At 38.2% G+C, this 62,507-nt stretch overlaps 1 protein-coding gene across 1 annotated transcript; it reads right to left on the reverse strand.

Annotated features, from left to right (window-relative positions):
• Positions 1 to 23,831: 23,831 nt before the first annotated feature.
• LOC119785224 (cytosolic 5'-nucleotidase 1A-like) lies at positions 23,832 to 60,739 on the reverse strand. Its single transcript, XM_038287730.1, has 8 exons — positions 60,500 to 60,739; positions 60,112 to 60,310; positions 49,642 to 49,686; positions 39,523 to 39,690; positions 39,294 to 39,423; positions 28,414 to 28,536; positions 26,001 to 26,185; positions 23,832 to 24,208 (listed from the first exon to the last, which is right to left on the reverse strand). The coding sequence occupies exons 2-8, from the start codon at positions 60,265 to 60,267 to the stop codon at positions 23,852 to 23,854; spliced, it is 1,164 nt and encodes a 387-aa protein (XP_038143658.1). The 5' UTR covers positions 60,268 to 60,310; positions 60,500 to 60,739; the 3' UTR covers positions 23,832 to 23,851.
• Positions 60,740 to 62,507: the final 1,768 nt, after the last annotated feature.

Raw genomic sequence — 62,507 nt, forward strand, 5'->3', positions numbered from 1 at the left:
TTTACGTGTACCAAGTTATTCGAGCAGGGATGCGTCACAGATTATATACAGATCTGAGATTTTAGATATTATCATGAAAAAGTTGACTCATTTTAGTAAATAAATTTAGCAATTGAAACTTGTGTTGTATTCTTTACATACAGAACAATATAGACTTTATGTCAACAGATGGATCACGCTCTTAAGGGTCCCTGGTAAGGTAAGGTCTGTTCAGTGGTTATGGAGAAGAGAGTCCATCAGATAGCCGAACCTCTCATTAAGGAAGATTTGGGTGGTTTCACCCTGGTTGTTGAACACTGAAACACCTTTGAATTCCCCCAGAGGAGCTGGCTTATGGGGCTGGAGAGGGAGAAGTTTGGGCCTCCATACTTTGGCTGCCACCCCATTGTCCAGAACTCGTATAGGCGACAGAAGATGGATGTATTAATGTATTCTGAGGTTTTCATGGTTTTAAATAATTACAAATAAGCTGACGGGCTCAATGGTTTCCAACCCATTCACCCAAAAGAGACTCTAACACAAAAGAATTACTTGATCTCCTCCCACCTTTTAGTATCGAAATAACGTCTCGAACAGGCTTATTTTTACCTCATCATTGCACACTTGAAATTTCCTCCCCAAAATGTTTGCGTGGGCGTATAACATGCAACACTGACGCTAAATGTCATCATCATCATCATCAGAGAGCTGGTTTGTGATCTAGTGACCCAGATATTTAGTTTTGGAACAAACCTTTAACTTTTGCCCTGACAGAAAAAAAAACAGGGAAACAAAGTTGTTTGTCTGCTTTAGTCCAACACATCAGTATAGTTGTTTTCCTAGCATTATATCAAATCTCAACCCATAATCAGAGCAGATTGTTGGCCTGGCTGAATAGGCGAGGTCCTCCGCTCTCCTATACATTGAGGACCTCGCCTATTCAGCCAGGCCAACAATTCCCTTTAATGACCTCCCTTTCAGACACTTAGACAGGTATGGGGCATTATAGGCTAAAAAAAGAACCCAAACGACCCCCATTCCAAATGGGTGGACCCCTTCGCCTGTTTCAGTTTGCATGTTTTCTAAACAAAAACAAGGCTTTGTTGGGCTACTGTATAAAACCTGGATCTCAATGCTATTCCTGACTATTTGAATTGAGATGGATGGGAAGCAAAATGTCTTCACACTTGGAAACAAAGTCCAGTGGATTTTTTAAACTTTCTTTTATTGCAATGACTATGACCTGGATGACTGAGAATCTTCACCAGCAACTTTCCAGTAATTTAGCTCTCATTATAGTCAAAGAGGTTGTTTACTGCCTCTGCATTTAGAGGAGGGTGTCCATAATTTGATCCGATTCTATTATCATTTGTGTTGCACACTCTCACGCTCCGATTTGCTTTCAAAATACTTTGCAAACTGTTCAAAAATGCCTCCAAGTGCATGATGATGACATACTACACAACAGATTATTGCTGGACTTTAGAGAAACTACCTTCTTTAAGTCAATAAACTTAGAGTATAGATTTTTTCTTCCCAGTGAAAACTTTTTTGTCCTTTGGTTGTTGTTATATAGTGGTGAAGAAGTCTATAAAAACACATTAGTCTGATGACATAAAAGGTTGAATTTATTAAGGGGGAGTGTTAGCATTTTGTTAAATGTTCTACAGCTTTTTAAGGTTCACTGCTTTAATTGCATTGTTTTCCCTTTCAGACGACATCTGTTTTCTTCGTTCTACTTGCCTGCCTTCTAACCGCACAGACAACAGAGATCAGCCAGTGCAGAAAGTGAAAACATAGCTGAGCATTTAGCAGTTAATTGGCTGTTAATTACTGCCAGGCGATTGTTGTTGTGTCTTTGTTTCAGCAAGGCGCTAGCCAATAAAGCAAAAGCAAGGAGCAAAACAATACCGTGGAATGTTCTCTACTAGAATTAAAGGTTGGAGTTCAGCTTCTACCCACACCAATTTGATATGAAAGCAAAACAAGCAGACAAGTAAACTTTAAAGAGGGATACATTTCCAATTAAGAAAGCAAACAAAGTCAGCAATTTCACAGAGTGTCCTCTTTAGCCTTGGCTTTAGAGAAATCAAATAAGAGTGGACCAGGCATCATTATTAAAGGGTTCTGTGCTCTGAGCCATTAGTATCGAATAGCTCTTCTGGCAAAAAAGGAATCCACGTTTCTGTTTGATCTCTCTATACGGGTGGCTAAACACTTCAGTAATCACTGCCACACACTTAGGCTGAATACAATAAAGGCACTGACCTGCAGGGGTTTCCTCTAAATTGACCATACTAAAAGTTCCAGCTAACACATAACTGTGTGATATTATACAGTTTAGCCATACATAAGATTCTGAGGCAGAATATACCTGTCAATCTTCCCCCAGAAACTCATTAAAGCTACAGTGTGTAATTTTCAGCGACATCTAGCGGTCAGACTGCAGACCGCAGCAACATGAACATCTCCCCCCCACCGCTTCTCCCCCCCAACAGTACGGCGAGCATTACGGGACAAAATGTCTTCCACGACGTCCGCATCACCTACCTTCTCAAGTGATGAGGTTTGTTTACATAGATAATTTTACAGAGAGTATTTCATTAGTCTGTGTAGGGTATAGATTTCATGTAGACTTTAGATAATAAATATACCCGTTATTTTTTCTACATCGTTGTGACGTTTTGGTGAGCTGCTTTGCATGGTGATATAAACAGACGAAGTAATTGTAGTCATTAGTTTAACAGCGAGATTGTGTTCGCTGGAAGAATATATATTCCCCGTTTACAGAGTCCAAGTCTTGTTTGTGGCACGGGGGTTACAAGGCGAGGAAGAGGGAAAGGAAGAGGGCAGAGAGGCCGGGGTGAGCGTGCAGCTGGGGCCAGGCGAGAGAGGGGAGCCAGCGGGGTGAGAGCAGAGGAGGAAAGGCTTGAAGATCTCCAAAGGAGCCGGAGAGAAGTAACCGAGGTATATATCCAGAAAATTATTTTACAGAAAATTACTGAATCATTACCTGTGAAACGTCAGGGACGTTGCTGAATAAGTATACTGGAGAGTAACAGCATCATCACGCAGCATGTTATTGTTTTAGACAGGTCTGAGCATCCTGTATTCCAAAAACTGCAGTGATATTAGACAATTGTGTGTATAGGATTAATTACCTGTCCAAGAGAAAACTTTGAAAACCTTTTTCCTCCATCAGTGACTTCCATCGTGTAAATGCCGTGCCAATGTTGATCCGTGTTTTTTGTCGTTTCTTGTCACTCTTGCGTTTATTCTCGTCGTGTTTCCGCTTCTTAGATGACGGGGGTTCGGTGTCCGCCGCTTTTCGTTGTGATACAGAGTAGGCATGATCCTCCATTCGTCTGATGTTTGGCCACACAGTGCCAAACAGTTTGCAAAGTCACTCACGCCTGCCGCCTTGTTTACCTTTCTTGTTACTGAGGCGCAGTATACCTGCTTCTTCTTCTTCTTTGGTTTCAGGCAGACTAAACGCTTCTCAGGCATAATACTGCCATCTACTGTTCAGTACCGTCTCAGTTCATCTCTCTCAACTTGCCGTAGTTATTTTCGAGCGTCATGGGAGATCTCGCAATCGCTAGTTTGTTGCCTCTGCGCTTGCCGTAGCGCAAAGATGTCAGCCCCCATGGCTGCGAGACCCGCTCCTATGTAATTATAAATAACGAATTCTAAGGCAACGCAAATGTTATGGTTAAAAGGCTGAGCTCATAGGTGATGATAAATAACATAGTTATGTATAATATATTAAATTTCTGAATTTATATGCCTGTAATTATTACACACTGTAGCTTTAAGTAGTGATTAAATTTAAAACTTCTCAAGGTTGTTGTTAAAACTGATAAAAGTCCATCCATCCATCCATCCATCCATCCATCCATCCATCCATTTTCCATCCCTCTTATCCCAAGTAGGGTCACGAGGGGAGCTGCTGCCTATCTGCAGCTGTCTATGGGCAAGAGGCGGGGGATATCCGGGACAGGTTGCCAGTCCATCACAGGGCAACACAAAGACAAACAGGAAAAACAACCATTGTTTTTGAGTTTGAGAATGAGGCAAAGTCAGCTTTTTTAGATTTTATGATTAATATTGCATATTGTTTATAATTCATAGGCATTTCTACAATTTTTTTGAATAATGTTTTGCAATTGACACATTCTTACTTTTGATGCAGCAATTTGAGATTCTTAAAGCTACAGTGTGTAATAATTACAGGGATATACAGTCAGAAATGTAATATATTATACATAACTATGTTATTTATCATCATCTACGAGCTCAGCCTCTTAACCTTAATATTTGCGTTGCCTTAGAATTCGTTATTTATAATTACATAGGAGCGGGTCTCGCAGCCATGGAGGCAGACATCTTTGCGCTACGGCAGCGCAGAGCCAACAAACTAGCGATTGCGAGATCGCTAATTACAATAACATGCTGCGTGATGATGCTGTTACTGTCCAGTATACTTATTCAGCAACGTCCCTGACGTTTCACAGGTAATGATTCAGTAATTTTCTGTAAAATAATTTTCTGGATATATACCTCGGTTACTTCTCTCCGGCTCCTTTGGAGATCTTCAAGCCTTTCTTCCTCTGCTCTAGTCACCCCGCTGGCTCCTCTCCCTCGCCTGGCCCTGGCTGCACGCCCACCCTGGCCTCTCTGCCCTCTTCCTCTCCCTCTTCCTCGCCTTGTAACCCCCGTGCCAAAAACAAGACTTGGACTCTGTAAACGGGGAATATATATTCTTCCAGCGAACACAATCTTGCTGTTAAACTAATGACTACAATTACTGCATCTGTTTATATCACCATGCAAAGCAGCTCACCAAAAACGTCACAACGATGTAGAAAAAATAACGGGTATATTTATTATCTTAAGTCTACATGAAATCTATACCCTACACAGACTAATGAAATACTATCTGTAAAATTATCTATGTAAACAAACCTCATCACTTGAGAAGGTAGGTGATGCGGACGTCGTGGAAGACATTTTGTCCCGTAACGCTCGCCGTATTGTTGGGGGGGGAGAAGCGGTGGGGGGGAGACGTTCATGTTGCTGCGGTCTGCAGTCTGGACGTTAGATGTCGGTGAAAATTACACACTGTAGCTTTAAGTAAAGTGCACTTGTACATGAAGTTTGAAATTTGGTGGATGTCGCATGCTGATCATTTCCTCTAGACCCACTTGCAGATAGCCTGGATGATTTTGGGCTGCTTAGTGCAGCAGTGGGTAGCACTGTTGACTTGTAGCAAGAAGGTTCCAGGTTTGATTCCGAGGTCTCTCTCTGCATGGAGAGACATTTTCTCACTGAGCATGCTTGGGTTCTCTCCGGGTACTCCAGCTTCCTCCCACAGTCCAATAACATGCCTGTTAGGTTAATTGGCTTCTCTAAATTCTCCTTAGATGTGAGTGTTTGCATGAATGGTTGTTTGTCTCTATGTTGCCCTGCGATAGACTGGCGACCTGTCCAGGGCGGATCCCTACTCTCGCTCGTAGACAGCTGGAGATAATGGATGGATCGATCTATGCATGATTTCTAATCAGTTTGTAGCAAATGTTTAAAGAAAACACAAAGTAATTTAGATTTGCATTCAGCAGACAGCATGTGCAAAGCTTTCAGCTGGTGACATTCTATGTGCATCTAAACATGTTTGAACAAACATTTTGGTCAAAACTAAATTGTAGAAGAATGTTAATAAAGACAAAATTGTATGGAGGTGGGCACAGATAAATGCAACAGAGTGATAGACAATCTCTAAGCAACTATGTTGAATAAAATAAAATTAAAAATTCAACGTTCTGGAATTATTATAAAAAATAAAATGTCAAAGGATTCTGCAAAGAAACATGAGGGGTTGGTTTGTAAAAGTTTGCATCTCTGATTCCTTGCAGCAGGGGGTTTTTTCTTCCTTGATTCAACAAACCAAAGAATTCTAAGCATTTTTTTTTTTTTTACTTGTAGAACTCAGATAGGCAAGGCAAGGGAAGTTTATTTCTATATTTAGTACAAGTATATTTGTACTGTAAAGTGCCTTGAGATGTGTTGTGAATTGGTGCAATATAAATAAACTGAATTGAATTGCATTGTATAGCGCAATTCACTTCAATAACAATTCAAAGTGCTTTACATGCATTAAACAATAACTATAAAATACAAGACAAATATAAGCAAATAAAGACGAAAACATCATATCAGCATTGAGGTATGGCACTGGTTGGACTCATTAATCTGGAAGAAAAAGAAGATCTCCCTTGTTTGCACATGCACTGTGCCCGGGTTTCTGGTAAATCACCTCGTAGCTCTGCTTTAACAGCAGGATTTGTTCACTAGCACCTCATGAGGGTTGATTGAATTTCAGGTGTTTGATTTTCTCCCAACCTTACAGTTCCTGATCGGGAGGTGGTTGTGAGAGGCTAATGGCCTATCGCTACCCCCCTGTATACTACTGTACATCCAAAACATTCTTGCATGACTGCAGAATCGGCCCAAAAAGAGCTCAGAAACTCATACATTGTATGTCTGCTTTAAGGCATTGCACGCTTCAGCGAAATAGGCCCTCTGGCTATTTGTAGAACAATGTTGTGACCAAACAGACTGTCTGCAGCATTTCTCTCTGTGTTTATAGGAGTAACAAGACTGATTTGCACCACAAAGCACCATCTGGCTACATGGCCAGGGTCAGCTTCCCTACATTTTGGAGGTGCCAAGGATTTCCAAATTCATTAACAAAAGAAGTTACAAGTATAGCAAAGTTTGTTAAAGAGTTTTTTGGTAATTTCTAATCATTTCATGTGTTTACGCTACAGTAGAGCAAGCAAGAACTGACCGCATGGTAGGCCACACAACACCACATGTTTTAAGCTTCTGCTGTAAAGTTAAGACAAACTTTATTTCAAAAATGTTTTAAACATGACATGACCGTGGTGTTTATGTGTTGCCAAATATGCTCAATAAATTAAATTGCAAGAATATGACCAAGTGTTCTTTAAAACAAGTTGTGTCAGCTAGCTCCTAGCTCTAATGACTAGGTACTAACCCTTTGAGATAAACTTATTTATTAATTAATAATAAATAATTAATAATTAAAAAGAGAAAAAATATTTATTTGATCTTATCTTCTCTTCATTGGCTTCCTGTTAGATCGTGAATAGAATTTAAAATCCTTCTTCTCACAGATAAAATCCCTAAATAACCAAGCTCTGTCTTATAGCAGGGATCTGATCGTGTCTTATGAAGAGCACTTCACTCAGAATCGGCAGGTTTACTTGTGGTTTCTAGAACATCTAAAAGTAGAATGGGAGGCAGATTTAGTTATCAGGCTCCTTTCCAGTGGAACCAACTACCAGTTTGTGTCATAAAAAGGGGCAGATGGACCCAGTATTCAGGTGAGTCAGACAGTGGGAAGTTTCAAAATGTTTAATGGCAGAACAGCAATGGAACGTGTGCTGCTGTGGATCAGCAGACCTGCAGGGTTGGGAGGGCGGAGCATCACTCATCAATGGCAGTCCGGTTCAACGGTTCAGTCCATGCTCTCAGGTGAGGCAGTATCAGCCGATTGACTGACAATGAGATGTGGCACTTAGCCCTCCAGAGTGTCTCCGATGCAGCAGTCCCAGGAAGCAGGCAGGAGACCGATCCAGGTCAGGGAAACAGTTTAGGGAAACAGGACCGTTCTGAGATCCAGGGGTCCATAGCCCAGTCATGGGTTCCGATCCAAACAGTAACGGACAGATCCAGGGTTTCAGGAATCCACAGAGTGTTCTGGCAGGTTCAGAATTTCATGAGTCTAGCAGCGAGCTCAGGCAGACACACTTAGATGGGGACAGGTGGGCTCAGTGGTTGAGAGGAACAGAGACAAGACATAGTACCAGGAGAACTGCAGAACTTTAAACTGGCTCCTCCTAGGAACCAGGATCACAGGAGTAAAACTGTCATTTCTCACACTCTGAGCGAAAACAGAGGGCTCCACGGACAAGAGTCAGAGCCCGAGCTTTCCCAGCACGCCAAGACAAAACTCTGAGGGCTCTGCGGAGAAGTGCCAGGACACGATCAGGAGACAGGAGACAAACAAAGACACCCTCTCCACACAATGGCCCTGAGAGCAGGGACATGAATCATGGACTCAACAAACAAACAAACATGAAAAACAAACAAGAATAGCTAAAACAAATAACTACAAATAATGATCTGGCCCCTCTAAGATTATGTAGTACCAAAAAAAAAAAAAGTGTTTATTTGTGTTTTTCATGAATTTCTTATATATTTTCTTAATATATTCGGGCAAGTTAGTGTTTCTTGTTATTACACTGTCATTCATTTTTGCCATCAAAATGTTACAAAGGTAATAAGGTATTGTCCTGGATTCCAATAACACTATTGACTTGAAATGTGGATTTTCAAAGGATTTCACTGAGTGCCCTCTAAAGGGTTATAATACTTTCTTATTTCTTAAATGGCAGTAGGGGTGAATTTTTTCCATATGTATGTAGAGTTACCTGTAATTTGTTGTCTTAACACACAGCCAGTTGAGCATGTATTTGTAAAGCAACACATGAAAGTCTGAGAATCATTTGATAACATAAAACTAGCATTCAGCTTCAACAGCATTCAGTTGCTTAACACTGCTCCCCTTTTCCTGCCATCAGTTTGAAAGAGGTCATCCATGACTTAAAAGGACTGAAGATGTTCCACACTCTTTCTATTTTTTGGAAAACAGAGCAAAACTGATATGTTGTATGATCAGAAATGGGGCTTTTGTTTAATAATCTTATTCCGCTTCAGACGTCTTTGATCCTTTATCCCCAACTTGTCTGCTGTGTTTTTTATTCCTTATGAAGCTCTTCATTCCTTAATGTTCTCTAACGGTCCTCTGAGGCCTTCAAAGAACACCGCTATTTTTATTTTAAAATGTAATAACACACCAGTGGGATCTATTTGCTAATTAGCTTACTTCTGAATTTGGATGAGTTGGCTTTAATGTTAAAAATCCAAATATAATATATTTTACTTTGCTGTGGAAACTTGACAAATATTTTAACAATTCACAGTGTGGTTAGCACTGTGCATCATGGCTTCATGAAAACAGCTTGTTATTATTATTTCTCTTGCAGTGTGTAGGAGGGGACCCGAATGCAGGCGCCCATGATGGACAGTCAGGAGGGAGAAGAAATATTACTTTAACTGAAAAAAGAGTTACAAAACAATCTCAGTGGACTACAGACAGGAATTGGCAGGCAGTCCTAGAAATACGCCATATGAGTCCAGTTAGCTGGCAGCAAAAGCAAGCTTCATTGAGACAATCATCTGGCAAGGTAAGCGAACAACTAGCCAGTAGTCATACTTGCACATGGAGACAATGACTAACAAAGAACAGCTGAAAGGCCACAAGATGTGGAATGAGGTTTGAAAAGCGAGACTATTCTAAAAGAACATAGAAAACTAGAAAGAAAAAGATTAGGAGAAAATCAGCTTTAGGGTGAAAACCATGATGGAAATTGGTGTATTGAGACAAAAAAAGTTAAATAATTCAGTAATGCAATTATACAAGTTCATTAAACAGCAGAGGTCCTGTAGGGCCTCCAAAAGTTGCATTTATTAGAATTTTACACCTTTAGTCTTTCATTGTTAATGTTTTATTACTGTTTTTTACACAAGCATTGTTTGGTGATTGAGTATTGCTACTTTACTTTCAGTAATTTCTCTGGTTACTTCGACCACAACAGGTAACTTTAACAAGAAATGAAAATACAGCGAGCGGTAGATATTGTAACTTTAGATGTTTATTAATCTACAGCTACTTAAAAATCACCTATTGCAAATATTTGATTTATATGGTTATATAAAAGATTATGTGGAAGTGTTTCTTCTGCACCATTTTATTTGTTTGTATATTTTATTTTACAATCTGAAGAACCACAAACTTTTCTACTTTTCTACTTTTTACTTATGCTTGAGTAAAACATGTTAAATTAGTGCTTTTACTTTAGTAAAATATTCGGGTACCCGCCATCACGTCATATCCTCTGTGTGCTTCTGCTAACTGTTTTTAAGTGGAATCTGATAACATAATAAGATTGATTTATGTAGCCTGGTTCAGGTAGAAATATTATTAAATATTTTTAACTATGTCATACCATTTATTTGTAGTTTATTATTTCATACCATTTATTTGTAGTTTTAAACGTGTATATAAAGTTTATAATCACTTTCTTATGGAAGAGGATTAGGGCCACTGAAAAATAAAAAAAGTTAACAGATTTTTAAATATTATTTCAGTTTAATATGGGAAAAAGTCAGAATTCTGACTTTTCTTCCCATAATAAATGAAATGAAATAAAAAAAATCAGTAAACTTGTTTTTTTAGTGGCCCTAATCCTCTTTTGTACTTTCTTTTAGAAAATGGATGGATGGATGGATGGATGGATGGATGGATGGATGGATGGATGGATGGATGGATGGATGGATGGATGGATGGATGGATGGATGGATGGATGGATGGATGGATGGATGGATGTGGCCATTTAAAGGCACTTGGGGCTAGTCGTTTTTTTTTGTTGTTGGTTTGTTTGTTTTTTACAGCTTTTATTGTCATTACACTGTCACAAGTACAGAGTAACCAAATGAACCCTCTGCATTTAACCCATCCCCTTGGGGAGCAGTGGGTTGCCATTGTGCAGTGCCCAGGAAGCAGTGTGGGGTTCAAATAGAAAACACATAATTATAGTTTGTTATTTGATAGTATGTATAAAATTAAATACATCACATGTGAAAAAATTTGACCGTATAAATTCCTCATTCAGTCACGTGACCCACAGAGGCGCTGTGATGCCGTTATGTCAGTTTAGTCAGAAAGTAGTCATTTTAGATAGCGAGTCAATATTTATTTACCTTTGTGATTTAGTTTTTATCCTTTAACGAGGACAAATACAAAGCAATCAGAGTCTTAGTGGTTTTATTAATGCTCGCTTGTTTAATCGCTGCTGCTAAATGTTCTTTCCTCTTATGCAGAGCCGGTGAGAGCTCATTATCTTTCAGAACCTTTTCCAGATTGTGCTGAGCTTTAATTAGTTTAAACCAGAGTCTAAGAGTAACAGATTGTCCGGTTTGATCCATTAAAATTTGAAGCAAAACCGGACCTTTCGGATAATTAAACATTCTTTTTCCTGATCCAAAGCCATTCCTACGATTGGCAGCACTACACTAAGCCATAGTGACATTTTAATGATCCTTTCAGAGTGCTTAACAATGTGTGAATTAGCAGTTCTATACACCCGCCCGAGGACGTTGGACTACACTGACATCACAGCTGGGTTTTTTCACGTGACTGCTCTAGAGGCGACCAGCATACTGTAAAACTCTCTTGATTTTTATTACTTGGAGCATTTTTAGTGTCATTTAGACCAGCCACATAGACAAAACAAAGGATATTGCTCAGGGAGCCAGAGTGGCAGTCCGTGGAAGTTAAAGTCAGAACCTCAGGATACCATGTAGTGTTGCACCGATACCAATACCAGTATCGGGCGGGGCCCCGATCCAGCACTAAAATGGTGGTATAGGTATTGGTTAGTACCAACAAATAGGGCACCGATACCATTTTGAGTGCCAAAAGTTTATTCAACTATTGTCACCCATATCAGGTAGGCAATAAAAAGTTGTACTGGATTCACTTTGTATTAGTCTTTTCCTGCTTCTCAAAGGTAGGCAGCAGCTTGAGAAAGCCATGATGGCAATGAGTTTATATCCAAGTAGTATGCAGTTCTTCATATATACACACACATCAATTTCAAACAGATAGTATCGGTATGGTATCGGCCAAAAAATGGCATCAGTGCAACACTAATTCCAAGCACAATGCCCTCGTTAGCGTGAAGGGTCTTGATTAAGGACCCACACTAGCAGCTCCTTCCCCTCAGCTGGGACAAAAGCCCAAGCCCCCTGTGTGGAGGACGGGTGACTTACCTCTTGAGCTAGCCAGTTGGTTGAGTTGGACATATTTAGATTTAAGCTAAAATGTCTCAATCTTAATTTAGCAGCTGGGTTCAACAGGAGGATTTTTTTCTAAATAGCCACATATCTTCAGCCTGAACCTGCTAGAAACACCTATTGGTGCTAACATCAAAGTTCGGTAGTGCCATCAGAGCTGTAACAAACTGTTTGGAAGGCAGAGGAAGTGATGCTGTGTACATTTCAAGCCTTTACATCTCTTCATACGCATGTTTCTTGTTAAGTTTAAACTAAGACATCTGACGCTCACACCCCACCCCCAATCCCAATAACAAATGTATCACCTTACACCCGCAGCAGTGTGTCGCAGTGAGCTTGTCCCAGATATTTTTGATTTATGCCCAATATTTAAGTGTGATCTGCAAACCAGCTGTGGGTCTAGATATGGCCAAGACGAGGAGGAAGTGGGGTGACAATGGAGGGACATGAGGGCGAAGAAAAGGAAAAAGGCTCCCAGCATTCTCGCGCACCTCGATCTTCTAGCTGGTCCATCTTCACGAGTCATTTTCCACAATGGCGATCATACAAACAAAACAAGCCGGTAAGGAACCAAACAGGAAATACACATAGTGTAGAGCGGATGTAGATTTGACCAATCAGAGGCCTCCTGTCTATGCCACTGTCTGTGGTAACCTACAATTTTAGAGATGTGCACCAGAGTGTCTGCGGAAGGGGCGGGGACGTCTCTGCGTTCAATGCGACTCACACGCAGACGACCTGGTTTATGAGTATAAATCAGCCTTTAGTGCTGCTGTGGTGGCCGAGGGGCTTCACAGGAAGTGGCCCCCCACTTCGATTCAGTTTGGGGCTCCATACATTGTTACTCTGGCTCCGGATCTTTACTAAACTGACATTGCAAGCCTTTACATAGATAATGCTGCTAATATTAAACACCTTGAGCAGCAGTGTTATGGATACATGAATAACTTCAGGCGCTGCAGTATAAATCGACTTTAGAGACTAAAATGTATCCTGGACCATATAAAATGCTGTCTGTCATGAACTGGTCTCCCACTGCTCCGTCCTTGTGAGTCTGACCATCCTCAACTAGGCCACTGTGAGTCACTCATTATGTCCCTCCATGGGTGGCACTTTGGTTTGGTAGGGAACAGAAGGAAAACAATCCTTCTCTATCCCTCTGTCCCTCTTCACTCCAATCTTGTTTGTCTCTGAAATATTCTTTCTTTCGTTGCTATTCAGCCCTGATAAAGGCTGGCTTTTAACCCCCGCCCTGAACAAACTCATCCTCCCTGCTATAGGTAACATCTGGCTGTAAGACTGCTTATTTCTGTGTCCATTATGGTCGACATCTGGCCACCCAGTGCACTCAGTGGGGCATCATGGAAAAAAGACAACAGCCTTCTTTATCCTGATAATTTCTCCCTCTAACACACTGTTGCACACACTTCAGCATCCTTCCAATCATGACTGGAAGCTCTTTAGTTTCAGCATCACTGAGCAGCTTGGATTGAAATATACCCTGAGTGTATTCCTCTCCATCTTCACATAGGTTCAGCAATTATGAACAAACTGGGGGGTATGGATGTTAGGTTACAAGTTCTGTCTCCAGGCATACATAGTCAGTGTCGTTTATACATGCCTCTTGCAGGATGAACATGTGTGGCACTCAGAGCTGTGCAGAGTTTGCCAGCAGGCCATATCTTATCTGTCTGCCGCTGTTTTCTCTGTGGTAGGTTAGTGGCGACGTCATGAAGCTGCTATTTCAGTCCATGAAAACATTCACATCAGTGTCAGTCCATTAGACCCTGGTGACCGTTGCTGAGGCACAGTTGGTAAAACGGATTCAGGTGGATGATGGGTTTAAATATTAGGTATTTATCATATAAATGTCTGTTTGAACAGGCAACAATCTAGGGAAGGGTAGATTTGATAAGAAATAGATTAGAAATGGATATTATTTTGCTTGTAAACAAATAGACATACAAAACATTCCCTCTTTTTTTAAGGTTCTAATCCTTATGTTGAATCTAAAATTTTTGGGTTTTTTTTTTCTGCTATCATTTTTAATCATCCAGTGTGAGTTTTAGTAGCTGTAGCATTTATTTCTTTGCCATTTCAATGCTGCCACCCTATGGTGAACTGAAGAATTACAAACCCATCTCAACTCCTTTGCACCACATCATCCGACTTGTTCCTCATTTTTAAATAGTATAATAATACTATAAATTATTTATAAAGCACAGTCATAAAAAGTGCAGAAGATAAAAGACTATGTAAAACAGTAGAGATAAACTAAAAGATACGGTTTAGGACAAATAGGACAGAGTAAACATGTGGGTCTTTAACTGGGCTTTGAAAACATCCACAGCACCAGTTTTCTTCCTGCTTTAGGGTATTTTTAAAGGCAAATGATGGACGTGGGACTTGTAGCTGCAGATGGTCAGACAGGTAAGAGGGTGCCAGACTATTGAAAGCCTTAGGTGAGCAGCAGGATCTTGAAGTCAACTTCAGTATGACAAGAAAACCAAGGAAGGGATAAATTCTACTTAAAAGAAGATATATCACATTTCTGCAGATGAAGGCATCAGTTGATTGACATCTGGCTACAGTTCATGCAAAAAACACATAATTTAAAACGAATATCTAAAAGAATCTATCTGCCTGTCTGTCTGTCTAGACAAGTTTTATATTTTGTTCACCTGAAATAGCGTTGTTCAGTGTATGGAAGACTTTATTGTATAAACCTATTTTTATTAAGTTAATTTAACTCAGTTTGGTGAATGTTTTGTAATGCAGCAATAAAGTAAACCATCACTTTTCAGGATGATACCTATTTAGATGCCCAAATCATCTTCATATCTATTTTTTTTACATTGATTATACTGTATATGTTTGAGCTATTTAGTTGTGAGCAATTTCATAAGTTTTAGAACCCATTATGTCTGGGTAAAACGGTGAAATATTTCACCTCCCAAAGTTCATTTTGAATGTGTAACATTTATTAAACACCATTAATTGTAACAGCAATGTTGCTCAAGGTGTTCAATGGCTATAACCGTTGTCAAAAAGTCAGCCAATGTGGGCACATTCATCTGCAAAAGACTCCACCATCTTTAATTACTCAGCTTTTATGCATTGACTCCACTTAAATATTCTGAGTTTAAAATGATAAACAAGTCAATGAAAATTGACCTCTGTTTGCTTAAAGGCTTTATTTAAATTGATTGTTGCATTTTTTTTATGCGTGAGGTGTTTTGTTCAAATTTCCCAATTTTTAATAAAACACTAGCAGCCGTATTTAATACTATCTGCAAACATCTGAAACTTCCCCATGTAATCCAGAGAAAAGAGCATCACACTAATCTTTGCACGAGGAAGCAAATGCATGGATGAGGATCTCAGCATTTTTGAGGGAAATTACTTTGCATAATTTTCTCAATTTCCAAAGATTAATAAAAGGGAGTCTGAAACATCACCTCTAAGTGAGGCTCTGAAGTAAGCAAGGTAATTAATCCACCATACTAGTTTCCTCTTTGTATTTCTTTAATAAGTAATGAAATCTATGAGATATGGAGGACCAGGAGAGTCACTTAATGAGAAAAACAACCCTTTAAAATTAAATATTTAAATCGTTTATTTAGAGATCCAATTTTACATTTTAAATTGAATTAATAAAGATCTTTTATTCCAGTATTAAATACTGCAATTTGAAAATTACTTTTTAAACCCTGTCTCTAAATAATATTCCAATCTATCTATGAATACCTCTACTTATCACACATCTAAGAAGATAATTAATTTTTAATTTCTATATTCTTTTTCTTTTTTGCATTTTCAAACCCCTTTTACGATTGCATTTTGTTTTTCTTCAGTCTCTTCATTGATTGTTTTTAGTGACCCAACAGAAGGTTATTTAAAATTTATTTTAACTTAACAGTTTAGCTACAGTTACTTAATATTTTGGCTAAAACTTATTAACCATCTAATAGCAGCTTATTAACAGTCTAATAACAGTTTAATAACAAGGATCACACAAAAGGTAAATAAAAGGGAAAAACATTAGTAAAAGACACAGGCGACCACTTAATAACCAGGGAGGTGTAGTGCACCTTGGACCCCTGGACTCTCATCCTGCTCCACCTTGGGCATGACTAGCTGCTGGCAGTGCCCATGGGCTTGCTACAGTGGCCCCATTGGATCTCTGCACTATGCCCTCCAGAGTTTGGGTTTGGCCCCTCTGGGTGCTCTCGTCTGCCCTTGTCTGGCGGATGCAGCCATCTTTATGTCCGCCCTCCTTGTGTCCCAGTGACCCAGTGGGGTCCCTTTGGACATCTGGAGCTTGTGTCACCTCCTGGGACCTGTAGGGCGATTCTGGGTCCACCCACACCTGCTATGAATTTTTTCGCTTCTGAAGAAACTTTAACTTTAAATCCTTTAAACAAGAGCATGTCCATTCGTTTGGTTCCATGTGCTCATGGATAAACAATAATACTAAACATTAAGCTGCAGCTTCAGATTTATACCACCCTGAATAATATGTAATCACCACAGGTTTTGCCTTTGACACACATGCATATCTCTTTTGCTTTTATTATGTTCTCTGTTTTCTTTCCCTCTCATCTCATACAGGATTGGAAGCAGACTTCTAGGGGTTACTGTATATCTTCTCTGTTGTCTATTTTTGCTGTTTTTTTTATTTCTCTTTACGGCCTTTATCTCTTCCTCTCTCCTTAGTTATCCACTCTTTCCTTCTCACCTCCCTGTCCATCTATGTGTCCATTGTATATAACTTTACTCCCTAAATCATTTTCAATAAAGTTTCATATACAAGTACTTTTACAGATGAATATGAATTTAATTGAAGAAAAAGTGGGAGGTGCATACAGTTGAAAACACGTTTGTGAATACAAAGAATAAGAACTTTTTTTTTCTCATTTTCTGATATTATATCAGAATACAGGGTTTCTATTGACTGTCAGTCAAGATTATTCAAATGTTTTCTATTTTCTACAGGAAAATAGTTGAATAATGTAGAGGTTTTGTCTAATGTGTAGCAGGCAGTCATTTAATAGTGTAAAGGAATACGAGCCTGAGGTTGTTTAGTGGCAGGAAGCTACTATCATACATCAATTCTCCAAAAGAACCGAATCAAATAAGTGGCTCAATACCAAGCTTCTGCAGGGCTGATCAAACACTGACTGGGAATTTAGCCCTTTGAATCAGAGTGTTGGAAGAAGGTTTGTAAAAGTAGCAGGATTGCAGGTTTTGAGAACTAGACCCCAACAAACGCTCCAGGGGTAAACAAGCTAGTTTCCCATCTGACCGTGTAAATGCTAATGTTGAAAGATGAAGCATTACTTTTGCATGGCAAGAAAATATATTCATTATTTATTGAAATTCAACAAAGCACATTAAGATCTTTTGCACATAAAAAAAAAAAAAATTTTAGTGCTTCTTCATACAACGCTGCAAGAATTTTAGTTTTTTTCATTTGGGCTTTGACAGTGACTTATGTTCAAGGATAAAATGAACTTTTTACTGTGGAAGTCAGAACTTAGATTTTAAAATACCACTATACCTTATTTAACTGTTCCAGTTAAAGGTCGCTGGAAAGTACTGAGAAATTCTAGTTGTGTTGCTTTTAATTTGATTGTTATCATCAGATTGTATGCACACGTTTGAGAAAAAGATTTTTTAGCCCAGAGTTACTGTAGTGAAAATATCTCATCCTAAAAAAAAGGATGAGAGTTTTCTATCACGTGCAAAGCTGATTCTTACAAGTGCAATTCCAATTCTGTGTATAGATGAGTGAAACGGCAAAGTGAAACTTTGTAGCACATTTTTCTTTAAATATGAGGTGGAACATGGCATCTTATTGATTACCAAAATATGCAGTGTACTGGGAGGGAACATACAGGTGCTGGTCATAAAATTAGAATATCATGAAAAAGTAGATTGATTTCAGTAATTCCATTTAAAAAGTGAAACTTGTATATTATATTCATACATTACATACAAACTCATATATTTCAGATGTTTATTTTGTTTAATTTTGATGATTACAAATGACAACAAATGAAAATCTCAAATTCATCATATCAGAAAATTAGAATATTGTGAAAAGGTTCAAAATTGATGGCCCCTGGTGCCACACTCTAATCAGCTAATTAACTCAAACCACCTGCAAAAGCCTTTAAATGGTGTTTCAGTCTAGTTCTATAGGCTACACAATCATGGGGAAGACTGCTGACTTGACAGTTGTCCAAAAGACGACCATCGACACCTTGCACAAGGAGGGCAAGACACAAAAGGTCATCGCTAAAGAGGCTGGCTGTTCACAGAGCTCAGTGTCCAAGCACATTAATAGAGAGGCGAAGGGAAGGAAAAGATGTGGTCGAAAAAAGTGTACAAGCAAGAGAGATAACCGCACCCTGGAGAGGATTGTGAAACAAAACCCATTCAAAAATGTGGGGGAGATTCACAAAGAGTGGACTGCAGCTGGAGTGAGTGCTTCAAGAACCACCACACACAGACGTATGAAAGACATGGGTTTCTGCTGTCGCATTCCTTGTGTCAAGCCACTCTTGAACCACAGACAGCGTCAGAAGCGTCTTGCCTGGGCTAAAGAGAAACAGGACTGGACTGCTGGTGAGTGGTCCAAAGTCATGTTCTCTGATGAAAGTAAATTTTGCATTTCCTTTGGAAATCAAGGTCCCAGAGTCTGGAGGAAAAGAAGAGAGGCACTTCATCCACGTTGCTTGAAGTCCAGTGTAAAGTTTCCACAGTCAGTGATGGTTTGGGGTGCCATGTCATCTGCTGGTGTTGGTCCATTGTGTTTTCTGAGGTCCAGGGTCAACGCAGCCACATACCAGGAAGTTTTAGAGCACTTCATGCTTCCTGCAGCTGACCAACTTTTTGGAGATGCAGATTTCATTTTCCAACAGGACTTGGCACCTGCACACAGTGCCAAAGCTACCAGTACCTGGTTGAAGGACCATGGTATCCCTGTTCTTAATTGGCCAGCAAACTCTCCTGACCTTAACCCCATAGAAAATCTATGGGGTATTGTGAAGAAGAAGATGCAATACACCAGACCCAACAATTCAGAAGAGCTAAAAGCCACTATTAGAGCAACCTGGGCTATCATAACACCTGAGCAGTGCCACAGACTGATCGACTCCATGCCACGCCGCATTGCTGCAGTAATACAGGCCAAAGGAGGCCCAACTAAATACTGAGTGCTGTACATGCTCATACTTTTCATGTTCATACTTTTCAGTTGGCCAACATTTCTATAAATCCTTTGTTTTTATTGGTCTTCAGTAATATTCTAATTTTCTGATATGATGAATTTGAGATTTTCATTTGTTGTCATTTGTAATCATCAAAATTAAACAAAATAAACATCTGAAATATATGAGTTTGTATGTAATGTATGAATATAATATACAAGTTTCACTTTTTAAATGGAATTACTGAAATCAATCTACTTTTTCATGATATTCTAATTTTATGACCAGCACCTGTAATTGCCAAACAGGCATGTGATTTAAAGGTATAGTGGAGGATTTTTGCAAACTTTTGAAAAGACCCGCCTTCTCCACTGCTGTTTACATCGCTCATACATACGGCAGAGTATAAGGGTCAGGCAAGAGATTTTTTTTTTTCTATTTCGAGAATAAAGTCGTAACATTACGAGAATAAAGTAATAAAATTACTACAATAAAGTCGTAAAATTATGAGAATAAAATCGTACAATTATGAGAATAATGTCATAATATTACGAGAAAAAAAAGCCACAATGAGAATATTCATAAAATTGTGAGAATAAAGTCGTAACATTACGAGAATAAAGTCAAAATTATGAGAATAAAGTCGTAACATTACGAGAAAAAAATCACAACGAGCATAGGCATAAAATTACGAGAATAAAGTTTTAATATTTTGCGAATAAAGTCCTAAAGTTGTATTTATGACAACTCCTGCAAGAAGCACTTTCTTCCCTAAAATGAGGAATGTGGAGCATCATGTGTCATCAAGTTATACTTTGGCTCTGGCTTGACAAATAAGAAATTTTTTTAAAACCAGCGTCAAATTGGGCAGAATGTAAAAGTGGACTGGTTGGCTGTCATCTTCTGGTCGGAGCTTGAAGCTTTCTTTTTGAAAAGGGTTGTTGTATGATGACATTATTCTCGTAATGTTACGACTTTATTCTCGTAACGATACCACTTTATTTTCATAATTTAATGACTTTATTCTCAAAATAAATAAATCTCTAGCCTGGCCCTAATACTCCGTTGTACATACCAGCTTACTTTCCAAAAGAAGATTTGTCCTCTACATCAGACTATCCACCGGTAAGTGAAAACAGGGATGAGCAGTAGGACAGTCTGATGTAAACATATCACCAGAATGATTGACAATTAGGAGGACCACTTATTTTGATGATCCATCCGGAAAAAAAACATCCTCCACTTTACCTTTAATGAACCTAATACAAACTGGTAAATAGTTTATCTGTCTATATTCAGCATTCATTTTAAAATCTCTGTAAAAAGCATCGTTCTGTTCAATCAAATTATTCTGAGCCTATGTTGGTTTGCGTTATTTTTGGTTAACGAGGCTGTATAGTTAAATCCAGCTGTTTGAATATGGCTTAACCAGTCAGTGGCTACTTTCCAGGCTGTCTGTCTGATGACTGCTGGTTGAGCTGCCACAGTCAGCTCTTCCAGCTTTTATTACTGATATTTCATCTTTAAAATTTCGTTATTTTAACCTTTTTAATATGTTGCTTGTATCATTGAATATATAAAGTGCATTTAAACACTATTCATAAAAATAATTAGATAAAACTTCCTTTTTCTTTTACTGCTGACAGCAAAAGCAAAATCTTTATCTAAATATAGCGGTACAAACACCCTTTTTCACCTGTTATCATTTACTCATCTTCAACCTTCAATATATTAACTACATTTTTACATTTTGAAATCTATGAGCCCGATTGAGTGCAAATGAAACAAACTATTTGGTATCTTTTTGTTCTAAGCGAGTAGAACTGCTTGGGGAAAAAATAAAATAAAAATGATTTAATCAAAAAATGTTTTGAGAATAGCTTCACACTTTTTTCAGATTGTGTTTTTAATAATACTTTAGATTTCTTTTTTTTATTTTTATTCTATCAAAATTTTCTATGATTAGTTTTCTTACAGATTAGTAATTTCTGTTTTTCCATTTTTGATTTACAAATTGCATTCTAACTCCATGCAGAAAGACCCTGGAATTTAAACCCAGGACCTTTTTCCTGCAACATACAGGAAGAAGGCCTAGCCCAAAAAATGGGATCCATAAAAGAAATTTGAAAAGAAGGCAGTTTGTTAATCTGAAACTACAGGATAAAAAAAAAAAAAAAAGAAAATTACATATCTAAATTAAAATTTTAAAAGTAAAGCTTGAAAAACTTAAAGCATAAAAATATAAAATGTGTGAAATAATGGGGGGAAAAAATCAATAATAAAACTGTAATAAAATGAATTTTAAATAATCTAAGAGAAAAGCAAGGTTACTCCCAAAACCTCTTCTTGCAACAATAATGGATCAAAATTCACTCTATATAAAAACATTGCTGACATCATCCCATGATAATGCAGTTGTCAATAATGTTTTCTGCAGATCTACCTCAGCCTCTGCTTGGTTTAGAAAACAAAAACAAGAAAAAAAAAGCAATTCTAGTCTGTTTACCTTTTTAGAAATAATACATAAAAAATTTTAATCTTGGTGTAAAATCTTGTGCAAACATTAATACTGAAGGCACTCATACAGGAACATTTCAAATACAATTATCTATCAGGACATTCATAATAATATTAATAGAGTGCAGGTACGGCTAAAGCTACATCAATATTTTTTGCATAGTACCAGGAAACCATTGGAAGTACATTTCAGTGCAGTACATCATGTTACAGTGCTTTCCAGCTGTTAATCAGAGCTGCTAGACTTCACTTTACGTTACAGCCACAAAAAGCTAAAGAGGGAAACGTTTCTAAGGTAAGTTAAAAATAAAAATATGAACATTGTGGCACAGTTGTGTACTCAGCATTACTAAGTAAATACACTGGGAAATTTTTTTATCTAAATAAGTCATTTTTTTCTTAAAATAAGTGCATTTTGTCTTGAATTGAGGAGGTAAGAGACACTTTGCCAGTGAAACAACACTATATACATTTACAATAAGAAAAAATAATTGCATTTTCCTATTTTAAGTGCATATGATCTAATTAAGTGCTAAGTACTCATTCCATTGGTAGATCATCTTATTTACCTACTGAAATTCAGAGTAAATACGCCTGATTCAGGAAATTTGGACTTATTCTGATATAAATTTTGCAGCATACTTGTAGGTTTGTAGGTATTTCCTCTCTTCAGTTCTCTTTCCTCCAGTTTTGCACATCGAGAGACTGATGTTTCTGCCCAATCAAAAGCTTGGCACATTAGGAGAGCTTTTATAAACAAGCCTTCAAGATTCTACATTTTTTTTATCTTTACCAGCCTGTTTAAACACACCAATATTTGTATCTAATTTGGGGCTTTTCTGTATCTTTGGAGCTGTTTTCCTTTTGAAGGGTCAATCCGCTCTCGGCCTAAGGTCTTCTATGGCTTCAAACATGTCGTCTAACGTGACTGATTTAGCATCCACATGCATGATGCTGCCACCGACATGTGGTGCATAAGGAAAGGTTGCTGTTATTTTTCCTTGACACAAAGTCGAAAGTTTACACATGATCTGTCAAACTGAACCCCTTCTTTTACTGTTGCCTCCTTCTTTTAAGCTTTTGGGAAGCTATAAAAGTTTATTTTTTATGTTTTATGTTGTTGCGAGCAAACAGCATCTTTTAAGGGAAATATGAGAGCAAAAACCCCAAAATATTTTGTAAATTGAAATAAAATGTACTCCAGGAATAATTAAAAAAACTTGCTCTGCGAGTAACTTTGCTGTTTTTCAAGAGTTGTTTTCTTTTTTATAATCAAATAAAATTATTTTTAAATGTATTCTTCAAATGTATTTTTTTTTTATTTTGAATATATTTTTTAACAGATTCTATATTTTCAACTTTTTTTCCCCCTTAATTTTTATTTTTTAGTTCAGAAATTAAACATATAAAATTTAGGTTTAAAAAAATACATTTGAATACAATTTTAAATAGAATAAAACATTTCAAATAAATTTTAAACAAGTAAAAGAGTAAAGTTACTCTCAAATCCTTTTTGGACTCTTTTTTTATTTCAGAAGATAAAATATTTGTTTTCAAATTTCCATTTGCAAAACATTCCCTTTGCTTGCAACAATAATGAATCAAAATGAACTCCATACAATCCCTGCTACCCTTAAAGCAGCATCTGCATTTTATGGCTTTTGGAAAATCACACAAAATAAGCTACATTCAATTTACAGCTTTTCTTTACATTTCTGTGAAATCCTAGTTAAAAAATACTTTCCAGAACTACTAAATCTCTTTCACTACAGTAAATCTCTATCATAGGTTTACCCTGTATATAATACGTCTGGTTTGTGCTTATAGTTCTTCTACATTCAGTGTATTGGAGTCAGTTAAGCTTTCGTTTTAAAGAGTAATGGTGAATTAACCCTTGCTGTCCTATAAGAGGCAGGCTTTCCTAAAACCCTCTAGCAGACAGCATAGGCTTTCATCTTTATAGGGGACAGTCATGTTGGCTTTCAGGTCACCTCAGGTTCCAGACCTCTCCTTGACCTCAGCCCATATAAAGTAGGAACATTTAACAGTATAAGTTAAGCTTCTCTTCCACTCGAAGATGTTTCTCCCTTGTTTTCTGCTGTCATCTAAAGTTCTTAGTTTTTCTCTTTTTTTATTCTTTACTTTCCTGTGCTCGAATTCTGCTGCCTGCTGTATTTTTGTGCGATCCCATACGGAACGTGTGCAGCCACCGTGCCCATCTCTGCCGCTCCCTCCACGTGAAACATCTGATCGTCGAAGTAGATGTGTGGCCTGATCTTCTCCAGCATGGGGCCCTTGGGGGCGCCGGCGAGGAACAGCGCCTCATCAATCTCTAGCCCCCAGGCCCTGAGCGTCTTCAGCGCTCGGATCCCTGAGCTCGCCGCGCTGCGAGCCGTGACCAAGTATGTGCGGATGGGGCAGTCCAGGCGTTGGCCTTTGGCATAAAATTTCTTCTGGAGCTTCCCTAGAGCCTCCAGGAAGCCCTTCAGGGGGCCCTGAAGAGCGGGAGAAGAAATGACAACTTTATCGCATGAAAATAATTCATTGAGGATCTTTTGTTCTAACATGCAGCTCAAAGACACTTGCTAATAGCTAATCAATTGAATTACCACATGTCAATTAAACTTAGTTTTCCCTAAAAGCATTAAGTATATTGCTCACTTTAAATAATGCATTTAAAGATTAAGGTTTCCATCAAATTGTCTTTAAGGGACTTTATACTATGCTCTAGGTGTATACTCGATTCTGATTGGCTGGATAGTTGCCCTCATCTCGGCAATTATCCTGTACATGGCTGAGAGGTGCAAACGCCCTGCAAATATATGTATGTATGTAATATAAGAGGTATATTCACGAAAACTCGAAGCACACGCAAAGGAAAAATGCTGGGTATAATTTGCATGTGCAAAGATTATGTTGTGCAAGCAACATATGTGCCTGTTGCATGTGATTTACAAAGATTGATCCACAAACTTTAAGACGTTTTGATTCTGCCTGATAAGATGAGCTAATTGCAAATGATTTTGCACCTGACTTTCAGAAATGAAAAAAAAAAAGAGTTGCATTTGGGTTTTAGATTTGGAAAGTCGTTTTGCATGTTGTGAATGCAAATCACTTAGCATCTTCTTTAAAGTTACTTTCTGCTGTACAAAGATACACAATCCCTCTGAAGATCTGGCCTCTAATCTTTTGAGTATTTTGTTAGTGTTTTCACTTGGCCTGCAGAAGTTTTTGGTACTTGCAGATTTATTCCTTTGCATATGTTTTGTGTGGTGGCATCATTTACGAAGACATTTTAATCCCCTAAAAACACATGGAGAGAAAAGACAATTAGAAGAAATTTATTGATATAATTACTTAGTCTTTGGCGCTCAGACCTCGGCGGGAAACAAAGCGCTTAATTTTGATAGATATGCAGGAACAGGAGCAAAGAACAGAGCTGTTTCCCCCCCAGGTCTGAAACTGGTGGTGGAGTGGAGATAGATGAAGTTGGTCAGTCTGTAGACTGCTGGTTAGCGAGACGGTCTGCTGAGCTTTATGGGGAGATCCGGTGGACTGAGTGAGCTGATACTAGAGCTTCACTCAGGGACCTGGAGGATGGAAGTCCAGTTGGATAACACAGGTTGAGAGAACCTGTCAATGATGAGCAAGCATGAAGCGACAGTGGAGAGGAAAAACTCCCCGTTGGAAAGAAACCTCTGGTAGAACCAGGCTCAACATGGCGGTCTTCTGCCGGACCGTTTAAGATGAGACAGTAAGAGTCCAGGAGGAATGACACTCTGATGAAGCTTTAGCTACTATGGTGGAGGAGGGGCTGGAGGCGGGTTGAAACGGGGTCATCTGAATGAAGTCACACAGCGCATCCGCCGCCTGCCATCTAGGTAGCAGACGAGTCTAATCGCAGGCCTTTTAAGATGAACTTTAGAATCCGATTGGCTTTCGTGGAGCTGTGGTTAAAAGCTGATTGGCTGTGTCATAGGCGGAGGAAGGCGAGTAATCCGTTTTTTCATTTTTTTCCATTTTTAATTGTGTTTTGTGTGTTTTTTATTTTTTTGGCTACTGTAGGCTGACATTCATGTTTGCCCTTTTTCTCTATTTGCAATGATTTGTGTATTCCCTGCGCATTTATGTGTTTATTGCATGTTTGCACCTCTCAGCCACAGTATAGATATATTATATTTTCAGATAATTGGCCAAATGTTGAGATATCAGTGGTTTCTCTTTTATAGGCTCTAAAGGCTCATTTGATGTATCACAGAAGGAGAATGTAGACAAAATTATACAAACGTGATCCAGGAGTATGTCCTCGTTTTCCCTCTCATGTTCAAAGAACTTGTCCAGCCCGTGGGTTTTGAAAATGCGCTCAGACTCGTCAGAGAACAGGACGGCATCCCCATCAAATGCCACTCTCAGCTGAGACTCGGACACCTCTGTGATCTTATCCGTAACGAACATCGTTGCAGCAGCGATCCCTGAACACATACGGAAAGACAAGTGACACATTATAGGCTTTCATTTTAGTTCAAGGTAGAAAAATGTAATCTGTGATCCTAAACAGGTTTATTTGTTTGTTTTTTTTCCACCTTTAATTTTACAATTTGCTCCCCCAAAAGATTACGTATTCTATTCAAGTGGGAACTTTGGCAGGGCTATTCTGAATAATCAACATCCCGTCCAATGAGGAGAAAAGTTTGGAAAATGTGAATGACTGCTTTAACCTAAATCTGCCATGGAGGGTTTAACCATGAGGCTGTTCACAGGATATGAACAATGTTTTTATTTTTATTTTAACCAGAACAGATAAAAATTTATAATGAATATGCATCAAAAAGTTCTCGAAGGCTTGATGCTGGGGTCTGGAGCATGTGGGCGGTGTTTCTGCATAGTTCAGTGTTTACTTCAGTACATGGAAGTGGACACATGCTGTGAACCCAAAACAGTAAAAAAGCACTTTCACTTCTGTTTCATATTAATGTATTTTCTGTGGGAAAAGAACTATTCACAATGGATTAAATTAACACGGATGGATTTAAAAAGAGTCCTTTAAAACTTCAGTTTTGCAGCCATATTAAAAAAAAGGTTTTAAAGCTAAGCAAAAGCTTTCTAGGAGAATTTCAAACACACCTTCTCCGCTTGGCTCTATGTTGTGTCTTTATGTGTGGCCATGTTTTTCTAACCCTGAGGGGACAACTTCCCTGGAATATGCTGCATTTTGGGGACTTATAGACACTTTTAGGGAGCATGGACTGGTCCCCATGAGGAGACGTTCTCTTTTTGGCTTCTGGATTATATTTAGGTTTAGTAGTGTTAACCTATGTTGGTTTTAGCAGTGCGTCCCACAGAGTCCCCCTGCAACACTACGGAGGGAATTCTGTTCCATTATTGTTGCAAGCAAAGAACATGTTTTGTAAAGAGAAACAAAAAAACAACAAAAGAAGAAAAAACAACAAAAGCAAAACCCTTTTGTTAAATTAAAATATTCAAGAGAAATAAATGCAATCTATAAATGAAACTTTGAAAAAAATGTAATGATAAAAAAGGTTTTAAGAATACCTTTGCTGCTTTCTGAGATTTTGTTTAATTTTTTTTCAGGTTTCATATTTTCTAATAACTGTTTTATTTTATTTCTTATTCTTTTATTTTATTTCTTACTCCTTGGGACGGTTTTTCTTCTAGAGTGAGGAGCAAAGATGCATTTCTATTGCTTTGCTGGATGTTAGCAACAACATTTTATTGGGCTTTGAATTGAAGGTGATCATTCTGTAAAACAGAATGTGGAATTAATTGTTTTTGTTAAACTAAATCTGAAAGAGAAGTAAAAAAAACAACTAAATGTATAAAATTTGTGAAAAAAAATCTAAAAGAAATAATTCAGAAAAATCAAAGGAGAGAAAACAGCAAAGGTCCCATCAAAACCTTTTTTAAATTAGGAAGTTTTTTAAAGGATAATTTCTACATTGCATCTGTAATGGATAGTAAACCATTTAAATTAAGTTGCCTAAATTATTCACTTTTGTAGACTATATATTGCAAATTATTTAAAGGATGTTGCAGATTGTTTAATATTTGTCTGTTTTGATTAGCACTGGTGGTTTGTTTAATTGTATTTGCACTTTGTAAAGTTTTGCTGTTTTTGTTGTTTGTTTTTTTTGTTATGTACCTCACAGGCTGCCGTAGATAAATGAGGGCAGGCCTTATAAAAGCATGCAAATCATTGTATCAATGAATGACTTCAACAAACTGTCAGATGTGCTTGGCACTACCAACACTTAGCGTTCCCTGGTGAAAGCGTGTGTTGTAAGTTAATGTTTATATTCTAATATTTGTATATCTGTTTAGTTTTCACGGTGATTACGGTGACTGAGGTAATGCAAGATGATTGAGATGACTGATGGTCCACATCAAAGAAAAATAAACAAACCTTGGAAATCACCCGTCGAGACCGCGCAAATTAATTCAAGTGCTGGGGAGCTGCTACAGCATCTTTTTATAATTTCTTTTTATAAAACATGTTCTTTTCTTGCAACAGTAAAGTTTAAAAAAATCACCCCATACAAAGATTTCCCATAATGTCATTAGAAAAAAGCAATAAATTTGAATTATCCTTCTTTAGCTTCTTTTATTCTTGTTAATGTTCCACATTTTTCTTATAAACATGGTAGACCAAACAGGTCCTTATAACATATCAGCAGCTGCTCACCTTCAGCCAGCGCCTCCCTGACCTTCTCAGCGTCTGCAGACAGGTAGAGGTTGGTCTGCCAGGCCTTCAGGTAACCAATCGGACTGCTTCCTCCGGTCATACAAAACCGCTCGATGAATAAGTCTAGGAACAAAACCAACAGAGGGCAACAGTGTCTTTCATTTCAATCCATTATGGTGCTAAATGTCAACATTCCTTAAATCAGCAGCTAACAGACCAAGTTACATTAAATAAACACTAAGCAACTTTTCAGCCTTCATAAAATATTTAAGTTGTAGATTATATGTCGACTTATAGTTGAATGACCCCTCTGTCATAGACCTCAGGGGTCTGTACCGCTTTCAACAGCACCAAGCGACTTTGAGGAGGGTGGCAGTAAACCTGCTGCACAAAACAACTACAAATATACAAATATGCTTTACAACAAAGTCCAGTGGATTTTCTTTTTTAACTTTTCTGGGATGACTAAGACCTGGATGAAAGAGAATCTTCACCAGCATGCTTTAAAACACACGTCACTTCCCCCTTTTCTGTTCGTTACACAATCACTATATAGAGCGGGGACTATGTAGTGGACTTTATAGTGAGCTCAGTTAACTGGCCATTTGGACAGATGATCTCTACTTTTTGCACCCCGTTAGTCATGTGACTCCGCCTCCCCGCACACGGTTTGCGGCCCATCTTTGTTATTTGATCCGTCCTGCTCATGCAAGACAGATATACATCTGGTTGTCCATAAATAATGAAATTAATGTACTAAAATTACTTATTTATATCCTTAACTAACTAGAGAATGCTAATAAACATCTTTAAAAAATGTTTTATGACTTTTGTGAGACAATTTTGATGCTTTTTACGTTTTCTTCTTTAAACTTCTTCTCCAACGTCATCATCAGACATGCTCAGAGCAGACCGGCAATATATGATTAAACCATGTTTATCTGCATTGTAGTTGTTTCTTTTTTTAGATTATGCACTATACCATCATGTTAACAGGAAAGGAAAACATTAAGCTCAAAAAGACTAGATTTATGTTTAAATCCAAAGATGAAAAAGTTAGCTCCTGGAAGTAACGTAGGAGCCCAGATCAGGCAGAGACGAGTGATAAAACAGAAAGGATTTTCAGCCATTTAATTTCTCAGGAAATAGATTATTAACCTTTAACACATTATATTTTAGTTTGCTTACGTCATTTGGGTCTTTTTAACAAAATAAAATCGAGGGTGACCCAGGTGTCTATCTGGATGCGCAAATGAGCCGATGGCGCAGGCGCAAAACGGATCGTGCTTCGGGGACGGATCGGGTAGTGACAGTCGCCAGCATAACAAATCCCATGATGCTTTGCGAGGAGAGTTGAAGCAAAGCATTCTGGGTTATATCTGCTCATCTAGTGTCCATTGATAATCACTACTTTTCAGGGTGTATTATGGGAAATTTCAAGTCCACTACTTTTTCGTCCACTAGACATTCGGGCACTGATCTAAAATGATCCAAATGGTAATGATCTAAAGGGCAGATGTTCAGACAAAATCTAAGTTTCCCTTAGAGACCAATTTTGCACATTTTGCAGGGATACTTCCTGCTTTGATTATAATATTTATCTGTTTCAAGGCTCTAAACTTGTCAGCACATCATTGCTTGTGTGTGTGTGTGTGGGGGGGGGGGGGGGGGGGGGGTGGGGGGGTGCAGGAATACAGCAGGACAACACCAAAATTAAATGATTCTTATTTTGATTATCGTGACATTGTTTCACCATTAGATTAACTACCTCATCACTATTAATCTTTCATACAGCCCCCGGAAACAGATAGGTTGTTTAATCAAAGTGCAGGCAGAAGATAAGGATTTTACGGCGCTATGGCTTTCCCTACGTTGATCCTAAAGACAAATGTTTTCTTCCCTCAGGCAAACAATACAGCTTCTGTCATCTGGACAGAACCAAAATCAATCAAAACTAAAAATTCCTTAGCACTGCTTTAAAAGTGCAGTTATAGATTACTAGCATTAAATGCAGGCTACGACTCAGTAATAATAGGCGCTTGAGATTTTCCCCAAATATTTAAGGAGTCCTAGAAGTTTAAAGCATAAACTTGCAACAGATGATCCAAAGAGGGGATTAAGACGAGAGGGAAAGTTTCTTTTTACACTTTTTGTTGCTGCAGGAGCTCTTAACTTAGATTGAAAGAGCAGAGCACATAAGGTATGTGGAGGAGGACAGAACACTGATAGAAGGTAATTAGATCCTTGATTACGGATCAGATCTGCTTTCCCAGGTGGAACGGGATGATATTTATGAGAGCAGAGCTGCAAAGGTCAGGATTAATGTTTGAGAATATTGTTGAAGGAAATTACTGAATAAAGAGCTGAAGGTTAAAGAATTAACCTGAAACCCAGTTTGGAGGTTTCACTGAGTACTTTAAGAATCATGGTGCATTTATCCCCACTGAGCTGAAGATGCAGGGCATCAGTAAAGATCCTGAATACGATTTATGTTTGGACTTTAACTGGACATTGCCAACATGTACAAAAGCACTACATACTGTGACTTCCCTATTAAGTAGGCGTCTGTATTCACAGAGTCTTTCAAATATTTCCTGGATCCATAAGGGGATCTGGATCATCACTAAAATGTGACCATTTGATCACAAAATGCACCATCTCTGAAAATTTCAGCTAAATCGGTCCATAACATTTTTAGTTATTTTGAAAACACAAACCAACAAAATATAACCTCCATTGCAGATTTAGATACAGTATGCTTTGATCTAAATCAGGTGTATCCAAAAGTGGACCAGGGGACCATTTTGGACCTCAGAATAATTACCTACAGTTTATTTATAGAAAAAGTTTCTACTGTTTTTTCATAGAAAACATTTCAATTGCAAGAAAAGTCAAGGTGCTATACATGATAAAAGGAAAAGCACATTCTAGTGGCATAAACACATTTTTAAAGGGAATTAATAAAATATTATGAAAAAAAAGATAAAATAATTGACAAAAACAAAGGAAAGTTGGACTGAAGGCTTAACTAATAATGTTTAATAACCTGCAAAAAATTTAAATCTAAATAAGTCATTTTTTTATTGAATTAAGTGGAAGTAAGTGAAATACTTTGCCAAGACAATTTACATTTAAAATAAGAAAAAAACAATTGCATTGTATTGTATTGTATTTCAAGTGCATTTTTTTCAAGTTTTTTTCAAGTGCATTATATCTAATTATCTTATATTAAGACTAAAAATGCTATCTTGTTTGGCAAATCATGTTATTTACCTACTACTACTACCTAATTTAAGGGGAAATAGACTTATTTTAAGAAATTTTAGCTTATTTCTAGATCGTTTTAGCAGTGTAGCTCAATTAAAGGCCTCTATAAAGAAATGTGTTTTAATCTCAATTTAAAACACCTAAAGGCGTATGCTGTTTTTGCTTTTTTTACCACAACGGTTTGCATAAAATATAATTACATGAATTACCATGACATTTCCATGAAATTTAAATGTAGGCCGGGCCTCAATAAAGCAGTTTTTAAAAAGAAAACGATGCAGACTCTATAAAATCTGCCAACAATAAATATATTTAATTTTAATTGAATCTAATAGTAAATAAGACCTTAATCCTGCTGTGATGTTTTCTTAAAAGCAGGTTTTGGTGCCTCCATACATTAAATGCAGAGATGGCAAAAGTACTCACTTTCCGTACTTGAGTAAAAGTACATATACTTGTGTTAAAAAATACTCTGGTAAAAGTGGAAGTACTGATTAAACTTCTTTACTCAAGTAAAAGTAACAAAGTACAGGCTTGTAAATTTACTTAAAGTATAAAAGTAAAAGTAGAAACCACTTTTTTCATGCCGTTGCCTACATTTTAAATGGATGTCTGCCAAATAGGACTAGATCTCCGTTGTGTTCATTTTCAATCATCTCGTCGTCTACTATGCTAACGCCACCGCCACCAAGCTGCAATGATTTGCCGCCAATGAATACCGCCGAATCTGTCGATTCATCTTGTAGTGGTGCGTCAAATGCAACGTAGATTCCCATCCAATTAGATTGAATTTGGTATTGATGACGTGAAAAATAATAACGGTAACTCCATTGAAATGATTCAAAACTAAAGTAACGAGCCAATTTTTTAAAATGTAAGGAGTAGAAAGTACAGATATTTGTGTAAAAATGTAAGGAGTAGAAGTAAAAAGTCACCATAAAAATAAGTAGTAAAGTAAAGTAAAAATCCACTTGAGTACAGTATTGAAATATTTGTACTTCGTTACTTCCCATCTCTGATTAAATGGGGCTAAACAAAACAGAAGATTAAAAAGAAAGAGAGACCCATATATGATTCAGATAACTGGTACCTCAGATTATTTAGGAGATAATGCCTAAAGGAACATCTGCTGCTGTGGAGAAAATATAACGCTTTGTTTAGAAGTGGGTCATAATAATCATAATATTAAATAAATATACAAGACTAAAAAGGATAAAACAAAGATAAAAGTAAATTAAAGAGGTCGCTGGTAGGACCTATTCACTTATAGTTTGTTTCCTTTTTTTGGATGTTTTGATATGTTTTATCTTGGATTTATCTTCTGCCTCTGAGGATCTGAAACGTTGTCATATCAAAGCAGGAAATCAGCGGGACAGAAGAGACACGCTGATGCCTAAATAAAGACCAACTTTTAGATTTTTATGTTCATCTCTCACAGGAACTATTTACACAGGAACTGTTTTATTTTTCTGGAGATAGCTTCTATATTGTTTCATATTTAATTAGGGAAAGAAAGCCTGCAGAGCCTGCAGACATTCCTGATGATAGTTAATTCTAAATGGCCTTATTACTTATATAACGTTTTATCAAGTCCAAAGACCCCAAAGCATTTTATTTTACATTTAGGAACTCCTTCACACACTAAATGCTGTCAGTACAGACACTTATTACATTTACTAAAGGATTTATAGAGCAAATATGGCTTCTGTTGTGTTCTGTAATTAGTGGCTCTATTTCTTTCCTATAAATCAGAGGGAAGGTCAAAGGTCAGGAGACTGTTTGGATGCATGCGGTCTTACACAAACAGAGCCACCAACGACTTCAAACAAAAATGCAGCTGAAAGTTTTTGCTTTGCTTTTTGGTGAGTTTGCTTGTTTCTGTTATTTTTTTAAGGGGGGGAGGGGGGGCTCTTGGATTATCTGTTCATCCCAAGGGAGATAATCCTAAAGTCAGCCCAGACTGAAGGTCTGTGGATCTGAAAACATTAGAGGAGATGAACAGGAAGCGGTCTGTGTGGAGAATGTCACCAGAGGGTCTGAGATTTTCCCTGGGAAGGATCCAGTCACTCAGCTGTTCATACACTCCACTTGCATCAGCTTTAGCCCAGAATCCTTAATCATCTCAATATGCACAGCTCATATATACCAGGAGAAAATATCAGATGTGCCTGGTCTGTCATAGTGTGGCCTTTGTTATATTCTGTAACGGCCAAAAACAGAGCTGAGCCAAAAGTAAAGCTCCAGATTACCCTTCTTTATTCTGACCCTTGCCTTGTCATCAGATAGGGACCAAGAGATAAGGAACAAGAATCCAGACAAATGTGGATTGATTGAGGGATGATTAACTAGCCTGGGTGCCATTCCGAACTTAGTCCAGCCCACAAGGTTTGAGGTCGGGAAGTTCGGTCTGGCATTGCTCCATAGTAGCGCGAGTATGATCGCCCACTCTCTGGCGATCCAATCAAATTGTCAGGGCGGGCTTTATACGATGATGGACAGATGATCAACAGTAACGTAATCAACCATGTGACCAAAGCGCGCTTGGGCGACAACAACAATGGCTGCCGCAGGAGAGTTGGGGTGAGTAGATTCTGCTATTAGGTCTGTTCTAGAAGATATCGACAGCAAATTAATTTTAAAAGAGGAACAGAGAAACGCGATCAAGGCTCATCTTCTTATTCTAGGCGTGAAACTGCACGCTTTGATTTTTGTTGACAACAACTATGCGTCGCTTAACATACGTCACGCACTCCGTTGCTCTTATTGGTTGTAGGTCTATCCAATTGAGTGCAGAGGCATTTTTTTTCCTGGTTCTTTCAAAACACGCCCCATAATCACAGCTCTATGGAGCAGTATCAGACTCATATTCTGACTAGAATTGAGTCGGACTACGTCAGGCTAATGATTAACAAGAATGTAGCACAATTTCTTGTCCCCATTGTAAAGTCCAGTTGACCTAAGGTCTAAACGTAACTCAGAGGTCTCCCACTGTCCTGCATGTTTTAGGCGCTCCCCTGCCTCTACACACCGGACTCAACTAGATGAGGGATTAACAGACGTCTTTAGCCCTTAATGGCTGCTGAGGAGAGCGTGCAGTCACTAGATTTAGGTATAGTGAAACAGAGACATCAAAAACATGCGGGATGGTGTGTCAAGGATTAAAGATGCTTGTTCTAACCTTATTTCTTAATCTGAAACTACCTTTAGGTGTTGCACAGTGTGGCCATATTGGTGCGTGGTCAAAGTCCCCTCGCATCGCTATGTGACACAAGGAATTAACGACTGGTTGCAGACATTGTATCATTGAAACACACGTGTAACTGGTGACAGTTTGATCTTTTTTTATTTTAGTCTACAAATTTTATTTCTGAGCTTTAAGGGCTGCTTATACTCCTGCAGCAGTTTGTCGCAGTTTGCTTGTCGCATATATTTTTGATTTATGACCAATATTGAAGCGTGGTCTGCTCTATGTTATTCCACGCCGGAGGGACAATCAGGAACTAGCTGTGGGTCTAGATACGGCCGAGGCGGTGAGGAAGTGGGGACAAGTTTGTCCGACAATGGAGGGACATGAGGGCAAAAAAGAGCAGGGATCCAGGTGGGAAAAGGGTGAAAAAAGGCGTTCTCGCGCACCTCGCTCTTCTAGCTGGTCCACCTTCATGAGTCGTTTTCCACAATGGCGTTCATACAAAAAAAAATAAGCCAGCAAACGAGAAATATGCATAGAGAACACCTAGAATTTGGGAGAGGTGCAGCAGAGTGTCTGCAGAAGGGGTGGATGCTCATTTGCATTCACTGCAACACGCAGACGACCTGTTTTCTGAGTATCAATCAGCCTTTAGGAGTTTATGGTAACATGTATACTAGTGTTTCTGTAAGTTTAGGGGTTAGGGTAAGGGATGGTTTAGTGATACATTTTTACTTTGCAGCTCATGGAAATATTTTAGGAAATTCCTGCTATAGACCTGCAGTAGACTTAGACAACTTTTATTGTCATTCTGTACACAGAGTGTTTACAAAATGTTTTGTTTTGTACAGCTTTCTGAACATTTCCATTGCAACAGTGATCAAATGTAAACAGTGTTGGAGAAAAGACGTGCAAAAATGCATTGATATGGAAGTTCAGAGCATTAAGAGATATGTTGCAAATATGCAGTATTTTTTGTTTGGTATTATCAGTGTGATGCAGAGTCTGAGACATGATTTAAGGTTTTTTTTAACAACTGTCTGATAACGGTGGGGAAGAAGCTGTTGCACAATCTGCTGCTCCTGCATCGGATGCTGTGGAGCCTCTTCCCAGAGGGCAGCAGGGAGAACAGTCCATGTTGGGGGTGTGAGGGGTCATTGATGATGTTACGGGCTTGGGACACGCAGTGCTGGGATGAAATGTCTTTAATGGAGGGAAGAACCCGATTCTGATTCTGATTCTGAAGAGGAGCCCCCGATGATCTTCTCTGCTGTTCTCACCACTCTCCTCACATTCTTCCAGTCTGAGGCGCTGCAGCCTCCACACCACACAGTGATACAGCTGGTCAGAACGCTCACTATGGTGCTTGGTGCTATAACATGTCATGAACCGTCCGTGTCAGTTAATAGGTCAGATACTGATGCACGGGGAACTTGATCAAGCATCACTTATGTGATGAGTTGGGAGTGACACTGCATGGGTGTGAGGGATTTACCCAATGTGTCATTAATGCAAGAAGCATTACCACTAACAGTCTTAGTTTTCTTGCACATAGAAAGTATTTCTGCCTCAGTGCTCTTTGTGTGTGGATGCAGATGGCTGTTTACACTGAGTCTGGTTCTGCTGGACATTTCTTGCTGTTAAAGTGTAGTTTTTACTTTTCTGCAAAGTCAGTGACTTTTCACACCATTAGCACACATTTAAGCTAATTAAAAATGCTCAGAACTGCTGTTTAATACTGTCAGTTTCCTGCTCCTACAGGTGATGGCTTTATTGCTTTGAAGATTTATTTTCCTGCTCTCGTTTTTGTATTTGTTGGCTTTCGGCCCCTCCACTTTTCAGCCTTTCTTGGCAAAAATAATGTGTTTGTTATTTCTGATCTATTGCCTCCTGTGTGCTAACCTGCTTTGTGGCCCTTTCCAAACTCCCAATGTGACAGCATTTCCTGTTATCTTCCTGGTGTCTCACAGCGTAACACGCTCTACGGAGTTCACAAGTTCCTCCATTTCTCCAAAATACATCTGTAAACTTCACCTGGCTTTGGACCAATGGTCCCTACTGACAAAAGCAGCCTTTTTTTTTGCTCATCTTTTATCCTCACGTCAGAGGAAACTGTAAAATTGGGAATTTATTCCTTAACTTGTGCTTTAATAACTTATTAGTTAGACTAAATTATTTTATATTTAAAAGCAAAACAGGCTCCATGTGCAAGGAGGTTCCTGCATTTGGTAATATAACTGTCAATAGTTATATTACCAAAAAATGCAGACGTGAAATTCCCCCATTATGGGACAATAAATGGATTCACATTTACAATAGAAACATATTTTTAGATGTATGGCTTGTAAATGAACGTCAAAAGCATAAATAAATAGGATCTGTATTTGTGTCGACTTATCACATCAAATATACAACATGTGTAATCCGATCTTCTGTGAAAATACAAAGTTACAAGGTTAGAATGTTTCAACATTATAATTGCCAATTACATTTTCATGGGTGCTAATTTTCTGAGTAGAAATCACAAAGTTGAGTATTAAATAAAAATGTTCAAGTACAAATCATATCTTGTAGTAAATTTTTTGTTTGTACTTGTGAAATTGTAATGTCTTCTAAATTAGCGACTCATATTCATAAATTTGTATTTGTGAATTGTAGTTGTAGGTTTGTGATTTTTAATTGTATCATTGCAAAGTTGAACTGCAGCTCCTATTTTCACAGATTAAGATCTAATGTCACGTGTATCTTTATCTCCTTAATGTTAACAAGGAACAGTTACTTATCTTAGATGTATTTACAATTTCTACTTACATTTAAAAATGTGGACACCTCATATTCCTGCTAATTTTTTATTTTCAACTCAATTCAATTCAGTTTATCTTCTCAAAACCCACCGGGGTCGCTGGCGACCCGTTATAGTGTGTTTACAACTAATAACACAGAATGCATGAAAATTACACTGGTAAAATATTTACCAATATAGACATGCACTGCAAAAACGGTCTGGAAATAAGTGAAAATGTATTAAATTGAGTGAATTTACTCTTAATTTAAGCGGAAAAATAGGGTGATTTGCCAATGGAATTAGTATTTTTACTCTTAGAATAAGTTAATTAGATCATATGCACTTGAAATAAGACAATGCAGTTCTTTTTTGTTATTTCAAGTTTAAATTGTCTCGTTTCATTGGCAAAATGTATCCATTACCCCCTCAATTTAAAAGAAAATGCACTTATTTTAAGACAAAAATGACTTAATTAGATTTACATTTTTGCAGTGTGTTAGACATCGTTGGAAAGCTTAGATTCTCCACAATTCAACCAACAAGTTCATTCTATTGACATAGCAAGCACCAAAGCACAATTAACACAGATATAGCAGCATGTCAAAATGTAAACATAAAGCAGCCACAACAAGTAAGCATGTCTTTATTACTGCTGTTCAAAAACTACCTACGTATTATTTTCGACAATGACAAAAAAACTTTGAGTCATGTTTGAACTAATGCAGCTTGGGCTGTGTTTTACTCACCCAATTTTTATGTATATATTCAGAAAGCTGAAGGGGTCAGCATTAACATAATGTATCACATATTTAATTTGGGCTTACAGTTACTAAGTTATTTGCTTTTCCAATTTGGCATGCAAAATAGGCAATCATTTCCCAAAATGAGGTGGATGTTAGCTAGCCTCGTGAGACCATCCTGATCTTGCGAGCTTACAAGGTTTCACTCGCAGATCAGTCTGGCTACTTTCTGTTAAAGAAAATTTAGAGCAGTTCACCAAACGAACGTCCAATCAGCGTTGGCTTTGAGGCGGGTTGAGGTGTGACGCAACGAGAAGCGCGACAGTTCAGTCTAAATAACATGGCGGCTTCAGCCGATGAAACTAGCGTTAGCGTGGCTATCGAGCAAGTTTTATTGGAATTACAGAGTATTTCTTCACTGAAAGAGGAGCAAAACACTGCTCTGGAGGCTTTTCTCAGAGGAAAAGATGTTTTTGCTCTTCTCCGGAATGGTTTCGCCAGGAGTTTGATCTATCAATTGGCTCCTCTTCGTCGTCGCTCTGTTACGTAATATGCTTCGTTGATCTGATTGGTTTATTTGGCCCGTCTATCACCAACATAGGCCAATCAGCTAACCAGTATTTTCCCAAATCCATCTGGCGGAGTCAGGTTAGATGTTAGCGCCAATTCACAACACATGTCATCTCAAGGCAATTTAAAATTCAACAGATCATACAATCAAAATGACTCAAAGTTTCTATCTAAGGAAAACCAGTTTCTGTTACACACTATTAACAAGGAAGACGTTAGGTGGAAAACAATAGATTAAAAGGTGCTGTGATGGTTGTTGTCATTGTACTCAAGCGTTTTGTCAAACCAAGAAATGGTTATGGATCTCCATCTCCATCTTTGCAGAGCTTACTGTGGTGATTGATGGTGTTGATGAGCCGGATCCCAACATGGGCGTGGTTGTACGTCACCAATACGATGTCAAACAGCTCTTCGCTCTGGGGGTAGAGGTCCCTCAGACGAGCGTTTACTGTCTCCAGAGCCTGATGGGAGTTTGAAAAAATGGTTAGTTTGAGAGAGAATCCAAACACACATAAAAATGCCTAAATCCATGCAGATCTGTCCAACTTTGCAGATTTGACCTTGACAAAGGGGAAAGCAGGCCCCGGAGCAAAGGGCTCGTTCTCGTGCTCGATTTGGTATCTCAGATATTCTTCCACTCCTTTCTGCTCAAACACCCTCTGCTCCCGCTCGGTCCGAAACAAGACCCGGGAAGAAACGGCTACCGTCACGGCGTTCTCTGGCTTCGGCTGAAGGAGGACAAAGATTGGGATGAGAGTGGAGGGAAAAGGAAAATGGACCAAAATGGCGGTAGAACAGGAAGTAATATCTACCCAACATTGCATATAACACATGGCAGAAAAAAAGGTATACTTTTTTAAAATACAAGTAAACCCTTTGCAGACCAATCTAGTTTTAATCTTTAGAACTTTCCCAGTTAAGCAGTAGACAACTTTAGCACAGCAGATGCAGGACAAACTGCAAATGTTAAATATATGTGATTATATATAAAACTTGCTGCATGAAGACGTATGGTTTGGTGGTTTGAGCAGAGCACTCCTTGAACCCATTGTTGTTTTTGACAGCCGTCTTAGATTTAGTCTTAGTCAGGACGAAAACTATTATTAGTCTTAGTAACATTTTAGTCATTACAATATGTGGTAGTTTTAGTCGATTTTAGTCGACTAAAACTTAAAAAGGTTTTAGTCAGTTTTATGTTGCCAAAAAAAGTGAACCTTTACAATTTCGAATAACAACTAGATTCTTTACCAGACTGACAGCTCTAGCCTAGATATTACAATAGCTGGGTATATTATGCTGCTGTGCAGTTCATCATTGCTGTTAGGCAGAAAACTTTGATTTATAGAATTCAAATGAACTTTTTTATTAATTAATCCACTTCTTTACTAAAAAAGTGTCTTGCAAAAGCTGTGAAAATAGCAGATCCAGATCAACACATTATATTTTTTTAAAATAGCTGACAGACAAGCTAACAAAATGTACAACAAAGGAATGGGTTTAGACGTACAAGGTTTCCATCCCAAAGCAACATATCCTGATCTACTATGAATTATGCATTAGACACAAATCAATAAAATCCTCATTACTCCAAAAAAGCAAAGAACAAAAACATTCTTCTTTTTACTTTGGCAGTTTTGACTTTATTTCTGAGAATTTTCCCCTCAGTGTTAGGAATCCAGTTTGTGCGGTTTCCTTCTCTCCACCACCAGGAGGCGCCCTGTCTTCTTTGGGCCTCCTTGCACACTTGCGGCTCATTGGATCATTATCTGGAGGAGTATTTGAGCAGTGGACTGTCACTACCTTGATGCCAGAGGGTTTGCCAGTTTTGGGTACTCTAGCCAAGCTGAGATTAGCAGAGTCTAACCTGAGCTTTGTTTCTCTGAGACTTATGTTGTTTTTGTCTTTGTTCTTTGGCAGGAAGCCTTCCTGTATAACTGGATACCTGGACCTTCTCATCCTAGGAGGAAAAACAGAGTTCACACTTAGCAGGGGAAAACCTCCACATGATCCGTTCAAGTTCCTATCGGAAATCCGAGTGACAGTCCACTCCATTACTCCTCCGGGTCCAACGTTTGTCTACCTGTCCGCTCTCCAACGTGTTTCCTCTTCTCTGGATAATCCCACACAGACTAGATTCAAGGATTGACAATAGCCCCCTCAAACGTGAGACCCTCTCTTGCATAAATTTAACAAATTCCCACGGTCCCTGAACTGATCTCTGAGATCTTCCCCTCTGACTTCCAGTTCTGGTTTACCAGTTCACTGAGTTCCAGACTCAACGCCAGTTCATACTACAACAAATAAAACTGTTGAACTTTTCTTCGTGTTCTCTGAGTGTTTGCTCTGCATGTGGGTCAGATTTGTTAAACCGATCAGGACACTCAGTTACCACTGCTTAGAGGTCAAAGTAGAATTAAATTCACAGGCTTTTGATATAAAAAAAAAAAATACAGAGAGAAGCTACATAACTGCCTTGTAATGCCATGGCAATCCAGACCTAAATTGAATGAATATGTTAACTAAAATATTCAAAGGAAACATAGGAAATGCTTTAATCTCAATACAAGGAAACATTTATATCATATTTAAATAGATAGAAACAAGAACAATAATAGAGAAATATTTAAAGATCTATGTACCTTTTCATCTGGGTCTTTGCCAAAAATAAAGAGAATGCAATTAAATATTTTATTTGGATATAATTTAGGGATTCCTTAAAGAATGTTTAGTATCACCTCTTGTGAGCTGGAAGAAATAAAATAGTGATAGTAAAGGGATTTTTTTTACGCTTGGCAGAGGATGATCAGCCACATAGTTTATTAAGTAGCGAGAGCAGGAAGAGCCATACTGCTGAGAGCAAACCATCAGAATAGAGCGTGAAGCGCAGATTCTGAGCTCCGTGCGCAAAGACGCATTTCTGCACAAGCACAGCTGGAAGATCAGAGCAGTTTGTTAGAGTGGAGAGGACCATTGGGTTATTTTCCCAGACCCTGCCGCAGCTGCTACCACGATCCATCTGTGCTCCTGTTGCATGGGTAGCACTGTGCACCTGGTGGGCGGCAGGATCAATGAAGACACTGCTGCACGGCTGATACTGCTTAGCTGATTACAGCACGATGATGCAGTTTAAACATCTGACCAACTACCTGCTATTTCTTATGTAGTCTTATCTTATTGACTAAAACTCAAACATACGACTAGTCATGTTTTAGTCATCAAAGATCCACGTTTAGCTCATCAGTTTTCATTATCATCATGAAAAAAGGAGCGTCAACGAAATGGTTTTGTCATCGTAAGCCTTGATGAAAACAACACTGCTTGAACCCCAGTCAGCTTCAACAAAAGGCTCCTCACAATGAGCCCGATTCTCTTGGAGAAATTCTTCCTATTAAAAAGGATTTTTTCCTCTTCACTGTCACTCTATGCTTGTTCATCCTGCACAGCCATTGGCTTGATGCAATCAGCTGGGTTCCCTTTGGTAGAAAACTTTCAAATAATCTGACTGTACAGTATGATCGGATTTCCATCTAAAGTGCCATGAGATGATGTGAATTGTGGATAAAATAAATCAATAAAATTTTAACTCTATTTACAACAGCAATTACAATATAAAGATGATATTTATCCTTTTTGCCTTGTTTATGCAGTTTTGCAGTTCTTCATATCCACTATCAGGCCAGCCCCATTGTTTATAGGGTGTGATATAATAAGCATTGCTAAGCATTATAAATGCAAACAAAAACACTATAAAAACACTAAGGTTATTGCTTAAAAGTACAGTTATATATTTTTTTTATATTTTTAAAGTTACAATATTTGCAAACCAAATGGACAGGGTTTTAGTATTGAATTATTATTTTTCCATTATTTTTAAAGGAAAGAACATGTTTTTTAAATGGAGATTGAAAAAAACTTAAATCCAGAAATGATACTTTGAAAAAATTCTTAACAAAAGAAAATGTTTTCAAAGTAATTTTGCTCGTTTTCTATACTTTTTTCCCCAATTATTTATTTTTGAAATACAATATTTTCATTTGTTTAGATTCTATTTTCAATTCATCAGGCCTGATAAAGGTCTAGCATCGAGACATTCCAAATAAATGTTTTCTCTTGCAAGCTGACAGTTTTTTTTTACGCACCTGTCACATTATAGATGTTCTTTATTAAAGGAAAAGTCTGGCAGCAAGGAAAAACCAATGGATCATTATTTATAACTAAAACATTTACGAACAAATTTAACGTTAATCTGTAAAAAAGAATAAAAACAAAATTGTTGCGATCACTGAGTCTGGGAGCGGCCATTTTTGCACAAATATAGTAACACCTCATCCCTGACATCTTCCAGCAGTGACGTCACGGTGGGGTAAGCCTAGCGCCATTCTCCCCGCTTTAAAAGCAAAATCAATGGGAACTACTAGACACATCTGCAATCAACAACAATTATTGAAGATTTCCAGAGGACTTCACCATTGAAATTTGTGAGCACTATGAACTGACAATGCCTAGGTGCATGGCAGTTGGATGATGCAATACATCGATTTAAAGTGAAAAAAACTATTTGTTATTTCACCATTCCGATTCATGATTCTCCACGGGTTTGTTGTTGGAGTGCCAACTTGAAGAGGGAGGGTTTGTATTCAAACTGCTGACTTACTCTCTGCTTCTCATAGTGCACTGGTCCTCACCATCAGGGATAATAGCGCATTGTGACAAACACCAGATACAGCACTGGGACTTGATCAACAGCCGATACCACACCGTGATGTCACAAACCAGTAGGTGGCAGTAGTGTTCTTTGACAAACATGGATGTCTCCGGTAAAGCACATTCACATGGAATTATTCTTAATTAAAAACACTTATCATTTATTGAACAGTATGTAATAATTTTATAGTTAAAGTACTTTGAGAAGTTTGTATTCTGAATATGATCTGACTTTTCCTTTAAAAGAATATGACATTAATTTATCTTTAATGGCAACTAAAATATCGTAGGGAAAGAAGAGCTAGAAACTTGAAGGAAACATCTCACTTTGTTTCTGTGCTGTAGGCATTATAGAGGATTTAGAAGGAACCTCAGAATTACATTTGGTTATATAAAAGGAAACTCCTCTTACATGCTCTGGGTGACAAACTAACAAAGCAGGGCCATCTACTGAGGCGTGTGTCCTAATTTTTATGGATGTTGTAAAGATGAGAGACTGAAAGCACAGATGAAAGTCTTTATGGTCTCAGTACATTTTGTTTAACCACTGCAGGCAGTAATATTTACCTTTACTCATAACTGGAACAGAATATTTTTTTACTGAATTATGATTACACTAAAAGATATGCTAAATCTACAAAAATCACATCTTATATTAACCATCCTTCTAAGGCTTTTTGCTTTACAAATTAGATAAGCCTTACTAAGACAGGGGAAAAAAGGACCATAAAGGTGTTACTTAAAGGCTATCAGAAAGTCTGGTAAATTTAGATAAAAAAGTTTTAGCTTATTCAATATGATGCAGGAAGAGTTCTGGGTAAAAGGTAATAAATAACATTTCTTCTTTATTTGCTTCTGTTCTCTGTTCTCAGACTGAGGGTTTCTGTAAATCTTCACTCTTGATTTTTAAAAACTTCCAAACTAAAACTTCATGCAAAAAACATTACTAGCTCCTTCCTTTAGCATCAGAGGATTACACGGTTCTTTACACTCTGCTCTGCATCAAAAACAAATCAGACTCAACAGTCAGAGCAGAAGTTTAATCCTTTTCTCAGTGACGAAGCTTAATTGAAAATTCAACCTGGAAGACTCTTTATCAGCTGAACTCTTAGACACCCTCATCCTCCGCCTTCCCTCAGGGGGAAGACGACTTTAATCCTCTTCCTAAGTTATTCCCCCAAGCTCTTGTCAACTTGCAGCATCATGTCTTCTGCCGGGGTCCGAGCGTCAAAGAACTTATTTCATTCATGTCAATAAAATCTTTATAATTCCTTTTTTTCTCTGTGATTCACTCCAGGTTGAAATATGATTTATTGACCAGACTGAATAGACTGTAGATGTATTCTTTCTTAGAATAATATATTTATAAGCTTCTATTTACTAATTAGAAATATAAATAAAGATTAAGTAAATATTGGGACGGACATTAAAGAATCTAGTTTACCTCTAAAAAAGGTGTATTGGAAGTAATTTTCAGTCTGATAACTTAGTTTTGGAGTTTTAGTTTTAAAGGATTTATCAGATGTTTGTAAAAACCTGCATTAAAAGCTCTTCCCTTATTTCTAATCTTTAAATGTAAGAAAAGTAGGTGTTCTAGGTGCTGTCTTCATCATATGTTCTAATCTATGGAGTGAATTTTGCTCTATTATTGTTCCAAGCAAATAATCCAATTTGTAAATGGAAATTTAAAAAGAAATGCAATCCAGAAATGAAACTTTGAAAAACTTCTTAATATATACATTTAAAAAAAACTTTTACATTTGTAATTTTCTCAATTTGTTTTCTTTTTTTTATATATATATATCTAATATGCTTTTTTTATCTATTATTTTTTTAATGGCATATTTAATTTTATTGTATTTTACTTTTTTTTTACATTTTCTTTTACATTAATTGCATTTTTTTTTTAAATTTCACATATTTTCAAAAGATTTTTTTCTTTTTCAATTTTCTCATTTTCATATAAGGTAAATCATGCATGCTTTTCACGTGAAACTCTAAATCCACATGTATTTATGTTTTTTTACACATGGTACCCATTTGAATACATGTTTGGTTTCACATGTAATTCACATGTGTGCTTCTTTGTGTGATACTCATGTGCACCACATATTACTTTCCCATATGGTACATGGGTTTCATATGGCAAATTAATGGAATGGACTTGTAAGTGCACACAGTCTATAGCAGCCTTCTTTCTAAAAGCCAGCTATGCATCTAAATAGATACAACTATTGTTTCCTTACAGCTTAATCTTTGGTGGGGATATTTTTGGGTCAGAAAAATGAAGAAAATGAGAAATTAAAAGTGTGACTGATGTAGGTGGCATAATGCTACATGCCTAATTATTCAATCTAGCTCATCTACAACAGCAACCAACCCAATAAAAGCCACATTTAAATCCCTTGGACAGCTTTCCTCATATTACCTGATGTATATGTTCTGTGGTTTGGAGGGTGAGGGCGACATTCCTGCCAGGGCAGCAGGCATTAGTGCCCACAGCGGGCAGCTGCACACTGGCTGGCTGGGATGAGTTTGCCTTTGGCTTACAGTGTGTGAAAAAAACTGGGACATCAGAAGAAAGGTCTTTCTCCTTATTTTTCATTTGAAAAAAAATACTTGAGTTGGAAATACACACAAGCTAAAAAAAAATTTTTAAATACACTTTAGGTAAAAAAAAATGTATTATAAAGAAAATTTTGTTAAAAAAATTACAGCAGTAAATGCAAACTAAAGTTTTCAAACGAGGATATCATGTATTAAGATATAAATCTATAAATAGAAATCTACAGGTCTGTTGGTTTCAGGTGCAAATCAACAGACTGTCGCACAGACTTGCAAACTAGCGTCCTGTACGGTGTCTGGGATAGTGTCAGAGGTGTTGCAGGCATTGTGGCCAGATTTTATGACATTAGAAACCAAACAGGAAATACGCATAGTGTAGAGTGGATGTAGAATTGACCAATAAGAGGCCTCCTTCCTCTCCTCCTGCTATGCTATCTGCAGTCACCAACAATTTTGTGGAGTGTCTGTGGAAACGGGGGGTAGCATATCTGCGTTAACTGTCACACACACGCAGACGACCTGGTTTTTGAGCATAAACCTGGCTTGACCTGTTAGCACACACAGACATCATCTGTTTAGGACCAGTCTAAGAAAAATATAAACATAACTAGTTGTTCAAATACGATCCCGTTTATGATCCATATATATCACCATATGTGTCATATTCTCCAAATTCTTTCCATTTCACTCCCCAGTAGTTTGATAGCTCACACTACTTTACAGTGACCTCATGCTTTGCAGGAGTGACCTGCTGCTGAGACATGTCCAATATCAGGGGTACACCTTGATGGGGCTGATCAGATTTCACAGGGTTTAAGGGCAACGGTCCCTAGCTCCGCCCCTATACAGAATAGCTGTGAACATACAAACAATGATTTACACACACCTGTAAATGTAATCATAACATAATCTTCAAGGCAGCTAATCAGAGGTTTTATTAATGAATATCAGTTTAAAGTGGAAAGAGGAAAAATGCATGCTAAGCTTTTGTTTGTCCATAAAATAATAAGAGTGAAACTTACAGCTGACAGTGGATCAATGCGCACAGCTTAAAGCTGAAAAATAACAACAATCCTGTTTTTTGAAGTTTTTAGGATTTTGTTTTATTACAATGCCTAAGGCTGAAAAAAATAACAAAATGCAGCTCAGAAAAGCCACTGGAGATTATTTTAGCTTGAAAAGCAAAAGTTTCACTATTTTTTTTTTATAGATTTTTATGTTATTGTAGGTTTATAAATGTTAACTTTTGTTATATTCACTGATTCTAAAAAAGAAAGTGGAAAATACTTGCTTCATAAATGTTTTGTGGCCATTAAAATGCTTCAGTGTTATTCTAGGGGTCAGCTTGCATTTGTGATTGACATGATGTAGAACTAATGTAATACAATCATACATGCCTATCCTCAAGCATGGCTTTATTACTGCTGTCATTTTTGAGAATAAAAAAACAACAATTTTGAGTCATGTTTTTATCGATGCTGCTTGGGCTGTGTTCTACTCACCCAATTTTCTTTCAAATGATGTATGACACATATAATTTGGGCTGACATTTCCTCATTATTCTTTATTTGCTTTTCTATTGGGGTACGCAAATAGTCGAGGATTACTTCAAAATGAGGTGGATGAACAGGAGAGGGGCTGGCATGGGGTGTTTCCACACCTCGGTGGGGAGGAGTACTGATCTTCACCCTTGGGGTTAATTGCAGCTTGGCTGGGGTTTTCAGCTCTCCCAGAACTACTGTATCTGGCCTGGGGTTCTGCTCTGTTTGTTTTACACTTTTGCACATTTTTATCTCTGGCCTGTGCCTGCAGTCAGGTGGATTGGCTGCCATCAATCTGCTTATGGTGCCCAGGCTTGGTCTTCTCTTGGCTTAGGGTGGTGGGCTGCCTGGCAACCATGAGTAAGAGAGGGCCTTATGAATGTGGGGGCACAGAAAGGCCGGGGTTGGCTCCCTGCTCTGATGTTTGTGGATGGATGTGGGGTTTGTTGGGAAGCCCTGGGGAGGTTATAGTTGGCATCGTCCCTCCAAAGGGTGTGTGGGTTAGGGATTTAGGCAGGGTAGTAGGGACACTGGCCAACTGTGGCTCCAGCAGGAAGGACCTTTGATTGGGGACATGGTGGGTGTGTTGTGGTGGGATCAGGTGAATGATCATGGAGGATGGGTCTGGGGTGGAGCCTGGAGCTATACCTGGGCTGTACTTGGACTCTACCCCCTAAGGTGGTGCCATAGTGTCTTCGTTGGGTGTGGCCGTACCTATATCTGCCCTTCCTGTGTCCCTGAATCGAGGGTGGCTATAGATATCAGCAGCTCTAGTCCCCTCTAAGTCGTCCTTGGGCTCTGGACCCCCAACATAATCTGAAGTTGCTCACACTTTGGTATTGAGCATATTCTCCTTATTAAGGAGTCCTGTAAATCCATGATACACATGCATATGTATCACAGGCGTTTTGTTCCAAGTGTCCACAGATACACACTAACACTACATGCATCATCACAGGTTTTCCTTAATATATGCATGTACTGACTGCATGTCTGTGGGATATTTGCTCTTCTTATGACTAGTCTATTGTAATTTTCCTTTGTTTTGTCCTCTGTGCTCTTTCTCTTTCATTTTCATCTAGACCCTGCTGTTTATTTTCTGTTGTGTATTTGGTTGTTTTTTTTCTTGTCTTGTTTCTATTCTTTTTTCTTTCTCTCTCTCTTTTACTCTACCTCTTTTCTCTCTCTATCTCTCCTCTTAAATCTTATCCTATTTCCTTTCCCACCTCCTTTGCATACGATTGTATACCCTGAGCCATTTTTAATAAAGTTTCATACATAATTACCAACCCAATCATCATGGCAGCAACCATAATGGTCTACTTGTGAAAGCAAATCATGTGGGCAATTATCTAACTACAGGACATAAATTTTCCAGAGCCACGTTGGCAAAACAGAAAATAAATTACATTTTATCATAATTTAAATTTATAGGCAACTAATCACAGTTTTTATTAATGGATATCAGTTTAAAGAGAGTTGGATACAAATGCATGCAAAGCTTTTGTTTACCGTTATCATTCAGGGTTTTTTCTAACAGGCATATGCTGTTTTCCTGTAGCTGTGCTACCTGGGTGTCATTTTGACTCATGTCCACCCATAATGATGCGTAGATACACACATTAAGGGTCGCAGCTGTTGGGTCATTAGCTCAGTTCCATCCAGAGGAGGGTGAATCAGCACAACACACATGTTTATGGATCGGGGGTCAGGTGGCTGGTTAGTAGCGTGGGTTTGTTTGTGATCATGCAGGAGCAACATCAGCAGGAAAGGTTAAACATGTAGGGTGAGAAAGTCAGCACCGATGGTCACTCAGATGGAGAAAAAAACAGAAGCGTTCAGCCTTACGTGACGATGGGACATACTTACAAAGAACACGCCTCCCTCCACCTTCCGGGCCCGTCTTCCTGTCACCTTAGCAGAATGACAGTTTGTTTTTATTCAACAGACTGAAGATGAATAAGTTATTATTGTTTTTATAATGAGATTTTTTTTTTCTTGTGCAGAGCATTTTTTTTATATAAAACTTTGATTTTCAGAGTATTTCAGAATGAGAAACATAAAGGTAACACTATACAGGTTGGAGCTATATAAGTCAAAGCTCTATGTTTGCGGGGGACACTGTGCTCTATGACAGATTTGCAGCTTTATGAAAGGTTTTGGTGCATTTTATCCATTAGAGTCAGTTTACTCTATGAATAACATGTCACACAGTCTGGGGGGTGATCCACAGGGCCAGCGTCCAGCTCATTGCTGTGATTTGATACTGGAAGTGTTAACTGCCTGCCCTCTCTCCCACAGCAGGTCTCCTATCTGGCGGGAACACGTCAGTCGGGAGATTCTCCTTCTGTGGAAATCCATGTAATTTCAAAGCTTGCCGTATTTTTGGGCAAAAAAAACAACAATGTGTTGTTTTTTTTTTAAGTTGAAGCCAAGCCTCTGCTCTACATATAAATCCTTTCAGAGCTTTAACTGAACAGTGCTGCTGGCATCCATGTATAATGAATCAATAACTTGTGTTTTTTCTTTTTTTTCTTCTTTTTTTACAAATCAAAGCTCTGCAGACAGAGAAAAAGGGGTTTCCAGGAGAATAAAATGGAAAAATAGAGGTGGGGGTGTGAGCAGAAAGTAGCTGGGTGAGTGCAGACTGCGGTTATTTATAGATAAGGTAAAGGCCAGTAATGATGCAGTCTGTCCAAGTCTTGGCAGACATGGTAACACAGGAGTGTGACTGTACGCACTGCCTCTAGCAGCAATGTTGTTCTGAAATACGACCCATGTTGTTCTTTAAAAACAACCCTTGTTAAGCATGGAATGATTGAAATCCTACAGATGTGTTATTACTGTAAGCAAGTGTTGTACCACTGATAAATATTGCATCTAACCTGGGACATCTGGCACGGTGATCTGCTTTGGATGTGTTTTATTCATAGCCCACAGTAACATGACTCTGTTCCCAAAATTAAAGCTGTTATCATGAAGGAAAATTACTGAATCCTCCAAGACAAAAAGCAGAGGTCCTGCTTCCGTTGATAAGAGCTCTCATGGTACATTTTAAAGTAAAAAAAATAAAAATAAAAATGCACAGAGGAAATAATAAAAAACTCCTAAGCTAACACTGTTACAGCTAACTTAGAAATCCATCTATATTATAATATGTAAAGAGAGTAAACAAAATGTTGGCTATACTTCTAAATGCAATTATTATAATTTTCTGTGCACATAAATTATAGCTGCATATTGGGGAAGCCTAACATTACGACCTTCTGTTTCATGTGTAATGATGAAACAGAAAAAAGTGTGACCCATCGATGTATGGAAACTACTAGCCGTCACACCAATATTTTAGGGCCAAATATGCCTAGCTACTGCATATTTGAAATAAAAATCCATCCATTATCTGACACGCTTGTCCCGATTGGGGTTGTGAGGGGTGCTGGTGCCAGCAGTCTCCAGCAGTCAATGGGCGAGAGGCGGGGTACACCCTGGACAGGTTGCCAGTCCATCGCAGGGCAACACAGAGACACACAAGACAAACAACTATTCACGCACACACTCACACCTGAGGACAATTTAGAGAAGCCAATTAACCTAACAATCATGTTTTTGGACTGTGGGAGGAAGCCAGAGTACCCGGAGAGAACCCACGCATGCTCAGGGAGAATATGCAAACTCCATGCAGAAAGACCCTGGGCCGGGAATCAAACCCAGAATCTTCCTTCTGCAAGGCAGCAGTGCTACCCACTGCGCCACTGAGCAGAGCAAATCTGTATATACATAATTTAATTGTCAACACTTCAAAGTCACATTGGGATCCGCCCAAAATATTTTTGCTTGGTGGCAAAGGTTTGGGGGCATTACCAATGTGTTACAGCAGGACATTTTACTGACAGCTTGCCTTCCTTTAATAGGGCAAGCTGGAACGAGTGTTCCCAGGCATCAAGTCGTTCGTCTTCACTGTGCAAATCCTGAATGGCTTTACGGCTGTTCAGTCCCATACCTAGCAAACTTTGATGCACTTCAATCAGAATGAGCAAAGAACCTTTTCAGAGGATTCAGCTCCAGATTTTCATGAGTGGATAAGTTGAAGTAAGTCCCTGGCTTCATCATTTAGCCTTGGCTGGCTAGATTCAGCACTTAAGACTTTTTTCGACTATGTTTGATGGTTTGCTGGCCTGACACTGTAGTTTTCTAGTCATTACATCTTGGATCTTGTTAAACTTCGTCAAAATATTACACTTGCCAGTTAATTCTGCTGCTAGCACATCAAAATCTGCCTAATATTTCCTATAGCGCCATGGTGTGAAGATATTTACTTTATTATGTTGTGCCTGTATAATGTCTGCAGAACAATCTAAGCCTTTAAATAAGTAATATCCCTGACCCTGATACTGAATATTTAATCTGCCACTGAAAGCAGGAATCTTAAGAACAGCCTCCAGCAGCACAAAAGTTGTGGACCTGTATCTACATTGAAGCTACTGATGTATTTTCATTGCTTTTGTAGATCAATTATATTTTGCAGTTAACAGCCATGTTGCCCCATCAATTGTCATCTATGAATTCAAAAGCAGTTTGAAACATTCTGCTCAGTAAAAGCTGCAGTTACTCTTGCAGAGACACCTAACTCCTGCTAACTAGCAGCTAGCTTTTGAGGACAAATACAATGAATCAACTTTCCTTTAATTAATGCTTACATTAACAAATATATGAATAATTTATACATTAATACTTACTCTTTGTTTGGAAATGTAACTAAATAAATAAAAAAATTGTTTAAAAAAAACAACAAAATTATAGGATTCCTTTACAGCTAACAACTATTTATCTCTGACGCAGCGTAAAATGATCTTTAAATAATCTTACTTTGCTCTAAAAGACCTATTTAAGCTAAATCAAGCTACATCTGCTGCATGTTCAGTTTCTTTTTTCTACACAATTTATTCTGAGCTATCGTTGTATTGCAGTGGAGCTTGTTTTTATCCATTTAGAAAAGTCATTCAACATTTTGTAGGAACAGAACTAGGCTGGTTTATATCTTATTTATCTGACAGAAATCAGTTTTTTTTCACATTAATGATAAAACTCCCTCATGCTCCAGGGTTACCTGTGGAGTACCACAGGGATCAGTGCTAGGACCACCAATTCTCTTTACTATATGCAGTATGTGCTCGCAAATGGGAATTATTAGATGGCATTGGATTAATTTCCACTCTTACGCTGATGATACCCAGATATACCTGTGTATTAATCCAGATCAAACTAACCCATTTCAATGTAGACAATACAGATTTAATAGTCTTTGGACCAGAGTCTTTGAAAAATAAGCTGATTAGTCAGTTACTTCATTTGGATAGGATTAAACTGATCTCAGATAATAAAGTAAACAAATCTAGGTGATATTTTTGATCAGGAACTGTCATTTAAATCCCATATCAAAGAGTTTTCTTGAATTTCTTTCTTTCATCTCTGAAATATTGCAAAAAATTAGAAATATCCCGTCCAGGCGTGATGCTGAGAAACTAGTCCATGCATTTGTTACTTCAAGGCTGGACTATTGTAATTCTTTACTATCAGGAAGTCCACAAGCTGTAGTTAAGAGCCTTCAGCTGATCCAAAATGCTGCAGCCAGAGTTCTGATGAAAATGAAAAAGAGAGATCATATCTCTCCTATCCTGGCTTCTCTTCATTGGCTTCCTGTTAAATCCAGAATAGAATTTAAAATCCTCCTTCTCACATATAAAGCCTTAAATAGCCAAGCTCCATCTTATATCAGAGATCTGATTGTTCCTTATGTTCCTAACAGAGCACTTCGCTCTCAATCTGCAGGTTTACTAGTGGTTCCTAGAATTTCCAAAAGTAGAATGAAAGGCAGATCTTTTAGTTATCAGGCTCCTCTCTTGTGGAACCAACTACCAGTTTTAGTCCATGAAGCAGACGCCCTGACTACTTTTAAGGCTAGGCTTAAAACTTTCAGTTTTTTTATTAAACATACAGTTAAAAACAGAGTGATGTTTCTTCTTGGCCCTACTGTGGCTCTATCTTTCTTATCCCTCATGCAAAATAGTAAGGCTATCCTGAGCTATTTTCTGTATTTGTGCTGCTATATGTTTGGGCTGGTGGATCACATAGGGACCACTTTCCTCATTCTGCAACATATTCTCATTATCAGTTCGTACGAAATCATACAAAAAGTTATGCACACTATTTCGTACGTTTTGGACGTTTTTCCTCAAAAAACACATCAGTGCGCATGCGCAGGCAGACAGACAAAAAAAGCAGATCCGCGGACGGACGTAAAACTGGGAAAAACAGTGCAATAATCACTTCTTCATGTCTCTAACTACGTTGCTTGCTGTTTTATATCTTAGGGTTAGGTTCAGGGTTAGGGCTAATTGTATTTTAAATTCTATGTTCCTGAATGGTGCGTAAGATGCGCATGCGCATACGACGAAAAAAACGTCCAAAACGTACGGAATTACGGTGCATAACTTTTTGTACGATTCACGCGAACTCATAATGAGAATACACTGCATTCTGCTTCATTATGTGTCTATTCTCCCATCCTGCAGAGTTTTTTTTAAGTTCCACTCATAATTTTATATTCTCTCTGCTTTTTTCTCATGATAGTAGTTTCATCTGGTGTGTTCCTGTTTGGCTGTGACTCCAACCTGGATTGAAATATCAGCTGTGCTGCTGCCATCGACATCTCTGTTTATAGATGTTGGAGATTGGACCGTTTCCAGTGTCATCCTGTTTCTTTTACTGTGACTAGCAGAACTGGCTTGGAGCTTGTCTGTCTGGCTGTGTGTTTCCTGGACCGGCCACCCGTGGAGCTAGTTAACAGTTACCTTTTGTACATCTGATTCTTTTTGTATCTCTGCTTCTGTCGGCCTCAGCAGATGGCCGCTTCACACTGAGCCTGGTTCTGATGGAGGTTTCTTCCTGTTAAAAGGGAGTTTTTCTCTCCACTGTTGCTATATGCATGCTTGTTGTGAGGGATTGTTGAAGACTTAACGACAAAATGCAGGCAAAAGTAGTCCCCGCAATCTCAGTCAGGAAGAGCAGGTCTTGCAGATCAACGACTTAATGCAATCAACTAGTTTTCCTAACGAGTCTGACAGTACTGTCTATGTAAAGTGCCATGAGAAGACATGTGTTGTGAATTGGCGCTATATAAAGAAACTGAATTAATTGGGATGAACCAAAGTTAGAAAACTACTAATGAAGATTTTTCATTAACAAAAGCAAATTAAGGCTTTGGGTGCTTTCAGTCAGTGGTTTGTTAAAATTACTAAACTTTAGTCATAGGAGTTTATTGGAAAAACTGTGATAACATAGTTTGGTTATCATCTCTAAATATACCAGCATATTTACAGAAATAGCTTATTTGATGACATACATTTTTCATAGTGGTCTATAAGTATCTATAAAAGACACCTAACTATAAATGAACCTGAAAGGAAACTTTTCAATTCAGTTAAAACCTAAAGTGTTTTGACAAGAATGTCTGTTAGATGTTGTTATTTATAAACCAGTAATAACTATCTTACCTCTGTGTAACTGTGATATTTTTCTTCCTTTGTGGATAATTTCTTAGACTATTTCCCCTGTCTGATGCTAACACATACAACGCCATTAAAGGGCAAAAATACAGTATATCTGAGCTGCTGAGCATTTGAGAGTGATGTAATACAATAATAGTTTGGGTGATATTTAAAGCCCAAAGATCAGATTTTTTTTCAAATCTGAAGATGAAAAATACACCACTAGACACTGAGCAGAGATTACAAAGTGTTTAGCTACTTTTAGCATCATAAGATTTAGAAGTTTGTCATCTACACTCACTTTTTTGCTTCTCTGTATGATCTGCTTCATATTTAAAAAAAACTACAAAAGAAGTTGCAATAGATCCTTTTCAAAGCCACTGAGAAATTCAATTTAAGGCACTTTATTAATCCCAAATGGAAACTAACTGATATTATACGAATCATATGATATTAAATGAGATGTTAACTTCCCAGGTCTTCCAAAGTGTTACAGTACATCATGTTTATACTAAACTGATGTCTTTCAAAGCCGAAAAAAGATCTCAAACCTTAACTGTAAAGGTTTGTTTCAGACTCAGGCTAACTTGTAGAAAACTTCCCTGAAAGCTAACTGAATTTAGACGAAGTTAAAACACTCGTTTATCACTGCCCATGAGAAAACTGGGTGATTACTATAAAGTTTGCCATTTAAGCCGGGCGTATGGTAATGATTTTTTTTTTGCCCTTTTCAGGCCCATTTTACAGTCGTGCAAGAATTTATTCGAATGGGCCGACTTTCAGCCTGATCGTGCATCATGTAGTGTACAAGAGGTAACGAGGGGCGATCAGCCTCTCATGACCACCTCCAGATCAGGAATCGTACCGTCAAACATGTTTGAAATGCAGTTGGCCGTCGTGAGGTGTTTGTGTACAAATACAGCCGATGTGTGTTTTTCCATTTAGATTGTTAATGTAATGTAAACAATTTTATGGTTCAAGTTTTTCATGTTTTACCATGCTTTTAAGCTCCTTAGTAGACCACAAGGGGGAAAAAAAAGTAAAAATTAAAGTTGAAAGAAAAAATGTAACTAAATAAATAAGTAAACAAATATTAATGGACAGAAAAAGTAGCTCTATATATTCTGAGTGTTTTTACCCACTTTGTCTCTCTCTAACGACGTTATTTCTCCCACAGCGCCAATAACATGCACATCACATCATGTGGCAGATTATGAAAATTAGGCAATGACGTCAATTAGCGGCTTCTAGCAACTTATAGCTAAGCCAATAGCTACTTTCCTTACTGACAAGGGTGACCAAACGTCCGTATTTCCCGGGACAGGACGTGAAATACGGATATGTCCCGGGCGTCCCGGGTTTTTTTTAGAAAGTGAGGAAACGTCCTGATTTCACTGCGCACGACGCTCCGTGTGAGGTAATCCCTGAGCCGCTTCAGTGCGGGCAGCCCTGCTCTTAATCAGAGGCTCTGTTCGAAATCCTGGGCTCCATCCTCCAAGGACGCGGTCTACCTAGACTGGATCCTTCGAAGTCCTTGAAAATAAGGAGGCCGGAAGAGTTCTGTCTGTAAATTCGAACAGGTCCTCCCTTCGGCGGGTTTTACCGCCGTATGCTCTGTTGCTTAGCAACCGTGAACGTTGACACACAAAGCAAAGGATACCGAGGTTTTCAAAACTGTTTGTTTATTTATTTATTTTCTAAAAAGTTAAAGTGAACAAAGACTACACTCACAAGAATCCAGAGTGGAATAAAGATTCCAACCACCGTGAGCAGGAACAAATCAAATCAAATGTAATGATAGAAACCTTAGTCAGTTAAATAACCTGCTGCTGTCATTCTGCACATCTCTGATGTTGCTGCTATTTTCAAATATCCATTATTGTAAAAATGTCCATAGCTGCATATTGGTTATTTATTCTCCAGTTTTATATTGTTAAAACACTTTACAGAATTTTATTTTTTATATTTTAACTCTTCCCTATTATGTTATTCTTATACATTTCTCTAAGGTCCTCATTTGTGTGACCATTTTCAATAATCTTTTTGCTGCTGTAAATTTGCCCATTGTGGGACAATAAAGGAATTTTCTATTCTATAAAAGGGTTAGAAATATATAAGTAAATCTAAACAATGTATCTACAAAATATATCTGCAAAATCTCTAATATTCAACAACAAAAAATACTTAGTTAAGCATATTGTGCAAAACAACAATAAAAAAATTAAAATCCTATCAGATTTACAGTCCCCACTCTGCAGATCTATTAGAATCTGTCCTTAAATTACAGCCAAACCCATTTACACAGTAACAGATAAAAACCTTTAGATAAACCAAACATTACCGCCACATATCTGACTCAATAACCATTAAAACAGCTATTTTCATTCATTTCAGGCGGAACTATTCACAGAGTTATATTATTATATTAAACTGAACTTTCACAACTGTTCTGCGCCAAGTAACATTTCCTCTGATCACGGAGCAAATCCCGATGATGAGACATTTGTTCTTTCAATATCCCCCCCCCCCCCGCTCCAAGGTGTCCTGGTTTTCCCAAATGAAAATATGGTCACCCTAAAGTTGGCAGCACTGGTAACCAGGGGTGATCAGCCTGTCACGGCCACCTCCCGATCAGGAATTGTGAGGTCGGGTGAAAATTAGATGGAATCACCCAGTGCGAAAACAAGGATTCTTGTTCTCTTGTTCTTCTTCCTCTCAGATGTAAACATAGAAGCATGACAGGAGTGCGAGTGAAATGGAGTTCTTTCTGTAAAACTGACAGACCGTAGTAGACATGGCGTCTTCGTCTTTTCTTCTAGGGCAGGGGTCACCAACGTGGTGCCCGCGGGCACCAAGAGGCCCCTCATGGACCACATGGGGTGCCCCTTAGACTTCGAAGAAATTCATCAGTGGGCTAAGTTTGAAATTTACTTCTATTTTGTTTCTCTCCTTTTTTAATAATTTATAGATCCTTTAAAAATGACAATGTCTAAAATACAATTAGAACTTAAAGGAAATAAAAATGTTTATAATATATAATGAAGTTTAGGTGAACACCCTTGCTGTGCATGGGTCAGTGTTGGTAGCCCTTCTTATGACTCAGTACCCTTGACGTGGCCCTCAGCCTTAAAAAGGTTGGTGACCCCAGTTCTAGGGCTTTCAGCTAAAAATTGCAAAAATTACCAAGGCAGCGCGTTTCACTCTAGTGAGCTTTATATTCCTGTTCTGCTTGTTTGGCTTCTGGATAGATGAGTCCCACAGGTTTTTTAGACGTACAGTGTGAGCAGGTAGATCGCATCAAAGCGTCGTGCTGAACATGCATCGTTAGCTGTGAACTCACACTGTACGACGAAACCCTGTGGTAGCTGCGTGCAACGATTGAAAAAATCGCACAGTATTTAGTTTGGAGCTAAATATTTTTTCAACAAACTAAATACTTATTTTGCAAATTAAATATTTAGCTCCGAATTAAATATTTATTTAACAAAGTAAGATTTTTATAAATGAGTAAATAACAGTGAAAAAATTAATTGGAAAAAATGTATCCCTTATTTTTCTCTTAAAACAAGCTTAATGACCATAATTATTGTTCCTAATTTTTGACTGCTTAACTTTACAAACGGCACCCCATATATGTGTTTTTACTATTTTGGGTCAAAATAGTGTAATATGTAGCTGTTCATTCAAACTAATGACTGTCACTGTAAACTAGATAAAAGTATAGATTTGTGTAACCCATTCTTTTCGGATTTTGAAACGACAAGTTTGATTCAACTTGAAATAAATACATGTACAACGGACTTATAACAAAGTTCTTGATTTCTCTCAATATGTATATATTTATTCATGACCTGCAGGTAGTTTATCGTGTTTGAGTCACATGTGAATTGCACTTTGCACGCAATCAAAGCAAGTCCAAGTCCCAGACCATGAGAGAGCGCCATTTTCGTTGTCTCTACATCCTGGGTGGATTTCATCCATAATTAACGTAAGTAGCAAAGCGGTTGCATATAATCAATGTAATAGCTGGCTAGTTAACTAGTTGATATTAGCTAGCTGATGTCTGAGAAGTTTTACGCATTTACTGATAACGTTATGACAATGAATCGCTAAAGTTAGCTAGCCAAAAGCCCTCGCTCGTTCAACCAGGCTACATCCAGAACAAAATATATTAGTTTAGTTCATCAACTGAACATTTCAGAAAATGATTTGTAACAGGGTATTTAAAGTTGGGTCAATATAAAATAATCAGGTCATAACAAGTGATCAAATTCAGATTCTGTGAAGTCAAATATTTTAGATGTTATATCTGAACATAATGTTTTTAATTTGAGTATGGTTATACTTTTTCCAGAGTAAACTAATTACATTCTGTAGGTTAATGATCTTGTCTAGAAATCTGATTGAAACCATAAAGTGGTTTAAATCACTTTATCTGATTAAGGTTTAGAAACCCCGGTTCAGTCAGTAAGGCTGGAATGACAGGTCATGTGTTAATGTAAATCTTTTGCTGTGCCCGTCTGAAATTCCAATGGGAGCAAGTTTGTAACACAGTATGAGGCCATCACTAAAGTCGGTGGATTCAGTGATACACAGTGTTCCTGACCTCCATGGATTCCTGGAATGAGACATTTAACAGCTACGCTTTAAGATGGACGAGGGAGACAAGTACGTCTGTCTCAGAGAGGGAGTCAGGCCAGATGAGGAGCACAGAGGCATGTTTGACTTTCTAAACATATAGATGTCAGACTAAAATACAGTATGATTTATGGTGATAGTTTGTGACACTTACCGGTTTTGGTTTGGCAGTTCGGTCCAGCTGGTTTGGGTCAAACACCTCTTTCTCCTCCCAGGATCCTCTGGTGTCTCCGTTGGATGAAGGGGAAACTTTGAGCTCTTTAACCTGTCCACTCATCACCTGTATGGGGTCCAGACTCATCTTCACCATAGAGAGTCCCTGTGCCTGTGCTTCCAGAGTTGCAGCTCAAACTCTATTTTGGAAAAGGACACTGTGTTCCTCTCAGATGAAATAAAAAAGAAGACAAACAGGAAGAAGGTGCAACTAAATAAACAAACTGTCCCTCTTCTGTCTTTCACCTTTGTTAGGATCAAGAGTGCTTGTATATATGATACGGCTTGCACCTGCCCTCAAATCACACAGAAAGAGTTCACTCTTCTACCTTGTGCTCTGTACCCAGTATGCAGTTTTTTTCCCTCCCAAAGAGGATTACTGCTCTCAGCATCCAATCCAGAGGACATAAAAGACTCCCTCTGCTTCACAGTTATTGTCTCTCCCTCTGTCCCTCCTGTATCACTGTTTGACTGCATGCACGTCTGCAGTCGCACATTCTGCCTGTCCTCGGTTAAAGTGTTTCAGGCTGTGCAACGGTCCATCTGCTGCCACCTCTCTGCCTCTCTTTTCTCCCTCTCCCCCTCTCAGTCCCCCCCCCAACCCATTCACTTCAACCCCTTCCCATCTTGTATCTCTCTGTCCCATTCAATCACTCTCTCTCAGCTCCCTAGTTTGATTTGCTCCCCCTGCCACTGACCAATTGGAGTCCTGCTTCCTTATTCAGTCTGAGCCCGCCTCCACTGTCCTGGTGTTGATGGTGCAGTATAGCAAAGAGACTCATGGGAAGTTCATGCGCAATATAAAAATAGCCATGAGGATGATCGAGAGGAATATAAATTGTTTACTTTCACTATTTGAACACCTTGTGGGTTTTATTTTTCAGTGTATATCCAACTCTCTCTTTATTTCAGACTGTATGGCTTTAGGAAGGTTTTTACCTTGATCATATAAATATGCATGAATGTGAGCAGTTTCTGTCAATTTTACATAAGCTCACCAAGTAGGGTTACTAACTTTGCCTTTAAAATTGGAATGTTTAAATCTATTGACTCTATTTAACTTATCTAAAGTAATAAACAGTATAATTTTAACATTAATAGGTTCACATAAACTTAATGGTCTGTGTATTAGAAGCGGCTTTTCAATTGCAAGTTACAATTATTTAGCTGTGACCGCTCAGGTTCCCATGAAGTGGAAGCCACACTGCTTCTCTCAGACACCAAATTCCACTGGGAGCATCTTCATAGCGGTCCAACGGCTTGTTCATAGTTTGCATTAACAAGATTTTTAGGCTCAGCCAACAAATCCCCAGGGTCTGTTTTTCAATTGAACTGTTTATTTCTATAGCGCCAATTCACAACACGTCATCTCAAGGCACTTTACAGTTCACCACATCATCCAGTCAAATTGATTCATAGTTTTCTATTTAAGGAAAACCAGTTAGTTGCAACAACTCATTGAATTGAAGGCAATCCCTCACACTAAGCATGCTTGTAGTGACAGTGGAGAGGAAACACTTCCTTTTAACAGGAAAGGCAGAATCAGGCTCAGTGTGAGCGGCCATCTGCTGAGGCCTGTATTATAACACGGATATCTGGATGAGTCAACGTTCTGCTCCTCTAATGGTGAAACCTCTCTGCTCAAGGTGTTGGAATAATGGGGAACGAGAGCTACGTCCAAATTCTGCCACCCCCATTAAAATCAACACCTGGTTTAAACTTGAACACAGATAGATTTTTCCACAAGAATTTAAAAAAGATGGAAAAGGTCTGTGTCTGCTGAGTGGCGAGAATGTTCTGGTTTCAATTCCCAGCCTGGGTCTTTCTGCATTGAGGTTTGCATGTTCTCACTGAGCATCTGTCACTCTCTGGGTACTCCAGCTTCCTCCCACAGTCCAAAAACATAACTGTTAAGTCTTGTCTAAATTCCCCTTAGGTGTGAGTGTGTGTTGTTTGTCTCTGTGTTGCCCTGCGATAGACTGGTAACCTGTCCAGGGTGTAAACCTCCTCTTGCCCGTAGACAGCTGGACACCTGTCATAACCGTGCTTGGAAAAGTGTGATGGAAAATGGATGGACAAGGTTTCTGGAATCTTTCAAACTTCCACTTTGCAAAAATCCATGGTCTATCCTCAAAAAATTATAATTTTCCACCGTGGAAAGAGGTAAAACGAGCCAAAAGACATTTGGTGACTTTAAGAGAGGTGTGGTTTATCTGTATCTTTCACCCTGTGTGGTTTTGGGTTAAAAAAAATCCACAGACTCAAAATTAAGCCATTGACTGTTCATTAGGTGTTGTAATGCTTCACAATGTCTATCAAAAATCTAAAATAAAATAA

This window comes from Cyprinodon tularosa, unplaced genomic scaffold, assembly GCF_016077235.1.
Source record: "Cyprinodon tularosa strain WSP-4 unplaced genomic scaffold, ASM1607723v1 ctg244, whole genome shotgun sequence".
In the NCBI taxonomy this organism is placed as follows: Eukaryota; Metazoa; Chordata; class Actinopteri; order Cyprinodontiformes; family Cyprinodontidae; genus Cyprinodon; species Cyprinodon tularosa.

Excerpts from the sequence above, each read along its gene's own strand:
- LOC119785224 (XM_038287730.1), bottom strand. The coding sequence starts at position 60,267 with ATGGTGAAGATGAGTCTGGACCCCATACAGGTGATGAGTGGACAGGTT. Across the intron at positions 49,687-60,111 it reads GAACTGCCAAACCAAAACCG|GTGACAGGAAGACGGGCCCG; the intron begins GTAAGTGTCACA and ends CATTCTGCTAAG. Across the intron at positions 24,209-26,000 it reads AGGACATACTCCTGGATCAC|GGCCCCCTGAAGGGCTTCCT; the intron begins GTTTGTATAATT and ends CCCGCTCTTCAG.